Raw genomic sequence first — 72,089 nt, forward strand, 5'->3', positions numbered from 1 at the left:
GGAGTTGCGACGTGTCTCTGGTGAGGTGGTGTCCAGACGTCTTGGATGTCGGGGTGGCGGCTCTAGTGGCGGTAGCGTGGTGCTCTTTGGCGGAGGCTGTGACTTGGTGCTGCCCGGTGGCCATGGTCATGTGGGCGACGTGGTAGCGGGGATGTGGCGTTCGGTGACGGTGAGTGTTGGCTGGGGTGAAAACATGTTCTATCTTCGATGGATCGGCGGCGGCGAAGATCGTTCCCTTCTTGAATGCATTGTCGCAGCTATCAGTGCCCGTCGTGTGGCTTCAGGGGAAACTCTGATTCTTAAATCGGGCGGCGGCGGCGTTACGGCATCGTAACCTTCCTGAAGGTGTCGCCTCGAGCCCAGAGTTCACCGTAGGCGGCTTCATCTCTTCACGGTGGCGTGTTTACGGTTGAAATCCCTGGTTACCTTCATAGTGCTAGGGTGATGTTGCTGCGCTCAGCGCCTTTGTATCCTGTCTTGGATGTGTGCGCTGTGGTGATATGCGTTTGTATCGGATTGATGATGATCGATGCTATTAGCTTGTGTAAATTAGCTAGTTACCCCGATAGAGAGCATTGGAAGAAATTAAGACAGTTATTAGCTTGTGTAAATTACCTTCGTGCCTTCTTCCATCTGTTGGTTTTCTCAAACCGCCACCCCTTCCACCTGCCTTTTAAAACTTTCAATGTTGGTGATTGGACCAAATTCTTCTTGTGCACTAGCAAAGGCGACGTGATTCACCGACAACGTTGTATTATATATCAGTAGTAGCTAGCACCACATGGATTTTGGCAGCCACCACACTTCCCATCTCGAAAGTAACAAGCTGTAGTGCACGACTAAAAGTTAAACAAAAATTGGCAGGTGCCCGCTGAAGAGAGAGCATATATACAACTTAACACACCCCAAGAGTTAACCAATGTATCAATTAAGAAAAATGAGACGCACATACAACACTTAATAACCAGATATTCTTGTGTATTAGCAAAAGTTTCATGATTCACCAGCAGCAACGTATTATCAATAGTAGCTGGTGCCATAGGGATTTCCGCACGAAGCTCAATTCCCATTTCAAAAGTATCAACCGGTTCTGCAGAGTAAGAAATAAAAAATGTCACCTGCCTTTGTGTAGAGAGAGTTTATTTACAACGCAACACACCACAAGAAATAACCAAAGTAGAATAATATGCACATATATGCCAGTCAAAATGGCACCAGGATGCGGTGTCACTAATAATGTCGTATCAGTCAGTAGGCGGTGTCGCGGCTCTTAAAATTCTCTGCATTTTCTTAGTACAAGAAAATTATCTGTAAGTTCATTTTCTGCCTTTCCAACAAACCTCTTGGGCCTTCGTATGAGTAACAGTTGCCGTAGGGCTAATTTTCACAGCAGACTCATTTTAACCCAGAAGATATGTTTAACAATCCGCAAAACAGGCACCGGGCACGACGGAGTGTTTTTCCCGATGCTTGCTTAAAATACTTGTACACCTTTGTTTACTTAATGTATGGAGATTGAAGACGCTTGTAGTGCTTTAGTTTACATATATAGGTTAATTAAGCATGACACGGTACTCTAAGCCGCATCTGAGTATTTTTCTCCCCTCCCAAGGTCCCATCTCAGTCTTTGCTTGCTTAAAATATGTTTCTTATATTTTATCGTACTTGTTGTATTTTGGATTGCGTCAAGTTTTAAGATTCTGTCCATATGTACTCCCTTGCAATTAGTCACTTTCGAGCATCCATTTCAGTACAAAAATGTTGGAAGATTGATCAAAGTCTAGAAACACTTTTTAGAAACACCGAGAGTGACAAACGCCCCCATCGTGTTTCTTATTTTTAATTTGCTCCTCTACTCATCAAGATATCGTCCACTCCTTGCTACTATTGAGTTTTCTTGTCACTCCCTCTTTTTCCTTCTCCTCATTACTATTTTGCCTTGAAGCTCCCCGTGTTTATGTTCCTACACCAGTCCTGATCAGAGGGCTCATGATTCTTTTTAATTCGGTGAAATTGTTGCTTTGGATGACTAGCGTGTAAGACTTATGTGAGTTCATTCATCCTGTGTTTGCCTTGAGTGAATGCAAAGTTAAAGTAAACTGATGCAACGCTAACTGCTTGGATGATTAGGCAAAAAGGCATGAAATATTTAATGTTGATCAATTCAACTAATATTAGAGCTTTTATGTCAAACGGGCAGTTGGGCACGGGTCGAAAGTGTGCCAAACTGTCAGGTTCAACTAATGGACACTGTTGGCTGCTAACTGGATCGAGGAGGTGAAGAAACGGGAGATAACTTCAACAATTTCACAGCATGTGACCGGGCATGACAGTGTGTTTGCTGATGCTTAAAAGCCTATGAACACGCACGGCAGCAGTGGAGAAGAACTATAGAGGCATCTTATGAATGTACATGGAGATTGACGATGCATGTAGTGCTTTCGCATTACCATGAACCCCCGACAAGCACAGTACTGTAAGCCGACCGCATTTGGTGCAATTTTTCTCCCCTCCCAATCTCAACCTTGGTTATTTGGCAAGCTGATCCAGCTTGAACATTTCATTTCTAAAGTGATATGACAGGAAAAAGTGTTATGCATGAAAGTGTGCTTTTAATTCCTTGCTTCCCTGCAATCGCTTGATGTAAGAAAAAGAGGAAAGTCCACGTTTCAACCCTCAACTAACCACATGGTTTGATTTTCAACCCCGAACTCTAAAAAAATCAGATTCGACCCTTAACTTGTCATAGGGTCCAGATTACAATCCTTGACTCTGTTTCGGGTTGGTCAAGTGGTTTTGACCGAGTCAAAGCTGACTAGGCAGCCCAGTCAGCATGCTACACACACATCAATCCAATCCTATCCCCAACAGTAGGTCGGCTAGGGTTAGCAGCATCAACAATAGGCCGGCTAGGGTTAGCAGCAGCAGCTAGCCAGCGGCGCCACCACCAACAGCTTGCCGGCGGGGGCGACAGAAGCAACAGGAGCTAGTCAGCGGCAACAACAAGTAGCAACAAGGCGCTAGGGTTAGCAGCAGTAGAAGCCTAACGGGAAGAGAGTGAGTAAAGAGAGAAGTACCTACCGGAGGTGTGGCGGCGCCGCCCATTGCCGGCAGTGGAGGTTGTGGGCACAGGCGGCAGCGTTCCTCACAACTAAGGCGGCGGCGGGGTGGACTGGGTCGGGTGTGACTGTGAATGAAACAGAGAGATGGGGATTGGGTTTGATTTGATGTGTGCGTGGCTTACTGACTGGGCTGTCCAGTCAGCTTTGACTCGGTCAAAACCGCTTGACCAGCTTGAAACTAAGTCGAGGGTTGTCATCTGGACCCTGTGACAAGTTGAGGGTTGAATCCGACCGGTTTTGAAGTTCATGGTTGAGAATCAAACCACGTGGTTAGTTGAGGGTAGAAATGTGGACTTTTCTCGAAAAAAAACTGTCATTTGGTGTTGGCAAATTGTGGCACGAAAACCTTTCTGTATCATTTATACACTAAGTTGATTCAACCATTTGACATCTTTAATTTACAGAGTCACACTTCCACAATCCATATAAAATCTATAGATGGCTGCATGCATCGATTGATGCGAAGCCGGAGGTTTAACTTCCCTTTTCCAAAAATAAATCTATACTTATACTAATTCTAGACTCCTTAGAAATTACCACGTTAATTAGATTTTACTAGCCAAAAAACAGTTTTCTCAGATCGTGTAAACAGAAGAAAAAAAATCCCATGTCAAAAAAGCTTCACGTCCCTCCACCCAATAAACAGATGCTTGTCCTGCACAGCCTCTTCCAAAACTAAAACAGAGTGGCATCGTATCTATACAACTGTAGATCCGTTTCTAATTTCTCAACCCTACCTCTATGTACTTCTAATCAGAGATGTCTCCATGACGCTCACAATGCTCCAACCCAGGCTTTCTAATGTCTTGGTCGTGTCCTCCATCGGATCTTCAATGTGCTATCAACTCTCGCCATAGCCAATACAGGCCAATACAGCAGCACCTACAATCACACGTAATTTTCAGGCACTAGCTAGGCAATGGTTTTCTCCTCCCACACATCTCCAGATTTTTCATGGCGACCAAGGTGGAATGCATGGTCCGATTGGAGAAGAATCCCATGTTTGATGGAATATACACTAGCTAGCAATGGTTTTCTCCTCCCACACATCTCCAGATTTTTCATGGCGACCATGGTGGAATGCATGGTCCGATTGGAGAAGAATCCCATGTTTGATGGAATATACACTGGCTAGCTATGGTTTTCTCCTCCCACGCATCTCCAGATTTTTCATGGTGACCAAGTGGTATGCATGGTCCGATTGCAGAAGAATCCCATGTTTGATGGAATATAGGTTAGATGGGTTTCCTCTCCTGTTTTGTTTGTGTTGACACTAAGTTGGGTGGTACATGCCTTTACCCTATCCCCCTAAGATTGGATGGAACACATCCGATGTACTCCCTCCGTCCGGTGAAGAGTTTACGTTTGGCCTTACAATTTTTCCACAAAAGAGTGTATTTTATCTTTCGAATGCACTTTAAAATAGAAAAAAACGCTTCTTTCTTATCACACGGTAATCAAGAACAATAACATTTTACACATAGTCTTCTTAATTTTTACATGCGGTTAGTTCACTGGGGTTGGGTAATTAAAGAGGAGAGAGATGATGGCTTGCACCTTTCCAATGCATTTTTTACTCCACTTCATAATTTGTCCTAAAATGTCAGTATGTAAAATTTTCACCGGACGGAGGGAGTATTTTTGTTAGGCAAGAATTTACATTCAGGCTAACCTCTATAGGACAGAAATTTTGGCCATACGTACTGTCATTAGGTGTGATAACTAAAATTTGTATGAAGAAACGATATGTTGTAGTTGTCCTGCTGCAATAAAATCCATGATTCTATTGTCGATGTTTCAAATGACACTTGCTGTACATATCTAGAACAACCCTGCAGTGCAAACCATAGTTTTGTGATTTCTATGGTGTTCTGGTGGTGATAATTTTACCATAAATTTCCACTTAATCAAACAATCCAATCATTGGATAGACAAGAAAAACATAGAAAGATAACTCAATTTGGTCTTAATTTACTGCAGTTCCAGACATAAAAAACCATTCCCTGGTAAATGCATCATAATCTTGAATTAAAACTATGTTTAACGTGAGAGGAAATAACATTATTGCTACGATACCGATGGTTAATGTTAGGTATAATAGTTGGATTGCATTTTGTTGCCCATCGTGTCCTTCTTAAAAGATTAATATTCTCAAAAACATAGATTTCTAAGTTTGTACAAGCTCTCCCCTAACAACTTCTTTGAGAACTGTTAGTTATGCTTTGTTTAACAAACTTGCATCCTGTTGCAACTAAAGAGTGAATAAATTACAAGGTATCTTGCTGTAGCATATATACATAGTACGGTGATCATATTTCTCTTTTCATTCCTTCATCTGCTTGAAATTAGCCGATGTAATATGTTCCCATAACATAAACCCTTAACACTGAGGAAAGACCAAAATTAATTTTGTGCGTACGCCGTGTAATTTACATTCCTAAAAGAACAAACAAGTATAAAAATATATGAAAGGAACATAACAACAAGTATAGAAAGACAATGCTCATAAAATATAGATTTCAAACCACCTTCTGCCGAGTCAAACATAATATGGAAAATAAATACCAGTTAAGATTCTAGAATTCTCCCAGATGACTCATGTATATTCACCACTGAACGACATCCTCCACCCATCTGATTTGCAACATGATAAAGATGGACACAACAACATAGAGTTCCAAAAGTAGCTTTGTTTCCAAAAGTACTATCCTATTCAATCTTATGCTCATATAGAGAGAGGAGATTGGATTTGGAATCCACTGGAACATCTTCCGTAAGTAAGAGCTTCAAATGGCTTTCTAGAATTGGCCACACTATCGAGCAAGAAGAAGTGGACCTACATAGGCGAATGAAAATGCAGACTGAGATGGACTGATATAACAATCAGATCGATATAAACGGAAAACTCAGCAAAGGATATGACACCTATTTTAGCCCCTGGAGAAAATAGCAAGTAAACTTCCCATGATAAAAATATATTAATGTTTTTGGCATATCCTAGAGTTCGGCCACATTTCAAATAGTACACTAAATCTAACTTTTATATGCAAGTTTACCTGCTGTGAACAATTCTAACACCGAATATCTAAATCCATTGGTGTGTGTGCTGCCACAAACGGGTAAACGAAAAACAGTGGCATGCCATAAATAAATAAATAAATATTTGGCCCTGAAATAAAATGGTAAAGTAACTGCAAAGCCATCAATTAATATCATCTTAATTATATTCATTATTTAAATTTGTACAAAGTTAGTATTGTGAATATACTAGCCCGTGCGAATGCACGGGTTGATGACTAGTAAATATAAAATCTGTAGAATCTTTGATATGGACGTCCTATAGACTTTAAACATCATCAACCAGTTCTTTCTTCGTGAAAAACAAGAGCTTGGGAAATCCGGAGTCACACTTCCACTCCTTTTTTGTTTCGTCGCTCACCTCTTTAATTAAGACATACCAGGGACTTGAGACGCGGGAGAGATCCCTCTTGGATTTCCATCTCAGTTATCACTTTTACCATGATGCATAGGGAAGTTGAGTTGCGATCGGCTTCAGGAGCTCCTTCCGAAGCGCCATGACCATAACAGCTACCCTAGTTAGCAGCAATGGCTGGATCAAGGCCAGGCCAGGAGATGGGTACAGCTTTATTAGCAAAAGCTGATGAAGCCAACATACCCCTCCGTTCCAAAATATAAGTCTTTTTAGAGATTTTACTAGTGGACTACATACGAATGTATATAGACATATTTTAAAGTATAGATTAATTAATTTTGCTTTGTGTATAGTCACTTAGTGAAATCTCTTAAAGACTTATATTTAGGAACGGAGGAGGGAGTAGATTATAATATCGAAAGAACGAAACATCTAGTCGAGAGTATAATTCAAATTATACATCCCCGAGTCGAGTCATGAGCCAAACCGGCCCTGCGGATTACTATATTTATTATCCTCTTGCAGTTGTACAGTCTACTAAGAATCTCTTTATTTCTTAGCCTCGTGCAGTGCAGTCCACTCCATCGAGAATCTCTTTAATTTTTTTATTCTAGCATCTGTTTGCGTTAATTAATTGCATTCCCCCAATACTCTGTCCCCCTGCTTCTCACATGCCCCGATCTGATGCAGGCTACCTTTGGCAGAGCTAGCTGTGAGAAGAGTGGGATCTGATTAATTCTTGATTGATTGATGCTGCGAGAGTTGAAGGAGGAGGTGCAGATCAAACCTCTCCTTGAGCAGCAGGTGGAGGTACCATCTCCTCCTAAGCACGAGGAAGATGAGGAGGAGGAGGCCGAGGAATTTCCTCAAGTGGACAACATCGCCTTCTCTGATCCAGGTCCTTCTACCAGAGGTTAGCCGAAGATCAGGCTCATCTCACTTTACTTGCTAATGACTGCTTACAGCTAAAAAAGATGTACTATTATTAATTGCTTACAATTTCCCCTGCAAAAAATATGGGTCCGTTTCTAACCCTGTAACCCAGCAACCAATTCCATGAAAAATGAGGACACAGCTTCTAATCTCCCACCTTCTTCTAATATGGGTCAATGAGGAAGAGGGTGATGTGGATGTCTGTTGTTATTTTATATTTTTGACAGTAACATTCATTATTTGTTGATTAATTATACCTTTGTTTTGTGTGTTTAGATGTTTCGATCCGAGGCAGAGAGATTGGGGCCCCAATCAGTGCTTTGATGGGTTCCATGAGACCCCTTGTTGGAAAGCTGGATATGCTGCTGCAAGCTCCTCTTTTACGTCGATGCTCCAACTCCAAGAGGTTCAAGAGGGTCGAGGACGGGATAGGCCTCCTCAAAGATGACGTTCAAAAGATGGGCTCCTACCTTGATCAGCTGTCAGAGGTGGAGGACCCTCCCCTGGCAGCCAATTGCTGGATGAATGAGGCACGCAATCTGTCTTATGACATGGAGGATTACATTGACAGCTTAATATTTGTGGGGCCTGAGAATCCATCCCTTGTTCCCGACAACATCAAGACCACAAGGTCCAGCCTCAAATTCAGACTCTGCCTCAAATTCTTGGGTCATGCCAAGACTCCCAAGACTCAGGTTGTTAGCATTGCGGAAACGCTATCAGAATTCAGGATGTATGTCCTTGAGGCAATTGAACGGCACCAGAGATACAATCTTCATTCTTACAGCACGTTGAAGCGTAGGCTTGTGCCCGTTGGCCCTACGCTTCCAATTCCAACACAGTATGATGAAGAAGCATCGCACATCGTGATCGATGGCTGGATGAGTAAGTTTATCAACTCATTGGTGGAGAACGTTGGGGAGGATCAGCAGCTCAAGGTGGTATCTATTCTTGGACCTTCATGTCTGGGTAAAACTACACTTGCCAACGTGTTGTACAGCAGAATTGGGAAGCAATATCATTGTCGTGCTTTCGTTCGGGTGTCGAAGAAACCCGATATGAAGAGGATTTTCTGTGACATTTCCTCGCAACTACAGCTTCCGGACCACCCATGGGATTTTAAGGAGACTGACCTCATTGATAGTATCAAGAAATACCTACAAAACAAAAGGTACTACTGTTTTTCCTTCTACGAAATGTCGCCATAAAACCCTAATTAATATGCCCCCTCAATTTTGGCATGTTGCAGGTATCTGATTATTATTGATGATTTGTGGGAAACATCAGTATGGGATTTAATTAATCAAGCTTTTCCCAAGGGTAGTCAAGGCAGCAGAATAGTAACAACTACACAGATTGAAAACGTAGCAATAGCTTGCTGTTGTTATCAGTCGGAGCATGTCTTTGAAATGCAACCTCTGGATGATGATCACTCAAAAAAGCTATTTTTTAACAGACTCTTTGGCTCTGAAAGTGATTGTCCTGATGAACTGAAACAAGTTTGTGATGAAATTACTGAAATATGTGATGGTTTGCCGCTAGCCACAATCTGCATAGCTAGTCTTCTACTAAGCCAGCCTCTCATGTCAAATGATCTCTTCACATACATCCATCAGTCTTTAATCTCTTGTTTCTCTGCAGTGCCTACTTCTGAAAGAACTAGACAAGCACTGAATCTGAGCTACAATAATCTTCCTCGTTATTTGAAGACATGCCTGCTCTACCTTAATATGTACCCAGAGGGCTACACATTCTTAAAGGATGATTTGGTGAAGCAATGGGTGGCCGAAGGTCTGATTTATGCAATAGAAGGGCAAGACATCGAGAAAGTGCTATCTCTATCAACTTATTGGAAGAAGCTTCATCCAGCCGATATGTGTGAGCTACAACAAGGAGGTGTTGTCCTGTCAAGTGCATGACATGATACATGACCTTATTGCGCACAAGTCTGCAGAAGAGAATTTCATCGTGGCAATAGACTACAGATGTCGAAAGAATGTGTCACTTTCTCACAAAGTCCGTCGACTCTCGCTTGTCTTTGGGGACGCAAGGTATGCCAAGACACCAGCAAACATCAGAAAATCACATGTTCGGTCAGTTAGATTTTCTGGATTACTTGAGTCTATGCCTTGTCTTACAGAGTTCAAGCTTGTTCGTGTCCTAAACCTTCAACTATCTGGTCAAGGCCGCCGTGATGATGATATGGCAGACCTCAGTGGGATCTCAGAAATGCTTCAACTGAGATATTTGCAGATTGCATGTGATGTCTGCATCAAACTGCCGAACCATGTGCTACAGTACCTGGGAACACTTGATATTACGGATGCAAGATTTGCTCCTGTTCCATGGGATGTGAATTTTCCACGGTTGCTGCACTTGCACCTGAGTCTTCCTGTCCAGAGAGATCTGCTGGATGGGATAGACAGAATAAGGTCCCCCAGTTTAATGAGCCTTGGCAAACTAAACAACCTGCAGGAGCTTCATCTTACCATTTCTTCACTGTCTACTTTCCAGCATGTGGCTAAAAACATGGAAGCTCTCGGTTCTTTACTCGGAGGTCATGGCAACCTGAAAACCATTGCAGTGGCTCATGCCTCGTCGGCTACAAATACCGCAGCTTCAAAAACAAACATTTTATGGGATTGTATGGAGCCTCCGCCCCTTCTCGAGAGATTTGAATTCTCGCCACACACCAGCTGCATATTCTCACAGGTACCTTCGTGGGTTGGAAAACTTGACAACCTATGCATTTTGAAGATTGCAGTGAGGGGATTGCTGACACACTGTGTGGATAATCTCAGAGGATTGCCCGCCCTCACTACCCTCTCGTTGTATGTGGAGACACCGCCTGATAACAAGATCATCTTTGACAAGGTCGGGTTCTCAGTTCTCAAGTACTTCATGTTTACGTTCATGCGGGGTATAGCTATGGTAAAATTTGAGGCGGATGCAATGCCTAATCTCTGGAAACTCAAGCTAGTTTTCGATGCCATCCCCCCAATGGACCAACAGTGGAAAACAAATGGACATGGTACGGCATTAATCAGCATCGATTACATGCTAGGCCTTAGAGAGATCTTCACAAAATTTGGGGGTGCAGCTGCTGATCTGGAGTATGTCTCGAGGATTGGCATAGTTAGTAACCATCTGAGCAATCCTATAATTGACGTGCAATTAGCGGGTTCTGGTTCCTATGGTGACGAAAACACTGAGGTCGAAATAACAACCACAGATGAGATTTTGGGGGAAATACCAGATAAGATAATTATATGATATCTGATTCAAGGAATACTAGTCCAGGTGGGTGATTAAGTCTTTGCTATAAATAAATAGATAATCAGTCTGGTCCAGCAGAAATTGGTGTCCTAGTTTTCGCTTGCATAGAGGAAATGGTAAGACCCATGCACAGATCAGTTTGTGGAGACGCTAGTGGGGAATTATCTTTACTTGTAAGACATAACTGTAATAACGGTATTTATAATCTGCGTGCGTGTTGTTGTTTGTGTGAACTGTTACATTATTGATAACATAGGTTTCTTATCTGTTTTTTCCAAAGAAATGTAGACCTTATAAACATCATCATTCGATTACATGTTTCCTAGAAGACATGCTTCGCCATTGATGCTCCCCGTGTCTCCATCAGAGAGCGTGTCCTCTACTGGAAACTCCGTGCTAAGATCCGTTGTGCCTTCGAGGGCACTAGGCGTACCTCTTCTGCACCAGCTGCTGCAGACACAGAAAACCGAGCTGGTTCTGTTTGCCTGCCTGGATCGTCGACGGCTCATACAACTTCTCCAGCACCAGCTTCCGTCACAGCATAGGGATCTTCAGCAGATGCCTTCTCCACCGCGCACACGTCTTCGAGCAGGGGTAATTGCGCCCATAAATTATAAAATTAAGTTTGGTTTAACTTGTTCAACAGGAGAACCTAGCACTTTTTGTGAAGCCAATGCTGATCCAAAGTGGAGAAAGGCCATGGATGAAGAGTTTCAGGCACTTCAGAAAAATAAGACTTGGCATCTCGTTCCTGCTCATCAAGGTAACAATCTAATTGACTGTAAGTGGGTGTTTAGAATCAAGAAAAAGTCAGATGGCACAATAGATCAGTACAAAGCTAGACTTGTTGCTAAAGGTTTTAAGCAAAGGTATGACATTGATTATGAGGATACCTTCAGTCCTGTTGTCAAGGCTGCTACCATTCATCTTGTTTTATACAGCAACATTGTTGTATCTAGAGGATGGAGCCTTCGGCAGTTAGATGTGCAGAGTGCGTTTCTTCATGGTGTTCTGGAAGAGGAAGTCTATATGAAACAACCTCCTGGTTTCGAGGATAAGAATAAACCTAACCACATCTGCAGATTTGACAAATCTCTTTATGGACTGAAGCGGGCTCTTCGTGCATGGTACTCTCTGTTAAGCTCAAAACTCCAAACACTTGGTTTTAATCCTTCAAAGTCAGATACATCACTGTTCATTTATAATAAGTCAAATACCTCTATATTTGTTTTTATATATGTTGATGACATAATTGTTACAAGCTCACGAAATGATGCAAGCACAGCTTTGTTGAAAGATTTAAACTCAGAATTTGCACTCAAAGATCTAGGAGATTTGCATTTTTTCCTTGGTATTTGTTGAAAATATGCCCTAGAGGCAATAATAAATTAGTTATTATTATATTTCCTTGTTCATAATAATCGTTTATTATCCATGCTAGAATTGTATTGATTGGAAACTCATATACATGTGTGGATGCATAGACAACACACTGTCCCTAGTGAGCCTCTAGTTGACTAGTTCGTTGATCAAAGATGGTCAAGGTTTCCTGGTCATGTGCAAGTGTTGTCACTTGATAACGGGATCACATCATTAGGAGAATCATGTGATGGACAAGACCCAAACTATGAACGTAACATATTCATCTTGTCGTTTTATTGCTATTGTTTTCTGCGTGTCAAATATTTGTTCCTATGACCATGAGATCATATAACTCACTGGCACCGGAAGAATACCTTGTGTGCATCAAACGTAGCAACGTAACTGGGTGACTATAAAGGTGCTCTACAGGTATCTCCGAAGGTGTCCGTTGAGTTAGTATGGATCAAGACTGGGATTTGTCACTCCGTGTGACAGAGAGGTATCTCGGGGCCCACTCGGTAATACAACATCACACACAAGCCTTGCAAGCAATGTGACTATGTGTAAGTCACGGGATCTTGTATTACGGAACGAGTAAAGAGACTTTCCGGTAACGAGATTGAAATAGGTATGCGGATACCGACGATCAAATCTCGGGCAAGTAACATACCGAAGGACAAAGGGAATGACATACGGGATTATATGAATCCTTGACACTGAGGTTCAACCGATAAGATCTTCGGAGAATATGTAGGATCCAATATGGGCATCCAGGTCCCGCTATTGGATATTGACCGAGGAGTGTCTCGGGTCATGTCTACATAGTTCTCGAACCCGCAGGGTCTGCACACTTAAGGTTCGGTGACGTTTCGGTATAGTTGAGTTATAGGTGTTGGTAACCGAAAGTTGTTCCAGTCCCAGATGAGATCCAGGACGTCACGAGGAGCTCCGGAATGGTCCGGAGCTAAAGATTGATATATAGGAAGTCATGTTTTGGTCACCGGAAAAGTTTCGGGCTCATCGATAGTGTACCGGGAGTGCCGGGAGGGGTGCCGGGGACCATCGGGAGGGGTGTCATGCCCCAAGGGGTCTCATGGGCTATGGGAAGTGATAAACCAGCCCCTAGTGGGCTGGAATAAGTTCCCACTAAGTCCCATAAGGTTTGAGAAGGAAAAACACAAGGTGGAAAGAGTTTCCAAGTGGGAAGGTGGAATCCTACTCCAAGTACGATTGGAGTAGGACTCCTCCACCTCCAATTTCAGCCAAACCTTGAGGGTTTGAGGCTTCCTCCTCCCCTCCCTCCCTCCTATATATACTAGAGGTATTGAGGGTTTTTGAGACACAACTTTTCCACGTGCTGCTCGACCCTATACCACGCAGTTTTTCCTCTAGATCGTATTTCTGCGGAGCTTAGGCGAAGCCCTGCCGGAGTAGATCATCACCACCACCGGCGCGCCGTCACGCTTCCGGAGAACTATTCTACTTCTCCACCCCCTCTTGCTGGATCAAGAAGGTGGAGATCGTCATCGAGCTGTACGTGTGCTGAACGCGGAGGTGCCGTCCGTTCGGCACTAGATCGGAGCGGATCGTGGGACGGTTCGCGGGGCGGATCGAGGGATGCGAGGACGTTCCTCTACATCAACCACGTTTCTTAACGCTTCCTGCTGTGCGATCTACAAGGGTGCGTAGATCCAAATCTCCTCTCATAGATGGACATCACCATGATAGGTCTTCGTGCGCGTAGGAATTTTTTTATTTCCCATGCGGCGTTCCCCAACAGTGGCATCATGAGCTAGGTTCATGCATAGATGTCATCTCGAGTAGAACACAACATTCCTGATGTGCGATTTGCTTCCCTCCTTAGTCTTTTCTAGATTGCGCGGTATTGTTGGATCGAAGCAGCTCGGACCGACATTACTGTACGCTTACGAGAGACTGGTTTCATCGCTACGAGCAACCCCGTTGCTCAAAGATGATTGGCGAGTGTCGTTTTATCCAACTTTAGTTGAATCGGATTTGACCGAGGAGGTCCTTGGATGAGGTTAAATAGCAATTGATACATCTCCGTTATGGTGTTTGCGTAAGTAAGATGTGATCCTACTAGATACCCATGGTCACCACGTAAAACATGCAACAACAATTAGATGACGTCTAACTTGTTTTTGCAGGGTATGCTTGTGATGTGATATGGCCGACGATGTGATGTGATATATTGGATGTATGAGATGATCATGTTGTAATAGGTAATATCGGCTTGCACGTCGATGGTACGACAACCGGCAGGAGCCATAGGATTGTCTTTAAACTAATGTTTGTGCTTGCAGATGCGTTTACTATATTGCTAGGATGTAGATTTAGTAGTAATAGCATGAGTAGCACGACAACCCCGATGGCGACACGTTGATGGAGATCATGGTGTGGCGCCGGTGACAAGAAGATCGTGACGGTGCTTTGGTGATGGAGATCAAGAAGCACGTGATGATGGCCATATCATGTCACTTATGAATTGCATGTGATGTTAATCCTTTTATGCACCTTATTTTGCTTAGAACGACGGTAGCATTATGAGGTGATCTCTCACTAAAATTTCAAGATGAAATTGTGTTCCCTCCGACTGTGCATCATTGCTACAGTTCGTCGTTTCGAGACACCACGTGATGATCGCGTGTGATAGACTCAACGTTCACATACAACGGGTGCAAAATAGTTGCACGCGTGGAACACTCGGGTTAAACTTGACGAGCCTAGCATGTACAGACATGGCCTCGGAACACATGAGACCGAAAGGCCGAGCATGAATCATATAGTTGATATGATTAGCATAGAGATGCTTACCACTGAAACTATTCTCGACTCACGTGATGATCGGACTTGAGATAGTGGATTTGGATCATGTACACTCAAATGACTAGAGAGATGTACTTTTTGAGTGGGACTTCTTAAGTAATATGATTAATTGAACTAATTGTCATGAACATAGTCTAATGATCTTTGCGAGTTGCGATGTAGCTTGCGTTATAGCTCTACTGTTTTTATATGTTCCTAGAGAAAATGTAGTTGAAAATTGATAGTAGCAAACTTTGTGGACTGAGTCTGTAAAACCGAGGATTGTCGTCGTTACTGCGCAGAAGGCTTATGTCCTTAATGCACCACTCGGTGTGCTGCACCTCGAGCGTCGTCTGTGGATGTTGTGAACATCCGACATACACGTTTCTGATGACTATGCGATAGTTCAGTGCAAAATACTTAATGGCTTAGAAGCAAGGCGCCGAAGACGTTTTGAAATGTCACGGAACATAAGAGATGTTCTAAAGAGATGAAATTGTGATTTCATGCTTGTGCCCTTGTTAAGATGTATGAGACCTCCGACAAGTTTCTTTGTCCACGAAGTAAAGGAGAAAAGCTCAATCGTTGAGCGTGTGCTCAGATTGTCTGAGTACGACAATCGTTTGAATCAAGTGGGAGTTAATCTTCCAGATGAGATGGTGATGGTTCTCCAAAGTCACTGCCACCAAGCTGTGAGAGCTTCGTGATGAACTATAACATATCAAGGGTAGATACAATGATCCTCGAGCGATTCGCGATGTTTGACACTGGGAAAGTAGAAATCAAGAAGGAGCATCAATAGTTGATGGTTAGTAAAACCACTAAGTTTCAAGAAAGGCAAGGGCTAGAAGGGATACTTCGTGAAACGGCAAAACAGTTGTTGCACTAATGAAGAGACCCAAGATTAAACCCAAACCTGAGACTAAGTGCTTCTGTTATGAGGGGAACGGTCACTGAGGCGGAGCTACCCTAGATGCTTGGTAGATAAGAAGGCTGGCAAAGTCGAAAGAAGTATATTTGATATACATGATGTTAATGTGTACTTTACTAGTACTCCTAGTAGCGCGAGGGTATTGGATACCGGTTCGGTTGCTAAGTGATTAGTAACACGAAATGAAAGCTACGGAATAAACGGAGACTAGCTAAAGGCGAGGTGACAATACGTGTTGGAAGTGTTTCCAAGGTTGATATGATCAAACGTCGCACACTCCCTCTAACATCGGGATTGGTGTTAAACCTAAATAATTGTTATTTGGTGCTTGCGTTAAGCATGAACATGATCGGATCATGTTTATTGCAATACGATTATTCATTTAAAGAGAATAATGGTTACTCTATTAGCTTGAATAATCACCTTCAATGGTTTATTGAATCTCGATCGTAGTGTTACACATGTTCATGATATTGGTGCCAAAAGATACAAGGTAATGATGATAGTACCACTTACTTGTGGCACTGTCGCTTGAGTCATGTTGGTATAAATTGCATGAAGAGGCTCCATGCTGATGGATCTTTATACTCACGTGATTTTGAATCACTTGTGACATGCAAATCATACCACATGAGCAAGGCCTTGTTTTCATTGAGATGAGACAAGATAGTAACTTGTTGGAAGTAATACATTTTGAAGTATGTAGTCCAATGGGTGCTGAGGCGCGCAGTGGATATCATTATGTTCTTACTTCAAGTACGATTTGAGTAGATACAGGAGTATTTACTTAATGAATCACAAGTCTGAAATATTGAAAAAAGTTCAATTCTGTTTCAGAGTGAAGTTCGTCGTAACAAGAGGATAAACTGTCTACGATATGATCATAGAGATGAATATCTGAGTTGCGAGTTTTGGTACACAATTAAGACAATGTGGAAGTTGTTTCGCAATTCATGCCACCAAGTACACCATGGTGTGATGGTGTCATAGCCGCGACCTATTTGATATGGTGCATGTTGTGATGTCTCTTATCGAATTACCACTATCATTTATGGGTTATGCATTAGAGACAACGCATTCACTTTAAATAGGGCACCGCGTAATTCCATTGAGATGACACAGTATATATTGAGGTTTAGAGAAATCTAAGTTGTCGTTTCTTGAAAGTTTGGGGCTGCGACGCTTATGTGAAAAGGTTTCAGTTTCATAAGCTCGAACCCAAAACAGATAAACGTGTCTTCATAGGATATCCTAAACAGTTGGATACATCTCCTATCTCAAATCTGGAAGCAGAATGTTTGTTTCTAAGAAACGGATACTTTCTCGAGGAAAGGTTTCTCTCGAAAGAATTGAGTTGGAGGGTGGTGGAACTTGATGAGGTTATTGAACCGTCACTTCAACCAGCAGGGCGCACGAAGTTGTTCCTGTGGCGCCTACACCAATTGAAGTAGAAAACTGATGATGGTGATCATTGAGCTTTGGATCAAGTTACTACAAACCTCGTAGGTCGACAAGGTCGCGTACTGCTGCAGAGCGGTACGGTAACCCTGCCTTGGAGGTCATGTTGTTGAGCAACAATGAACCTACGAGTTATGGAGAAGCAATGGTGGGCCTGATTCTGACAAATGGCTGGAGGCCATGAAAACTGAGAGAGAATCCATGTATAAAACAAAGTGTAGACTTTGGAAGAATTTCTTGATGGTAGTAAGACTATTAAGTAAAGATGGATCTTTAAAAGGAAGGCAGACGATGATGGTGATAAGTCACTATTAAGAAAAGCTCAACTTGTCGCAAAGATGTTTTCGACAAGATCAAAGAGTTGACTATGATGTGACTTTCTCACTCATAGAGATGCTAAAAGTCTATTGGAATTATGTTAGTAGTTGCTGCATTATTTGTGAAATATTGCACATAGGAAGTCAAAACATTGTTTCCTCAACGGTTTCCTTGAGGAAAGATTGTATGTGATACAATCAGAATGTTTTGTCGATCCTAAGGATACTAACAAGTATGCAAGCTCCAGCGATCCTTCAATGGACTGGTGCAAGCATCTCAGAGTTGGAATATACACTTTGATGAGATGATCAAAGATTTTGGGTTTGTACAAGGTTTATGAGAAACTTGTATTTCCAAAGAAGTGAGTGGGAGCACTATAGAATTTCTGATAAGTATATGTGGTTGACATATTGTTGATCAGAAGTAATGTAGAATTTCTGTGAAGCATAAAAGGTTGTTTGAAATGAGTGTTTCAAAGGAATACCTGGATTGAGCTACTTGAAACGTTGAGCATCAAGATCTATGGAGATAGATCAAAACACTTAATACAAGTTTCAACAAGATGCATGCCTTGACAAGTTTTTGAAGGAGTTCAAAATAGATCAGCAAAGAAGGAGTTCTTGACTGTGTTGTAAGGTGTGAATTTGAGTAAGACTCAAAACCCGACCACGGCAGAATAAAGAGAATAGACGAAGGTCGTCTTCTATGCCTTGGAAGTAGACTCTAAAGTATGGCATGCTGAGTACCGCACCTGATGTGTGCCTTGCAGGAAGTCTGTTAAGAGGTACAGAGAGTGATCCAGGATTGAATCACTGATCAGCGGTCAAAGTTATCCTTAGTAACTAAATGGACTAAGGATTTTTTCTCGATTATGGAGGTGGTTAAAGAGTTTGTCGTAAAGGGTTACGTCGATGCAAGCTTTGACACTAATCCGAATAACTATGAGTAGTGAAATGGATTCGTATAGTAGAGTAGATATTCGGAGTATTTCCGAATAGCACATAGTAGCAGCATCTATAAGATGACATAAAGATTTGTAAAGCTCACTCGAATCTGAAAGGGTTCAGAACCGTCAACTAAAACCTTTCTCACGAGCAAGACGTGATCAGACCCCAGAACTATATGGGTGTTGGATTCGTTAAAATCACATGGTGATGCGAACTATATTATTGACTCTAGTGCAAGTGGGAGACTGTTGGAAATATGCCCTAGAGGCAATAATAAATTAGTTATTATTATATTTCCTTGTTCATAATAATCGTTTATTATCCATGCTAGAATTGTATTGATTGGAAACTCAAATACATGTGTGGATACATACACAACACACTGTCCCTAGTGAGCCTCTAGTTGACTAGTTCGTTGATCAAAGATGGTCAAGGTTTCCTGGCCATAGGCAAGTGTTGTCACTTGATAACGGAATCACATCATTAGGAGAATCATGTGATGGACAAGACCCAAACTATGAACATAGCATATTGATCATGTCATTGTATTGCTATTGTTTTCTGCGTGTCAAGTATTTGTTCCTATGACCATGAGATCATATAACTCACTGGCACCGGAGGAATACCTTGTGTGCATCAAACGTCACAACGTAACTAGGTGACTATAAAGGCGCTCTACCGGTATCTCCGAAGGTGTCCGTTGAGTTAGTATGGATCAAGACTGGGATTTGTCACTCCGTGTGACGGAGAGGTATCTCGGGGCCCACTCGGTAATACAACATCACACACAAGCCTTGCAAGCAATGCGACTAAGTGTAAGTCACGGGATCTTGTATTACGAAACGAGTAAAGAGACTTGCCGGTAACGAGATTGAAATAGGTATGCGGATACCGACGATCAAATCTTGGGCAAGTAACATACCGAAGGACAAAGGGAATGACATACGGGATTATATGAATCCTTGACACTGAGGTTCAACCGATAAGATCTTCGGAGAATATGTAGGATCCAATATGGGCATCCAGGTCCCGCTATTGGATATTGACCGAGGAGTGTCTCGGGTCATGTCTACATAGTTCTCGAACCCGCAGGGTCTGCACACTTAGGGTTCGGTGACGTTTCGGTATAGTTGATTTATAGGTGTTGGTAACCAAAAGTTGTTCGCAGTCCCAGATGAGATCCAGGATGTCACGAGGAGCTCCGGAATGGTCTCGGGGTAAAGATTGATATATAGGAAGTCCTGTTTTGGTCACCGAAAAAGTTTCGGGCTCATAGGTAGTGTACCGGGAGTGCCGGGAGGGGTGCCGGGGACCATCAGGAGGGGTGTTACGCCCCAAGGGGTCTCATGGGCTATGGGAAGAGATAAACCAGCCCCTAGTGGGCTGGAATAAGTTCCCACTATGGCCCATAAGGTTTGAGAAGGAAAAACACAAGGTGGAAAGAGTTTCCAAGTGGGAAGGTGGAATCCTACTCCAAGTAGGATTGGAGTAGGGCTCCTCCACCTCCAATTTCGGCCAAATCTTGAGGGTTTGAGGCTGCCTCCTCTCCTCCCTCCCTCCTATATATACTAGAGGTATTGAGGGTTTTCGAGATACAACTTTGCCACGTGCTGCTCGACCCTATACCACGCAGTTTTTCCTCTAGATCGTATTTCTACGGAGCTTAGGCGAAGCCCTGCCGGAGTAGATCATCACCACCACTGGCGCGCCATCACGCTTCCGTAGAACTCTTCTACCTCTCCACCCCCTCTTGCTGGATCAAGAAGTTGGATATCGTCATCGAGCTGTACGTATGCTGAACGCGGAGGTGTCGTCCGTTCGGCACTAGATCTGAGCGGATCATGCGACGGATCGCGGGACGGTTCGTGGGACGGTTCGCGGCGTGGATCGAGGGACGTGAGGACGTTCCACTACGTCAATCGCGTTTCTTAGCGCTTCCCGCTGTGCGATCTACAAGGGTACGTAGATCCAAATCTCCTCTCGTAGATGGACATCACCATGATAGGTCTTCGTGCGCGTAGGAATTTTTTTGTTTTCCATGTGATGTTCCCCAACAGTATTTAGGTTAACAGAGATAGAGAAGGTGGTCTTCATATCTGTCAAGAGAAGTATGCAACCGATCTTTTGAAAAGACACTAGTAGAAAAAGGGCCTTTTGTCCCGGTTCGTAAGGGCCTTCTGTCCCGGTTTTGGAACCGGGATTAAATGGTCGTTACTAATGCCCTCGACCTTTAGTCCCGGTTCTTACACCAACCGGGACAGATGGGCCTCCACGTGGCCGCTGCGGTCAGGCCAGGCATGGGGGCCTTTATTCCCGGTTGGTGACACCAACCAGGACCAAAAGGCATCCACGCATCAGCACTTGGCTGAAGCTGAGTTTTTTTTTTGAAAGGGGCTGGTTTAGGGGTTAATTTAGGTTGTTATATACACCAACCAAGGAGCATCCATGAGCAAGCACAAAAAGAAATAATTTTATCTTTCATCCATGAGCATCCATGAGCATGCACAAAATTTCATCAGGCACACCACCATCATACTTAAAAGTGCAGTAGCAGTTCAACACTATCGTACTTAAAAGGTTTACACTATAAAGATTAAAGATCCATCAGGTTCTTAAGATCTTCACTCCTGCTTCTTCACCTTCTCCTTCATCATCCTGATGCGCTTAGAGCGGCGAAGCCCCATGCCAGGCTGTGGGATGTACTCCTCTACCACAATTGGCATGGCCCTATCGCCCAGCTGTGGGATCACCATCGCGAGGCCATCGTCACTGCTACTTTTGCTGTAGCCAGAGTCGCTGCTACTTTTGCTGTAGCGAGAGTCGCTGCTGCCGTAAACATAGCACCTGTCGCAGTACTCACTGCTCCTGCTCCCATTGCCTTGCCAAATGCAATTTTTTTTAAAAAAAAGGGTGTGAGACATAGCCTAATGGAGCGGAAGAAGAGACAGAGTGTACTGGCATCGTCGTCGTCCTGGTAGCGCCTCCGACACATAGTCGTGTCGAACACCTTCACGGCGAACGTGGAGTTGCCGTCGTACCTGAAGACAAGGAAGTACCCGTGCCACAGGTCGTAGGCACGGATGAACTGCTTCTAGCCACGATCTAGGTACATGTTTCCATCAGTGTCGAACACCACCTCCACGTCCCACAGCTTGTGAAGCCCGTTGCCGGCCTGCCTCAGCTTCATGTTCTGTGGCCGATGGTCGTCCAGCATCTTCACAAAATTATCCGGCAGCACCTGCCTGCTGGAGGATTTCTCAAGTAGAATCGTGAAGAATTCCATCTCTGGAAAGCAGTTGAAGAGACCAATTACTACCCTTTACAACGTTGTCATACAACATTTACAGCAACATGATCATCAGTATTAGGTAGTACCTAATTAAATACCCTCCTTAAGGTAAAATAGCATAAAACAATATAGACCCTGACTCGAGGTCGGAGGGGGGTCGATGACGGGGACGACGGCGTGGATGATGGAGGGGGCTCCTAGATTTCTGCATAGTGCTCTCCAATTTTAGCATTCAAAGTAGGAGTACTTTTCCAATTTGAGCATTCAATAAGAAAAACCAAATCGTAAAATAAAGTAGTATTCAAATTAGCATGCATTCAATTATAAGCAAAACTACATCATCTCTTGTCATACATATAGCATCACTAATACAGCTAGAACCGTATCGCCCGACGGGTATCGTCGCGGGCGGTGGACACCCAAAGAGAAGGAACCATCACAGGATCATAGCTCCAGTGAGATCCCTGAAGAACCTGCCAGGTATTTTCGAACCTGCCCTCCAACGCAACCATGTAGCGACGGACGTGCTCGTCCTCCTCGCTGACACGGCGACGTACCACCTCCGCGGTGTCCGGAAGCCTCGACACCATCACTAGCCCACGCGACTGCCACCAAACAAGGATTGGGTCAACAACGGGCTGACTCCTCACCAACTTACGCCCCCCGGAAGGTAGCACCTCCCAATACCAGCCGGGCGGAGCCCAGTGCCGGACATGGCCCCTCTGATCAAGCAGGTGTCCTCCGCCGAGTCGACGACGAGGATGCGGGATAGGCATCGTAAAATGGACTACAAAAATAAACTAGTTCTATTAATTTTCTTGTCAAAAATAAACTACTTCTTATATCAGCGTGTGATACGTCTCCAACGTATCTATTTTTCCAAACTCTTTTGCCCTTGTTTTGGACTATAATTTGCATGATTTGAATGGAACTAACCTGGACTGACGCTGTTTTCAGCAGAATTGCCTTGGTGTTATTTTTGTGCAGAAATCAAAGTTCTCCAAACGTCCTCAAAATTTACACGGAGCAGTTTTGGAAAATATCAAAAATATCTGCGCCAAGTTCCACCTCAGGCCGTGGGCCAGTGGGCCACAAGCCCCTGCTCCGCCACCACCCCCGCTGGTGGCGGTGGGCAGGCTTGTGGGGCCCACAGGCACCTGCCGCCCCCAATTCCAGCTCTATAAGTTGCCTTTCGTCCCAGAAAAAATAAAAAAAGGAAGTTTTCGTCGCGTTTTCGATATGGAGGCGCCGCCACCTCCTGTTCTTCATCTGGAGGGCAGATCTGGAGTCCGTCTTGGGCTCCGGAGGGGGGAAATCGTCGCCATCGTCATCATCAACCTTCTTCCCTCTCCAATTCCATGAAGCTATTCGTCGCTCGTGAGTAATCTATTCGTAGGCTCGCTGGGCGGTGATGAGTAGGATGAGATCTATCATGTAATCGAGTTAGTTTTGATGGGGATTGATCCCTAGTATCCAGTATGTTGTGAGATTGATGTTGCTACTACTTTGCCATGCTTAATGCTTGTCACTAGGGCCCGAGTGCCATGATTTCAGATCTGAAATTATTATGTTGTCACCAATATATGTGTGTTTTAGATCCGATCTTGCAAGTTGTAGTTACCTACTATGTGTTATGATCCGGCAACTCCGGAGTGACAATAACTGGAACCACTCCTGGTGATGACCATAGTTTGAGGAGTTCATGTGTTCACCAAGTGCTAATGCGTTGGTCCGGTTCTTTATTAAAAGGAGAACCTTAATATCCCGTAGTTTCCTTTTGGACCCTGCTGCCACGGGAGGGATGGACAATAGATGTCATGCAAGTTCTTTTCCCTAAGCACGTATGATGACACATAGAATGCATGCCTACATCACATTGACGAACGGAAGCTAGCCACTTATATCTCCGTGTTATAGCTGTTGCATGATGAATATCATCCAAACAAATCACCGACCCATTGCCTACGAGTTTGTCCTACTGTTGCTACTGTTGTTACTTGTCTTGCTCTGCTGCTACTACTGTTGCTACTGCTGTTACTTGTCTTGCTCTTCTGCTACTACTACTGTTGCTATTACTGTCTCTTGCTACTGTTGCTACTTGCTACTTTCGTCACTACTGTTGTTCCTTGCCACTGCTATTACTCGTTACACTGCTGCTACATGTTACACTGTTGGTTCACCGGACGTTGACGGGAACTGACAACTTCCGTCAACGCGGCAACGAAGGCGCCATTGATACAATTGTTAGGAATAGTCTGCTGTCAACTGATCGTTTTTGACACCGTTGTTATCATACTACTTTGTTGTTACTACTGTGCTTGCAGATACTAATCTTTCAGGTGTGGTTGAATCCGACAAATTCAGCTGCTAATACTCGAGAGTATTCTCTCACCTCCTTTAGGCGATCTACAAATTTGGGTCGAATACTCTACCCTCGAAAACTGCTGCGAACCCACGCGCTGGTGGGCCATCAACAACATTCTTCCAGTTCCATTGCCGGGGAGTGCTAGCAGCATTCTTCTGGTGCCGTTGCAGGAGAAGGTTCATTGTCATAAGCATTCGTCTAGCTAACACTATAGATTGCAGGATCAACACTTTTCTGGCGCAATTGCCGGGGAAGCAAAACTGACGTCAGCATTTTTTTGGCGCCGTTGCCGGGGAGGCACAACTGACGTCAGCATTTTTCTGGCGTCGTTGCCGGGGAGGTATTGCTATATTCTCTGAGTCACTTGGGATTTATATCTGCTGATCACTATGAAGAATCCAAAGACCAAAGTCTTGCCCTCAACTACGAGGGGAGGTAAGGAATTGCCATCTAGCTCTGCACTTGATTCACCTTCAGTTATGAGTAAGTTTGCGACATCACCTCCTGCTAGAAATCTTGATATGTCGCCTGTGCTTGATGATGCTTGTGATACTATGCTTGATACTATGCTTGATACTATGCCTGATGATGCTATGCTTGATACTATGCCTGATGATACTATGCTTGATACTGCTAGAGATACTATGCTTGATACTGCTAGAGATGCTATTTTTCCTGATGATGCTATGCTTGACATTGCTAGAGTTACTGCCAATGCTCGTGATGCTTCTGAAACTACCGATACTATTGAGATAGAACCTGCTTTTGCTCCTGTTAGATCTAGCTCTCCCAGATATGAATTGCCTGATATACCTGAGGGTTACGTTATGGAGGGAGAGATAGCTGAGGATATTCTTGCATGTAAGGATGCCTATGACTCTGAGAAATTAATTCTCGAGTGGAAGGAAAAATCTCGGGAACCTAGGATGAAAAATGACCCGAAGTTTGCCATTCGCCTATCTTTGTCACCGATAAGGATTATGAATTCTCTATCGACCCTGAGATAATCTCTCTTGTCGAATCTGATCCTTTTCACGGTTATGAGTCTGAGACGGTCATAGCCCATCTTGCCAAACTATACGAAATAGCCAACCTCTTCACTAATGAGGAGAAGATCCGCCACTACTATATCCTTAAGACGCTAAAGCCTGGTTCACCTCTCTTTCTCCTGGATGTGTGCGTAGTCCCGAGGAGATGGTCTATTACTTCTGTGAGAAATATTTCCCTGTCCATAAGAATCAAGCTACCTTGCAGGAAATATACAACTTTGCTCAACTCCAAGAAGAGAGTCTTCCACAAGCTTGGGGGAGGCTCATCCAGCTACAGAATGCTTTGCCTGATCACCCTCTTAAGAAGAACGAGATACTTGATATCCTCTATAACGTACTTACCGATGCCTCTAGAGACCACCTAGATAGTTGTGCCGGTTGTGTTTTTAGGGAACGAACTGTAGAACAAGCTGAGACCCTACTGAATAACCTCTTGATCAACGATAATGTTTGGACTATTCCAGAACCACCTCCTAAGCCAACTCCTAAGAAGAGAGGTATTCTATTCCTCAGTCCCGAAGATATGCAAGAAGCCAAGAAATCTATGCAAGAGAAAGGCATTAGATCTGAAGATGTCAAAAATCTACCACCTATCGAAGAGATCCATGGTCTCGATAACCCGATACAGGTAGTGGAAGTGAATTCTCTGCGTATGTTTGATGATAGTGATATTCCTTTTGATAAACCTGCTAGCCTATGCTTTGATGAATTTGACAACTTTGTTGCCAAACAACAGAGTTTCAATGATTATGTTAGCAGACATTTGGAACAAATTGCTCGTATGCTTAGCCATTTAAGTGCTTGTGTAGACAGAAATGTCAATGATCTGAAGCTTCTGAGTAAACATGCCTCTATGATTACTACTCAGGTAGAACAAGTACTTAAAGCTCAGAATGACTTGCTCAATGAATTAAATGACAACTCTGTCAGAGTCATTACTAGAGGAGGCAAGATGACTCAGGAACCTTTGTATCCTGAAGGTCATCCTAAGAGAATTGATCAAGATTCTCAAGGAATCAATGCTGATACACCTAGTCATCCTAAGGAGAAGACGAAGGATGATAAAAACCTACATGCCAGTTCACTAAATACTATCACACCTGAAGAACCTAATGACATTTCTACGTCTGATGCAGAAACACAATCTGGTGATGAACATGAACCTGGTGACAATATGGACAGTGATGTTCATAATAATGCTCAACCTAGCAATGATGAGGATGTGGTGATTGAAATTATGGTTAATCCTGATAATCCACAACCTAAGAGATACGACAAGAATGACTTCACTGCTAGGAAGCATGGTAAAGAAAGGGAGCCATGGGTTCAGAGACCTATGCCCTTTCCTCCTAAGCCATCCAAGAAAAAGGATGATGAGGATTTTGAGCGCTTCGTTGAGATGATAAGACTCGTCTTTCTGCAGATGCGGTTAACTGATATGCTCAAGATGTCTCCATATGCCAAGTACATGAAAGATATCGTGACTAATAAACAGAAGATACCAGATCTTAAGATCTCCACCATGCTTGCCAACTATACTTTCAAACGTGGAACTCCTAAGAAACTTGGTGATCCCGGAGTGCCCACTATACCTTGCTCCATTAAAGGAAACTACGTAAGAACTGCCTTATGTGACCTTGGAGCCGGTGTTAGTGTCATGCCACTCTCTCTTTATCATAGACTTGAGTTGGATAAGTTGACACCCACTAAAATTTCTCTGCAAATGGCCGACAAATCAACTGCTTTCCCTATCGGCGTTTGCGAGGATGTGCAAGTTGTGGTTGCTAATGCCACTATCTTAACAGACTTTGTTATCTTGGATATTCCCGAGGACGATGCCATGGCTATCATCCTCGGAAGACCCTTTTTAAACACTGCAGGGGCTGTTATAGATTGCAACAAAGGCAATGTCACTTTCCATGTCAACGGTAATGAGCACACCATGCACTTTCCGAAGAAACGATATCCAGTATATTGCATCAATGCTATCGAAAACACTTCATCGATTCTCATTGGGAGCTTTGAATGCCCTATTCCTCGTGTCAAGATGAATTACGATTTTCTTGTTGGGGAGATTCATATCCCCATTGAGGTGACTTAGTGGCTATTCGAAAATTCTCCGTTCTCTCTTGTAATTCGAGAAAGTTTTGTCATAAGGACTTGATCAATCTCATTGACGGATTTCTTTCGATGATCATGAGACGGATGAATCAAAGAGTCACATACCTCTGTTTTGAGTCTTCATTTTCTGTGGCTTAGAAAAAAAATGATAGAATTACTTTAGCTTTTCTCGTTTTCTGTTTTAGCGTCCCGGAGAAAATACCTCGAAAATAGAAGTTCTCCGATGGTCCTGAAAATTTAGTATGATTTTTTCTGGAATTTTTGAAAAATTCTAGGCCTGAGAGGTGGTGAGGGGGCCTAACCAGTGGGCCACAAGCCCCCCCACCGCCACCTACCCCCTGGTGGCGGGGTGCAAGCTTGTGGGGCCCACAGGCATCCCCTCCACTCATTCCAGCTCTCAGCCTCTTCTTCCACCTCCAGAAAAAATTGTTTCGCAGCTCAAACCCGTGTTCTTGCTCATTTGGCTGTGATTTTCAATCTCCTTGCTCAAAGCACCATTCTACGAACTGTTTTGGGGAAATTACTCCTTGGTAAGTGACTCCTCCATTGGTCCAATTAGTTTTTGCTCTAGTGCTTTATCCTTCGCGGATTCTTGCTACCTTGGTGACCCTGTTCTTGAGCTTGAAAGGTTGATTTTAGCTGGTCCCAAGTAGTTTTAGCGCGTGATACGGTCTCTAGGCACTAGTAGGAGTAGTTGCTACAAGTTGGGTTAATCCTTATTCACTTTTCTTTCAAAGTCTCGAAAAGTTTCAAAAAATTTCAGAGCTATAAAAAGGAAAAGATGAGGAGGTTCTTGAGAGGCTCTTCAAGCCGTAACCCCAAGGAGGATGAGAAGAACCACCCCAAGTACGCAGTCCCTCGAGTCACAGAAGTTCGATCGTGCGAGTGGCCAAGTGATGAATTTTTGCGCGCCGCCGGACTTTATGAAGACTTTTATTACTTTGTGGAGAACGCAGTTCTTACTGCGTTCGTTGAATATAAGTGCCCACAATATCTCCTCCTCGCCAATATTTTCGTTCAAAGCTTCAACTTTTATCCGAGGAAGAATCCTCCCATGGTTGAGTTCATGATATACGATGTCCCCAAGTGCATGACGCTGCAGGATTTTTGCAATGTATGCAAATTACCTTATATTGGGGATATCCGTGACCCTCGTCCACGGGACTTGGAGGATTTCATTGGTTCTATTGTTGTTGGAGAGGAGAGAGGAGTGTCTCGCGCTAGAATTGCTAGCATACATTTTCCCGTGCTTCGGTACTTCTCACTATTTGTGGGAAAATGTTTGATTGGCTGTGGGGAGGCTGGATCACTTTGTTCTCGAGACCTTGCGGTTCTACCCGAAGGCCTTTATAACGATAAGACTTATAGCTTGGGCGCTATAGTAGCTCAACGTTTGAACCTGAACCGTTTTAAGGTGTCGTCTATGGAGGTATCTATGCTACCCGTCTTGCCAGACACTTCACTACAAGGAATATGCTAATACACGACGCTATTTTTTCGTCGCTACATCATCACGGTTTTTATTTTACACGATCTCATGACGAGAAACCAAGCATCGAAAACGGAGCGTCACAAATGAACAGCAGCGATGTTTTGATCAAAATCGTCGTAACTTTTACGACGATTCCTGGATTGTCGTAACCTTTACGACGATCCTAAATCGTCGTTGGCAATCAAACCCAGTCCTACGTGGCAAAATTACGATGAAATCAAAACATCACGGTTGAAATCAGCCCAACCCATTTCAATTGATCACATGGGCTGGTTTTATTTTTTTGGGCTTTTTCTTATTGGGCTTCTTTTTGGGCCTTAGCTTATTTACAATCATAGTATTTTTTTAGAATTTTTTTATCATTATAATTTGGGCCCTGGCCTTTTAGTGCCCAAATACATTTGGTCCAGTTTCAGTTTTGACCTTTTTCATTTTTGAATTCAGCAACTTTTTGTTTCAGAATTTGGTTTCATTTGTATTTGTTGAGCCTTTTCAACCCAATTATTTGTCCAATATTAAATCCAACTATATTTCATATTCAAATCAAGAAAACTCCAAGTCAAATTAAAATCATCCATCATATAACATCACATAATACATCTCCCAGGTTTACATAACACAATAACTCATCTCATGAATACATTTCCTTACAAATGAATATAGCAAGAACGGACAGAATTACACAATAGAAATGACACATCTGCTACTATCCCAACAGTACAATGGACTTCATTCCACTCTCCTATGAGACATGCTCGAGATGCGACAACTTGCCATCCTACAAGAACATTACACTGCACATGAATCAAAAAAACGGAAATAAATATAAAAAATATTAGAGTTAGTGTTCAAAACTTAGCAAGTTTGTGTTAAGAACTTGAGATCCTTACTAAAAACATAATGTACAGCAGTTTGGCCACACCAAAACGTATAGTATTTTTTATTACTACTACTATATGGTTAGATTCAACTACTACGTCTCGTTTGGCAAGCTGACAATTAAATTGAGTGTACTGGAGTATACTAATGCAACTAGATTTGCATCCATCGCCTTTAAAAAATTACATGGAAGGATATGCCACCGTAGTCCAGTACCCAACAACCAATGATGCGGTTCACACTGACAGTAAAAGAAAACAAATTAAACTTGTATAGATATGGACATGTGGTAGGCTGGTGGCTCAGTCTGCCGTCCAAGTGACCAAGTTTAACCGATATAAGTTTAAGGTTTGTCTCCATGTTGCCAATAATGCAACATTTAAAGAATTGATTTGCATACTGCAGAATACTTCAATTAAAGTAAGAGTAAAACATGTTGCTATAGTTAATAAGGTAAGATGCCAGGCTGACCAGTCAAGAAATCTGAAGCAAAAAAAAGGTTTCCAGCAGAAAAAGAAAAAGCTAAGGCATTCCCATCAATGTTTGGCCTCAATCAACATGCCATTCTTTTTAAGAAGACAAATAGATAAGCAATAAGCAATACTCACTGCTAAATTCAGTGTGTTGTGGATTTCGATTGACAAGCAGATAAGCAATACTCACTCTAATCTACAAGCACTAGCTAAACCAAGCATCAGTTTTAAAAAGTTCGGTTTAAGATACTTCAACGATGGGTGACATCTCACTAGCATCTCCTAGTAACATCATATGCTTAGCTGACAAACTCCATTGTGTACCACTATAACAGAACCACCTCAAGCATCTCTACAACAATATATATAGTGATGGCATGCCTAGCATCAGTTTTAAAAAGCTCGATTTTAGATACATCAAAGACCAAAAAAGGTCTCTGTGGTCTAAATGTTTCACATCCTCTGCTCAGCACACCATCATCATAATAGTGTTATTGAACTCACCATCATGGTCGATGGTGTCCTGGACAACCTTGGCCAGTTCCAGCATGGTGAACTCATCGTGGTTGCCCAAGTTGAATGGCCAGTTCCAGCATGGTGAACTCACCGGGGTTGCCCAAGTTGAACGGCCAGTTCCAGCATGGTGAACTCACCGGGGTTGCCCAAGTTGAACGGCCAGTTCCAGCATGGTGAACTCACCGGGGTTGCCCAAGTTGAATGGCCCAATGTGATAACCTTCCATCAGCCTCATCAACCCCTCAACTTGGAAGAGTGCTATTTTAGAAAGCGCATTCCAGATAGCATAGCCATAATTATTGTTCATTGATGGTTAGAGATGACCTACCAAATCAAAAACGCATTGGAAACTCTTGGTCTGCTTGCCATCGCCGTAAACCGTCAAAGGCTCCTTCCTTAGCGCCTGCCATTATATTAACATAGAGCATTCAAGTGTTAGTTCGGAAATGAAAAGAAACTTGCGGTTTTTAAACTAGCAGAGCAACAGCGTTGTGTGTTTACCTGAGCAACAAAGTTCCTCACAACACGGCCATCGACAATGCACATGCGCGGGCCATAGGTGGTAAAGAGCCGAGCAATCCTAACCTGAATAGTGAACACAACAAAATACAACAATCACTACACATACAGTTTTATACAGATGGAATGGAAATTCCAGTGCTTGCAACAATATATTAGTACTCCCTCCATCCCGAAATTAATGTCGCATCCACAGTGTAATGGAAATTTTGCCAAAACCCCCTCGTACCATCAAATCTGTTACAGATAGATCCTGTCTCCTTTCTTCTTCCTCCGCCTGTCAACCTGCTCCTCCGCTGCCCACGATCTGCACCTCCGCGATTCCCTCCCAATGCGATCTCGTCTCCTCCTGCCGCGACCACCTCAACCACCGATAGCACATTCCGTGGCCCCGGATCAGAGCGCATCGCCGCCACAGCCCTCGCACGCCACCCTAGATTCCGCACGGTGGTCAGAGCGACCAGCGCCACCACACGCAACCACCCAGCCCATTGCACGCCGCCACCCGGCTGTCACACCGACGTCTCGCAGCGTCCTATCCTTTCCCTGTCATCTGTTGTTGCTGCTGTTTCGACCAAGAAATGGCAAGATTTTGTTTGTATTGGGAAAAAAATATCAGGAAACTTTTAATCAGGAAATGACAAGATTTTGTTAATTTTGGAAACATTCAATTGGGAAATGGCAAGGTTTTTTTAATTTTAGAAACATTTAATCAAAAAAAATTAATCAGGAAATGACAAGATTCTTTTAATTTTGGAAACATTCAATCGGGAAATGGCAAGATTCTGTTAATTTTGGAAACACTCAATCATGTTAATTTTGGAAACATTCAGTCAGACAAGATTAATGATGCTGAAATGTTAAATTTCAGAAAAACATGAAGTCTTGCTTTGAATTCTACAGCTAGAAACGCATGCATATAAGTCTTGAATGATAAGCTGAACGTCTAAACTCCACAGCAAAACAGGAAGTCTTGCTCTGAATTTCATAGGTGAAGTGCCATTCAAAAATTGCCACTCTACTGGAAACTCTGTGAACATTTTGCTTCCTTAACATGCTTGCAGTGGGTAAACCACCTACAGTTTTATCAAAGGTGCAAAGTCCCCATCATTTTTATCCTTGTTTACTAACTGATACTTCAGGAGTATAGAAGAGCCATGGTGCAGCCGACATGACTTTGTTCAGGCAGTAGAAGCAAAGAATGACTTCCTTTTTCATTCAGTTTGCAAAATCCTGCTCGTGCTACTACTCTTGCCCTGGCAATAATGTGGGACATGATTATTTGGATAATGTTTTAAACTCTTAAGCTTGGTCATGTACTCATGTGGTCAAAATTCAGAATGGTGATTGAACTTAACTGAATTTTTCAGTAAAGTTTCTGTGAAGACAATTTAACTGAATTTTCAACACATATCCACATGAATTTTATACAACATGGCCATTTTAACACTAGGACTATTTAAAAATGAGCAACTGGTGCATCTGCAGTCAAGTTTCTTCAGTCTAGTGAAAAAATAAGGTGGTGCGGGAGAATTTGTCAACACAATTTCTTCAGTCTAGTCACACAGTACCCTTTTAACTTACATCATAAAAGTTCTACTGGCTACCCAACACTACCAGAATCAATCTCAATATATTAACACTGGTATATGGTAGGAGTAGTACTAGTAGCTCTAAGAAAGAACAAAGGAATGTGTAATCGATCAATCGATAGTAGTAGTAGTATGTGCAATACAGCTACGAATCCAACTAGCAACAGTAGATGCGAAAATCTCTAGCAAGATCTACATACATAGTAATGGTGGTCAATCGAACCGAATCCAAGCAAGAGGAGAGGAGACAAGAGACCAGACCGGATCGGATCCCCAAACGAGCACCAAGGAATCGAATCCATGGCGGAATCAGAACCAGACCTTGCACGAGGTAGAAGACGCACACCTCCAGGAAGGGTCAAAATTAGCGGCCGTGAGTGCCTCAAGGATTCCAGGGATCGGAGGGGATCTGGGGTTGAAGGGGGGAAAGGGAGGAGAAGGAGCGCTTACGGCATTGCGGAGCTCGAGTCCGAGCGCGAAGCTGCAGGAGACCCGGTGGAGCATCTCGTAGGCGAAGGCCCAGTGCATCTTAGGCGAGATCTCGCGCCTGATCGGCCCCGCCGCCACCTTGAGCCTGACCAGCACCGCCACCTCCTCCGACCGCGACAGCAACCCCATCGCCGCTCGGACCAAAAATCCAAAAATCACAAACCAAATCCCCCACCCCTCCCCTCCCCCTCCTCCACTCGGCGTGCCCTTGAGCCGTGCATGAGCGCCATGAGCTCGTCGGTGTCGAGGCTGGCCCGCACCGCGCCCTCTGCAGTGGCCACTATGCCACCGGCGTCGTTGCCCTCCTGGGTGTCGGCCTATACACAGACGAAGCGGTCACTCTACGGGGCGGCACTCCTCTCCGCGTCGCCATCGCGGCTACCCCTGGTCAGATCACGGTGGCGGCTAGGGTTGGGCGATCCGTATCGGGTGGGATCGGGGGAGAGAGGGAGGCGTCGGCTAGGGTTAGCGCAGAGAGAGGAAGAGGAGGGCATGATGGGTTGGGTGAGGTTTGCTGCGGGTGGATGGATGGCCGGATGTTTGCCACGTCACCGATCCATGTCAAAACTCATTCCACCAATCAGATTTAAGCTTGTGTAATTTTCTCTTTTTCTTTTGTTTCTCTTATATTTTTCATCCTATTATTCAGGGTAAACATACAGTTTGTCAAAATTAATCAATATTATGCATATGTGTCTACTTTGGGATGACAAACAATGTGATTTGGGATATTTTCATTTTCTTATAATTTGTGTGAAAATAGAATGTGTGAAACAGAATTTGTATGAAAACAATGTGATTTGGGATATTTTCACAAACTAGGATGAGGTGGGATAGAATGGACCCACGAGTGACATGTCAACATAGTTAGAACATGTTACGATGTTTTTATAATCGTCATAAAGTTATGACGATCTCATCTTATGCGGTTACTACATTTTTGACTCACATCGTCGTAAAAGTTACGACAATCTCGGATGAAATCGTCATAGATTTATGACGAATTCATCAACGACATTTTAAAAAACATCATGTATGAGCATATTTCTTGTAGTGCTTTGAGATACCCATTAGAATGGGAGAGGAAGGAGAGATGCTTCTCCCTGAGAGATATATGGATTATGATAGCATGGTTCGCTAGGATTTTCTGGACAGAGATGCTAGTAGACGGATGATTTATAACCTGGTGTTTAGTCAGGGTACTCGAGAGACTATTACTTTGCCTGCTCCTTCTTTGTTTGATCTTCATGCAGGTAGGTACACTATTATGCTCGCGGACATCTACGCATATTGGGGGTTGGCCAAACCACAGGCGCCCGTGCCCGAGCCTCCAGTCGAGTACCAGACGCCATTTTATCAGTGGGAGCCACAGGAGCTCACACAGCAGTGGCATCCGCAGTCTGCTCCGGAGTATCCTGGAGCTGGTTATTTCCCACCATGGGAGTAGGCCAAGCTAGGCTAAAAGCCTAAGCTTGGGGGAGTACGTGTTCTCACCGACTTTACATTCATGTTTATGCTTTCACTCTGTTTGCCGATGTTTACACTTTGCCACTGTATTATCCATGCTAGTTTCTTTTTGTTTTCTTGTTTTCTTGTTTTGTGTCCTTTTGAGAAAATCCAAAAAGATTTTTCTTTCTTCTTTTGCTTGTTGGGAGCTTTCCCGTGTAAATAGCTTTCTTTTTCTTCGTGTCAAGGTAGAAGATATTGGTTACAATGCTTAGTGGTTCTTACATGCTTACCTGTTTAGCTTTCAAAGAGCCATATTATTTTGTCTTCTCCTTTGTGTTTGCCTGCAGATTCAGCTTAGTCCAATGCGCTTATTATCGTTTTCATCGTTCGATCGTGCAAATGAAAGGCAACAATGATGATATATGATGAAGTGACTGAGACTGAAAAGCTGGTATGAACTCTATCTATTTTGTTTTAGTAAATATGACTAGCTTGTCGACCCAGATTTTGCTTTGTTGTGAGAGAACCATGTTTGTAATGACAACTTAGAGATCATAGTTTCTGATGCCATGCTTATTTAGCTGAGAGCTTATAATGGTTTGTCTTGATTGCCAACATAGATTTTGAGATGACTATGATGTAGTATGATAGGATGGTATTCTCCTTTGAATGTTTCAAGTGGCTTGACTTGGCGCATGTTCATGCATGTAGTTGAAACAAAATCAACATAGCCTCTATGATGTCCGTATTCATGGAGATTTATATCCTGTTCATGCTTGCATTCAATGTTAGTCCAACTCATTGCATCTTGATGACTCTTGTCGCTCTCTAGTTGGTCGCTTCCCAGTCTTTTGCTAGCCTTCACTTGTACTAAGCATGAATACTGTTTGTGCATCCACTTCCATAAATCCAAAAGTTTTTCCATGAGAGTCCACCATACCTACCTATTTGCAGTATCTACTTGCCGTTCCAAGTAAATTTGCATGTGCCATTCTCTAAACCTTCAAGAAATAATCTGTTTTGCATGCCCGAACCGCTCATGAGGTGACAGAGGGCTATTGGTATCTTCCATGCTAGGAGTGTTATCCTCGACATGTGTTTATTCACAGTCATTCACGAGAAAGGGGCCGGTATTTGGGATGCCCAGTTCCATGCTTAAATCGAAAACATAACTGTAAAACAAGCCTCCCCCTAGATTGATGTTAGTATGGACGGCACCCGAGGATTCGGCTAGCCATGGAGTGTGATTGATTGGTGGTGGGGGAGTTAAAACTTTACGTTTCTGTTTGGGAACCACCTATAGCATGAGTAGCATGGAAGATATTGAGAACTCTTGGTCATTGCGTTGACAATGAAAGCATGCCACCCAAAATTATTATCTCTGTTTTCAAAGCTTGAGCTCTGGCACCTCTGCAAATCAATGCTTCCCTCTGCTAAGGGCTTGTTTATTTATTTTCCTGTCGAGTCATCCTCTTCTTATTTAAGCACCAATTAGAGAGCACCTCTGTCATTTTTATGCTTTGCTTTTGATTGATATTGAGTATGACTATGACTGGATCTTCGTTGCTATGAACTACAATGTTTAGTCAGCCCTTGATCTTTGAAAGTCCTCTGCATTTATGTTTTGCGGTCTTAGAAAGAGCTAGCGAGATACCACCTATTCATAATGTTTCATGCTTGTTTTGATTGAAGTGTTGGCATTTGAAACTCATTATTATTTTCTCGTTAGCTGATTATGCCATTGATATTAGTTTACCGTGAGACCTTTGTGTCATTTGCTTATGTGGCTAACTTGTGATCTTGCTGAAATTATGGTTATGAGTTAGACATAGTTGCAACAACAAGATCAAACAGAGTTTGTCAAAGTTTTTCTTTCTCTCTCAGTTTGTCAACTGAGTTGCTTGAGGACAAGCAAGGTTTTAAGCTTGGGGGAGTTGATACGTCTCCAACGTATCTACTTTTCCAAACTCTTTTGCCCTTGTTTTGGACTATAATTTGCATGATTTGAATGGAACTAACCTGGACTAACGCTGTTTTCAGCAGAATTCCTTGGTGTTATTTTTGTGCAGAAATCAAAGTTCTTCAAACGTCCTGAAAATTTACCGAGAGAAGTTTTGGAAAATATCAAAAATATCTGCGCCAAGTTCCACCTCAGGCCGTGGGCCAGTGGGCCACAAGCCCCTGCTCCGCCACCACCCCCGCTGGTGGCGGTGGGCAGGCTTGTGGGGCCCACAGGCACCTGCCGCCCCCAATTCCAGCTCTATAAGTTGCCTTTCGTCCCAGAAAAAATAAAAAAAGGAAGTTTTCGTCGCGTTTTCGATACGGAGGCGCCGCCACCTCCTGTTCTTCATCTGGAGGGCAGATCTGGAGTCCGTCTTGGGCTCCGGAGGGGGGAAATCGTCGCCATCGTCATTATCAACCTTCTTCCCTCTCCAATTCCATGAAGCTATTCGTCGCTCGTGAGTAATCTATTCGTAGGCTCGCTGGGCGGTGATGAGTAGGATGAGATCTATCATGTAATCGAGTTAGTTTTGATGGGGATTGATCCCTAGTATCCAGTATGTTGTGAGATTGATGTTGCTACTACTTTGCCATGCTTAATGCTTGTCACTAGGGCCCGAGTGCCATGATTTCAGATCTGAAATTATTATGCTGTCACCAATATATGTGTGTTTTAGATCCGATCTTGCAAGTTGTAGTTACCTACTATGTGTTATGATCCGGCAACCCCGGAGTGACAATAACTGGAACCACTCCTGGTGATGACCATAGTTTGAGGAGTTCATGTGTTCACCAAGTGCTAATGCGTTGGTCCGGTTCTTTATTAAAAGGAGAACCTTAATATCCCGTAGTTTCCTTTTGGACCCTGCTGCCACGGGAGGGATGGACAATAGATGTCATGCAAGTTCTTTTCCCTAAGCACGTATGACGACAGACGGAATGCATGCCTACATCACATTGACGAACGGGAGCTAGCCACTTATCTCTCCGTGTTATAGCTGTTGCATGATGAATATCATCCAAACAAATCACCGACCCATTGCCTACGAGTTTGTCCTACTGTTGCTACTGTTGTTACTTGTCTTGCTCTGCTGCTACTACTGTTGCTACTGCTGTTACTTGTCTTGCTCTTCTGCTACTACTACTGTTGCTATTACTGTCTCTTGCTACTGTTGCTACTTGCTACTTTCGTCACTACTGTTGTTCCTTGCCACTGCTATTACTCGTTACACTGCTGCTACATGTTACACTGTTGGTTCACCGGACGTTGACGGGAACTGACAACTTCCGTCAACGCGGCAACGAAAGCGCCATTGATACAATTGTTAGGAATAGTCTGCTGTCAACAGAACGTTTCTTACACCGTTCTTATCATACTACTTTGTTATTACTACTGTGCTTGCAGATACTAATCTTTCAGGTGTGGTTGAATCCGACAAATTCAGCTGCTAATACTCGATAGTATTCTCTCACCTCCCTTAGGGGATCTACAAATTTGGGTCGAATACTCTACCCTCGAAAACTGCTGCGAACCCACGCGCTGGTGGGCCATCAACAACATTCTTCGAGTTCCATTGCCGGGGAGTGCTAGCAGCATTCTTCTGGTGCCGTTGCAGGAGAAGGTTCGTTGTCATAAGCATTCGTCTAGCTAACACTAGAGATTGCAGGATCAGCACTTTCCTGGCGCCATTGCCGGGGAAGCACAACTGACGTCAGCGTGCTTGTAAAAATAAATCAATAATTACCACATCACCACATCACCACATTTTAAAATACGGTATAGGCATATTATATCATCGTAAAATGAACTAAAAAATAAACTAGTTCTATGCGGGATAGGCATATTATATAGGCATATGGTTGTAGGACTACCACATCACCACATTTTAAAATACGTGATTTTGAGACATGGACATAGTCTTTTATGATAAAACCTTGGACAATCCTTCTTATATCAGCGCGCTTCTAAAAATAAATAACAAATGTATCTCAACACAAATGTAATGAATGTTTTCACAATATAGGTGATGATGCTTATGATGACTTATTGGTTAGGGTAAGGCTATGAAAAGGGGTCCATCAGATTCACAAAACATATGGTTTCATTTTTGGGAGATTTTTTTATATATTTTTCAAACATATTGTGCCTTTAATACGCAATAACTATAGTCAAGAGTTCCAAGAAAATGGTACATTAGCATTGCATTTCTAGTTTCCTAGAAACAAACATTGTATTGCTTGCTACTTCATTCAAGAATAATCAGTTATAGACTAGTTGCTTAATCTAAGAAAATAGATAATCGAATGGTCGTGAATTTTTCCATTGGGTAACAAGGAAATAAAGTATATGAAGACTTCATTTTCTTATGTGGGTGTGGAATTTCCAAGCCTTTTCTCGAATAAGATGGACACTTGAGAGACTCATTTTAGTACAAAATTGTATCCAAAAATATGTATTTTTATTTGTATTTTTGTATTCTAATCAACAAATTGTTGTGTTATAAATCAAAAATGAAAAACAATAAATAAAAATAAGAACAGAGTCGTGGCGGCGGCGGCTCACATCGGGGGCGGCCAGGCGACGGCGTGGGCGGCGAGGGCTACGGCGACGGTGGCAGGGGGCGGAGGGCGAGGGCGACGGTGATGGGCGATGGATCGAGGGTGACAGAGGGCGACGGCGGGGGGCAGAGGGCGACGTCGACGGGCGACGGCGTGGGCTCGGGGGGCGGAGGGCGACGGGCAATGGCGGCGGGCGATGAGCGACAGGGCAGCCTGGCGGCGCCGTGGATGAGCTTGCGGCATCGTCGAGTGGGGGGCAATGGTGGCGATACCAATCTGAAAATTTCAAGTGTTGGCTTATATAGCAAAGGCCTTTGGTCCCGGTTGGTGCCACCAACCGGGACCAAAGGCCTCTTTTCAGCAGCCTAAAGGGCGGGAAACAGAGACCTTTGGTCCCGGTTAGTGGCACCAACCGTGACTAAAGGGGGCATTAGTCTCGGTTGGAGCCACCAACCGGGACCAAAGGTCTCTTTTCAGCAGCCCGAAGGGCGGGAAGCAGAGGCCTTTGGTCCCGATTTAAGCCACAAACCGGGACTAAAGGCATGTGCCTGCCACAGCCGCGGTGCAGTTGGATGTTTAGTCCCACCTCGCCAAGCGAAAGGCTCCCGAACCTGTTTATAAGCTCCGCCATGGGTGCAACATCGAGCTTGAATTTAAAGACAAAATTCAACCTAAATTCAAAGTGCTAGTTAGCTAGTTAAGCTAACTAGTACTTTGAATTTAGGTTGAATTTTCTCTATAAATTCACATATTTTTTTATTTTTTTCCATTATTTTTGTTTTTTTTTTGCTTTATTTTTTTCTTTTGTTTCTACTTACAACTAATTTTTTGTTTTTTGACACTAACCAAGACCAAAGGCCGTGTGGTGGCTCGGTGCGGTGCTATGTTTAATTTTTTTCTAGATTTTTGCTTTCTTTTTTGTTTCTAATTACTTATTTATTTTCTTTTATGATAATTCTTTTTGCTATTAAAGTTTGTAACAAAATTCTAATTACTTATTTATTTTATTTTATGATAATTATTTTTGCTATTAAAGTTTGTAACAAAATTCTAATTACTTATTTATTTTATTTTATGATAATTCTTTTTGCTATTAAAGTTTGTAACAAAATTCTAATTACTTATTTATTTTCTTTTATGATAATTCTTTTTGCTATTAAAGTTTGTAACAAAATTATAATTACTTATTTATTTTCTTTTATGATAATTCTTTTAATCCGGACTTCTTGTTTTATTAAAGTTTATTTTATTTTATTTGGTTTCTACTTACATCATTAATTTTCATCCCTTTCTGACTTCATATGTTCTTTTTCATGCATTTACTGATTATTTTAAGCTATAAGACCCTGAAATTGAAAAGCATTTCAAATGAACTCTGAAAAGGTTGGAATTTGGCATGGTATCATCATTTCAACCACATAGCATATGCAAGAAAGTTGAGAGGGTTACGACAAAAACTAGATGCACTTCGTGTACAAAACGGATAATCTGTTTCGAAGTATCAGGATTTCATACAGAAACTTGTCTCTTACAACAGGCATTTCAAATGAACTACGAAAATGTTGAAAGTTGGCATGGTATCATCATAATAGTTGTGGAGAAAGTCTTCATTTTTTCTTCGCTTGTGTCCTTTCCTTATTGCGCCGTAACCATGGATAATCTTCATCATTTATCAGGATGCTTGGGGTCAGCCTTGACTTTGAAGGGAGGAATTTCATGAAATTTTTCATAATCTTTGGACATGTCTATCTTGCCCTCCACTCCCAAGATGTCCCTTTTTCCTAAAAGAACTATGTGGCGCTTTGGCTCATCGTATGATGTATTCGGTTCCTTATCTTTTCTTTTTCTCGGTTTGGTAGACATGTCCTTCACATAGATAACATGTGCCACATCATTGGCTAGGACGAACGGTTCGTCAGTGTACCCAAGATTGTTCAGATCCACTGTTGTCATTCCGTACTGTGGGTCTACTTGTACCCTGCCTCCTGACAGATTGATCCATTTGCACTTAAACAAAGGGACCTTAAAATCATGTCCGTATTCCAGTTCCCATATGTCCACTATGTAACCATAATATGTGTCTATTCCCCTCTCGGTTGCTGTATCAAAGCGGACACCGCTGTTTTGGTTGGTGCTCTTTTGATCTTGGGCGATCGTGTAAAATATATTCCCATTTATCTCGTATCCTTTGTAAGTCAATACAGTTGAAGATGGTCCCCTGGACAATGAGTACAACTCATCACAAACAGTGTTCTTACCTCTGAGACGTGTTTCCAACCAACTGCTGAAAGTCCTGATGTGTTCACTTGTAATCCAGTCGTCGCACTGCTCCGGGTGTTTGGAGCGCAGACTGTTCTTGTGTTCATCGACATACGGGGTCACCAAGGTAGAGTTCATTAGTACTATGTAGTGTGCTTGAGACCAATAATATCCGTCCCTGCATATTATTGAGTCCCCTTCAAGCGTGCCTTTTCCAGTCAGTCTCCCCTCATACCCCGATTCAGGAAGACCTATCTTCTTAAGGCCAGGAATGAAGTCAACACAAAACCCAATGACATCCTCTATTTGATGGCCCATGGAGATGCTTCCTTCTGGCCTAGCGCGGTTACAAACATATTTCTTTAGGACTCCCATGAACCTCTCAAAGGGGTACATATTATGCAGAAATACAGGGCCCAGAATGACAATCTCGTCAACTAGATGAACTAGGACGTGCGTCATGATATTGAAGAAGGATTGTGGGAACACCAGCTCGAAACTGACAAGACATTGCACCACATCACTCCTTAGCCTTGGTATGATTTCTGGATCGATCACCTTCTGAGAGATTGCATTGAGGAATGCACATAGCTTCACAATGGCTAATCGGACGTTTTCCGGTAGAAGCCCTGCTACTGCGACAACAGACCTTCCCTGGTACGGCGCCAGGAATCCTGCTGCTACGGCTACACCCTTAGGGACTTCCTTGACAAATATGCAAAGGATTTTCCCGCGGCCTTGGAGCCTTGCGTTGGTGTTCCCCTGAAGAGGAAAGGGTGATATAGCACAACGGCGGTAAGTATTTTCCTCAGTTTTGAGAACCAAGGTATCGAACCAATGGAAGGTCTCGTCAAGTCACAAGTACCTGCACAAACACAAAGAGCTTGCACCCAACGCTATGAAGGGGTTGTCAATCCCTTATAGATTGTTTGCAAAGTGAGAACTGAAAGCAAAGAGTAAACAGAGCAAAGTAAAAGTGAAAGTGGAAACGATAGTTGTGAATAGCCCCGGGGGCCGTAGTGTTCACTAGTGGCTTCTCTCATAAAAGCAAGTAGACGGCGGGTGAACGAATTACTGTCGAGCAAATGATAGAACCGCGCAAAGTCGTGACGTTATCTAAGGCAATGATTATATCTATAGGCATCACGTCCAAAATAAGTAGACCGATACTTTTTGCATCTACTACTATTACTCCACACGTGGACCGCTATCCAGCATGCATCTAGTGTATTAAGTCCAAAAGAACAGAGTAACGCCTTAACCAAGATGACATGATGTAGATGGACAATCTCATATCTATGATAAAATCCCATCTTGTTACCCTAGATGGCAACAACATGATGCGTGCCTTGCTGCCCCTTCTGTCACTCGGAAAGGTCACCACATGGTATGAACCCAAAACCAAGCACTTCTCCCATTGCAAGAATCATAGATCTAGTTGGCCAAACAAAACCCAAGACTCGGAGAGACTTACAAGGATATCAAATCATGAAGATAAGAAATCAGCAAAGAGTCAAATATAATTCATAGATAATCTGATCACAAATCCACAATTCATCGGATCTCGACAAACACACCGCCAAAGAGGATTACATCGGATAGATCTCCATGAAGATCATGGAGAACTTTGTATTGAAGATCCTAGAGAGAGAAGAAGCCATCTAGCTACTATCTACGGACCTGTAGGTCTGAAGTAGACTACTCACGAGTCATTGGAGAGGAGATGATGTTGATGCAGGGCACCGGGAAGGGTCTCCAGATGAGATATCGCGGAAACGGAAGCTTGCGGTGGCGGAAAAGTGTTTTCGTGGATGCCCTCATTTTTTTCTGCATTTTAGGGAATATATAGGTGAAAAAGCTAGGTCAGGGGGGCGCCAGGGAGGCCACAAGCCTGGTAGCCGCCTCCCCCCTGGTGGTGGTTACAGGGCTTGTGGGCCCCCTGTGGCTCTCCTGCCTTGGCCCTCAAGTCCCCTAATCTTCTTCCGTTCTGGAAAAATTTATTTCGGGGATTTTATTCCGTTTGGACTCCGTTCCAAAATCAGATCTGAAAAGAGTCAAAAACACAGAAAAAACAGGAATTGGCACTTGGCACTGAATTAATAAGTTAATCCCAAAAAAAGATATAGAAGGTACATAAAACATCCAAAGTTGACAAGATAACAGCATGAAACCATCAAAAATTATAGATACGTTTGAGACGTATCAAGCCCCATCAATGCAACCGGAAGCAGTTGCGTCATAATCACGTGACAGTCATGAGACTTTAAGGTCTGGAACTTTTTCTCTGCCATATTTATTATTCCCTTTATATTCGACGAGAAGCCAGTCGGGACCTTCATACTAAGCAGGCATTCAAAGAAGATTTCCTTCTCTTCTTTGGTAAGAGTGTAGCTGGCAGGACCTTCATACTGCTTTGGAGGCATGCCGTCTTTTTCATGCTAACGTTGCAGGTCCTCCCGTGCCTCAGCTGTATCTTTTGTCTTCCCATACACGCCCAAGAAGTCTAGCAGGTTCACGCAAAGGTTCTTCGTGACGTGCATCACCTCGATCGAAGAGCGGACCTCTAGGTCTTTCCAGTAGGGTAGGTCCCAAAATATAGATTTCTTCTTCCACATGGGTGTGTGTCCCGCAACGTCACTCGGAACAGATAGTCCGCCGGGACCCTTTCCGAAGATTACTTTTAAATTATTGACCATAGCAAGTATGTGATCACCGTTACGCATGGCGGCCTTCTTCCGTTGATCTGCCTCGCCTTTGAAATGATTGCCTTTCTTTCGACATTGATGGTTTGTCGGCAGAAATCGACGATGGCCCAGGTACACATTCTTCCTGCATTTCTCCATGCATATACTTTCGGTGTCAGCAAAACAGTGTGTGCATGTGTGGTATCCCTTATTTTTCTATCCTGAAAGGTTACTGAGAGCGGGCCAATCGTTGATGGTTACAAACAGCAACGCGTGCACGTAAAATTCCTCATGACTGTGCTCATCCCACACACGTACACCGTTTTCATTCTACAGCTGTAAAAGTTCTTCAACTAATGGCCTTAGATACACATCAATGTCATTGCCGGGTTGCTTAGGGCCTTGGATGAGAACTGGCATCATAATGAACTTCCGCTTCATGCACATCCAAGGAGGAAGGTTATACATACATAGAGTCACGGGCCAGGTGTTGTGATTGCTGCTCTGCTCCCCAAAAGGATTAATGCCATCCGCGCTTAAACCAAACCATACGTTCCTTGGGTCACGTGCAAACTCAGCCCAGTACTCTCTCTCGATTTTTCTCCACTGCGACCCGTCAGCGGGTGCTCTCAACTTCCCGTCTTTCTTACGGTCCTCACTGTGCCATCGCATCAACTTGGCATGCTCTTTGTTTCTGAACAGTCATTTCAACCGTGGTATTATAGGAGTATACCACATCACCTTCGCAGGAACCCGCTTCCTATGGGGCTCGTCGTCAACATCACCAGGGTCATCTCGTCTAATCTTATACCACACTGCACCGCATACCGAGCATGCGTTCAAATCCTTATACGCACCACGGTAGAGGATGGAGTCATTAGGGTATGCATGTATCTTCTGCACCTCCAATCCTAGAGGGCATACGACCTTCTTTGTTGCTTATGTACTGTCGGGCAATTCTTTATCCTTTGGAAGCTTCTTCTTTAATATTTTCAGTAGCTTCTCAAATCCTTTGTCAGGCACAGCATTCTCTGCCTTCCACTGTAGCAATTCCAGTACGGTACCCAGCTTTGTGTTGCCATCTTCGCAATTGGGGTGCAACCCTTTTTTGTGATCGTCTAACATGCGGTCGAACTTCAGCTTCTCCTTTTGACTTTCGCATTGCGTATTTGCATCGACAATGACCCGGTGGAGATCATCATCATCGGGCACATCGTCTGGTTCCTCTTGATCTTCAGTAGCTTCCCCCGTTGCAGCATCATCGGGCACATCGTCTGGTTCCTCTTGATCTTCAGCAGCTCCCCCCGTTGCAGCATCACGGTATTCAGGGGGAACATAGTTGTCATCATCCTCTTCTTCTTTGACGTCTTCCATCATAACCCCTATTTCTCCGTGCCTTGTCCAAACAATATAGTGTGGCATGAAACCCTTGTAAAGCAGGTGGGTGTGAAGGATTTTGCGGTCAGAGTAAGACTTCGTATTCCCACATTTAGGGCATGGACAACACATAAAACCATTCCTCTTTTTTGCTTCAACCACTTTGAGAAAATTATGCACGCCCTTAATGTACTCGGAGGTGTGTCTGTCACCATACATCCATTGTCGGTTCATCTGCGTGCATTATATATAATTATGTGTGTCAAAAGTAAGAAAATCAGACAAGTATCTATCTAAAGTAAGAAAATTAGACAAGTCTCTATCTAAACTAAGAAAATCAGAAAGAAGATAAGAACAAGAGGCTAACCACGGTGGTGCCGGCGACGAGATCGACGCGGGCGATCAACGGCGATGAAAACGGGGACGGGGCGTGATGGACCGCTAAATCTAGACAAATCTTGGGAAAAATGGAGCTCCGAGGTCGAGCTTCGAGAGGAGAAAGCTTAACTAGTGTGGCTCGGACATTTCATCGAACACCTCATGTGCATAGGAGGTGAGCTAGAGCACCCAAATGCCCTCCCCTCGTCGGCCAGAAACAACAGAGTGCTCTACCGCGGCGATGGTTATATATAGGCAAATTATTTGTCCCGGTTCGTGGCATAAACTGGGACTAACGCCCCCCCCCTTCTATACCGGTTCAAGGCATGAATCGGTACCAATGGATGTGGGCCAGGAGCACGGCCCATTGGTCCCGGTTCGTGCCTAGAACCGGGACAAATGGGTCCAGACGAACCGGGACCAATGGCCACGAGGCCCCGGCCAGCTGTCACGCCCAAGATGCGACCCTATCCTCAATTTGGCACTAAGGCCTCATCAGGGATAGAAGCGCATCTCGTCGTGTCGCAATAATGGATATCGTTACAAGTACATGTACTGAAAAGAAGAGTTATACATAAAGAGTTGGCTTACACTAGCCACAAGCTACATCAGAGTCACAACAGTACATTACACAAACATCAAGAGTAAGAACAGGGTCCGACTACGGACGAAAATAAACGACAAAAGAAGAACGATGTCCATCCTTGCTATCCCAGGCTTCCGGCCTGGAACCCATCCTAGATCGATGAAGAAGAAGAAGAAGAAGAAGCAACTCCAAATGAACAATCAACGCGCTCGCATCAAGTAAACTTTACCTGTACCTGCAACTGGTGTTGTAGTAATCTGTGAGCCACAGGGGACTCAGCAATCTCATTTCCAAATGTATCAAGACTAGCAAAGCTTAATGGGTGAGGTATGGTTAAGTGGTAAGGTTGCAGCAGCGACTAAGCATATATTTGGTGCCTAAACTTATGAGTACAAGAATAAAGAGGGGGATGATCTACGCATAACGGACGTGAGTACTGATGATCAAATGAATGATCCTGAACACCTACCTACGTCAGACATAACCCCACCGTGTCCTCGATCGAAGAAAGAACTCACGAAAGAGACAGTCACGGTTACGCACACAGTTGGCATATTTTAATTAAGTTAACTTCAAGTTATGTAGAACCAGTATTAAACAAAGTTTCCACGTTGCCACATAACCGCGGGCACGGCTTTCCGAAAGATTTAACCCTGCTGGGGTGCTCCAACTAGTCCATCATAAATTACCACAAGCCGCATAGAAATCCTCAATCACGAAGCTCGCGATCTCGTCGGATTCCCTAGTGGAAAACCTCAACTCTGAGATTACCCAAAGCGTCACCGGAATCCCGATGCACAAGATATCTCGTCAAAGGTAAAACTAATCCAGCAAGGCCGCCCGACGTGTCGACGATCCTGATAGGAGGCACGTACGTCGTTCTCAGGACACGACGGATGAGCTAAACGTCGGGATCGCTACACCTCCGGGTGACCATATGGGCGCCGGACATCACTCAGGTGGGGCCAACACTCATGAGGAGCACTGGCCCGGGGGTTGATTAAATTATCCTCGGGGTCCGGAAAGTCCCTATGTAATTTTATTAGGTCTTTAGGCAAATGTAGTACCAAAGTTGGGCCCTGCCAGACCAGCTTTAATCTAAAACGAATTATCAAGGGGGTCCCCATAACAACCCCGACGTGTTAGGAGCGCTCATTTATGGAACATAACACCGGTAGTCGAAACTAAGGGGGCAAAGGTGGAACAAAACACCAGGCTAGAAAGGCCGAGCCTTCCACCTTTTACCAAGTATATAGGTGCATTAAATTAAATAGCATTTAAATACGGTGATATAACAAGGAACCCATGCTTTCACATGGAAGCATCTGCACCTGCAACTAGCAACGCTCTCAACAGGCTTAAGCAAGCAGTAACATAGCCAATCAGTGGTTTGCTAGGTTGAACAGGTTGAAGGTTTCATGGCATTGTTAAGAGGCTGATATTTAACATGTGGTAGGCAACGAGACATATTCGATAGAAACGGTAAACTAGCATGGCAATGATAGTAATGGTATCTGGGGAAATGGTCATCTTGCCTGAGATCCCGCTTGGAAGAAGAATGTCTCCGTGAAGCAGACGAACCGACGTAGTCGAACGGGTCCTCACAATCCGACACGCTTGCGGAACTTTATCGAGACGAAGGAAACCGGAAACAAAAATTAAAACATGATATTCACCACGCGATGCACAACACATATGATACATGAGCAGCTGAATATATGCAAGTCACGGCATGACAATTCACACAATCAAACACTACACATTAAGTGAAGTTCAATATGCAACGAGTTGCATATTGAAGAAACTCCACGTTTAATTATTTAGTTCTATCCCGAGTAGATGCACGGCAATATTAAATGTGATTAAACATGGCAAGAGGTGAAGCTTAATTAAACTACCTATCTATGCATTTTAAATAAGGTCGGAAATGACATATAGCACCTCTGAGACGACCTCACATGTTAATTTACAATTCTGTCCAGATCTGAACTTATTCATTTAATTAGTTGTTAAACAGGATAAAAAATAGGTTCACGTGATTCTACGCGACATTTCAAGCAACCTACACATAAAGAACATCTCCAACGGAGCTACGGTTCAAAACATACAAGCACCGCAAGATATGATGGCATAAATGCGATATGTGTGCAACGACGGTCACGAGCACTTCAAAACATACAGACAGCAAGGAAAAATGAAACTACACGAGATTCTAAGCAAGTTTCATGTAGGACACGATCAAATCGGAGCTACGGTTCAAAATCTACGAGCAGAACAAGAAATGACTACAATCTGCCAAAATCAGCCACATAGCATTTTCTACACCCCACAACTACGAGCTACTCATCTCCAATAAACTCAAGCAAGGCATGATACGTAAGAGGGCAAGAAGCACTACTACAAACAACTAACAACAACTAGCATGGCATCATGGATCACTATGAAAATAAGACACAAAATGGCATCTCACACACTATTTCAGACTTGGTGAAAATTACACCTCATGAAAGTGCAGTTTTCGATCTGAAGCTATATTGACAGAAGCAAAACCTATATCTACAGGGCTCCAAATGGAATGAAAATTCACAGCATGCTAGAGAAACACAAGGGCTACAACTTACTCCATTGGACGAACCTCAAAAGAGCTACAGATCTAAAGATAGAAGCAAAACAAAACAGCAACAAAATATAACAGATTTCAGACTTAGAAATATTTCAGCACCTCCAAATCAGCACTATTCTAGCAACTTGAGGGCAATCAAACCACACTTAAACATGCATTTCTATTGCAACCAAAAATACCAGGGGCTAGACAAAACATCCAAGATCAACTCTCTAGTTGGCAACTCCGTCAAACGAAGCACGGAATAAATCCTACGGATTAAACCAAAGGGCAACATGGCAAAATATCGCGCGAACTAATTTGCTCAAAAGCTAAAACTAATTGCACCGAAAAATCCCATGGATTTTTCTACCCCGGAAACATATAAAATATGTGGGGTTGCACAACAAAAATAAAGCCTCACATAAATGCGGGAAAATAACCTATATACAGGAAAATAAACTAGAGGCAATTCCCTACATGAAAAAATACAAATGTCCGCTCTAAAATGCATGGAAAAATGGTTCCTAAAACATGGACATTTCTAATACGGCATTCGAGCACTTCGAACACACGCGGAAAATTAAATACGCGACTAAACATACTGGGACAGCACGCCAAACGATGCATTCGACACGCTAAACGTCGTCAAACAAATATACAAGTTGCGCCAACGTATTCTACACGAGAAACTACGCGAAAAACATATATTACTCGCTTCGTTACGACTTACGGATAAAAAGATACGGGTATCTAAATATACGTCTATTTTCCTGAAAAGAACTAAATTCGGAAAAACCCTAAATTACCTATTGGGCCTACCAGGCGCATCCTAACAAAATTATGCACAGGGCAAAAAAAATAGGCTGGGGAGAGGGGTCTCACCAGAGGCCTTCGGGCTGGCCTGGTGCATCAGGGGTGGAGGCCTCGGCCTGGCTGACCGAGCTGGGCCTCTGCGGGGCGGATGCTGGGCCGGCGCGGGGCCCACGGGGCAGCGCTGGAGCGGTTGCTGCTCCTCGTCGATCTCGGGACATGGCGGCGTGGATCTGGCAGTTGGCGCGGCTGGCGGCTCCGGCAGGTGCATGGGCGTCCGATGGGAGCGGGCAGGGCACGAGGCAGCCTGCTAGGCGACGGCGGCTCGGCTTGCGGCCGGCCCTCGGGTCGACATGGCTCGGGAAGACGATAGAACTGCTAGAGGTGGCCGGAGCTCCGGTCTGCGTGGCGGCCTCCGGCGACGACAGGGGCTGGCCATCCGGGCACGCGATGGAAGGAGGCGGCGGCTCGACGGGGAAGCGCGGTGAGGCACATGAGGTGGCTGGAAGGCGGGGCTCGCGAGCGCAGGACGGCTCCGGTCGAGCTCGGGGCAGGAGCTCGGGCTCTTCGGGAAAGGTGGCGGCGGGATGGGCTTGGCCAAGCCCAGATGGTCTTGGCCGGGCCCAGATGGGCTCGGGCGGGCTCAGATCGGGCCCCATGGGCTGGTGGCTGGAGGAGGAAGAGAGGCTGAGGGTTAGGGTTTCGGGGCTGCACGGATTTCGAGGCACACGGGGTGAGGGGGCTGTCTAAAATGCACCGGGGGGTATTTATAGACATATGAGGGGGCTAGGTTACCCGGAATTTCGTTCCGGATCCAACCGTGCGGTTGGATTCGGATGATTCCGAACGCGGGAATTGGTACGCGGCCGTGTAGAGGGGATATCCGGAGACGAGAGGGAAAACGGGCGACGTGGCAACGCGATTTTAAAACACCGAAAAACATCTCATGGTAGACCGAATACGGTGCCGCTACGGTCGACTGTTCGGGTACGAGACGGACTCCGATCGCGACGAAATTCGACAGGCGGCCTAGTTATATTAAAATAAGACCGCACGTCAAATCTCAACCCGATCAGAGAAATTTTTACGCACACTATTTAAAACAAGGTTCGACGGTGCCGCGGGCGTGTGCGTGTGCGGTCGGACTTAGAACGGACAACGATGAGAACCGTCAACTACTAGCGTATGCAAGTTTTTGAAAACTGGCGGCAACGAAAATGTCAATGCAATGCAGATGATGCGCATGATGCGATGATGATGCGACAAAAGAATATAGACACACGACGAAAACGGAAAGAAAAGGGGAATCTTCTGGAACGTCGGCATCGGGCTGTCACAACTCTCCTACACTACAAGAGGCTCGCCCCGAGATCCAAGAAAGAAAGGGGGAGAGGATGAGAAAACAAGAGGTAAAACTTAGTCGCTTCTTTGACAAACGAGTGAAACCAACGATCCTTGAAGGTTGCAAAGCGATGAGGAATGATATCAGAAAGAAGCAAGAATTCACGGAAAATTTCGGCAGCACTTCGGTAGGAAAATGGGACAAAAAATTGGAAAACGTGGAAGAAATAGACAATATTCACAACCAACAAGTAAATAGAGCAAGGGTACACCAAGATCTTGATAGAACAACATAATAGACCCAAAAGAGCAACAACACAATGCCTCCAGAACAATAGAATAGGAACTAACTCATACGGAAGAAGAGAATGAAGAGAGAATGACAACTAGTAACTCCAATGAACTTAGCAAGCATTCTTGCAAGAAGAACTGAACGGAGTTGTTGGAAAAACAACAATGAAAAGAATAAGATAGTAGTGGGCTTATGAAAATCATCTCAACATCTATGAGGTGACAACCAACCAGTACAAGAACCAAGGATAGATGAAAGCAAAGATATGAACAAATCTTACACCAAGAGGATACATAGAGAACTTGGATTAATGACAAGCACCATGATTGCAAAAAACCATAGGAAAAGCTTTAGGTGAAATCGAAACCAAGATAGCTCAATCAAGGAATCATGGGTTGAAAATATCTCATGATCATAGAATTGGTGGGTTTAATTATCTCATTCCTGAAAGAAAATCTCTTCGAGACTCCTACACTAACAAGAATGCTATAATACCACCTCAAAGGATAAAGGAAGAACAACTCCACATATAAATGCAAGAGGAAGGATACTTGAGGTACTCCAACAGGAATCTTGAAGAACACTTGAGAATGGATTGAAACCTTGATGAACCACCATGAAGGACCACCGTATACGAATGAATGATGCAAAGATATCACGGTAGAAAAGAATAAGATTATGACCTTGCCAGGATTTAGATGAAGCCTCACAAAGAGATACTAAAAAAAACTTGGAACTCCGGAAAAGAAAGATAGGCACTTGAGAAAAGAATTGATATCATGAGCCACTCCGGAAGAAGAATTGAAATCTCTTGGAAGAAGGAAGAACAAGAATAAGAATTATATTATGCTTATCCTTCATCAAGATTAATTGATGACAAGCAACGGATTTAGCATACCACTTATTCTACTAGAAATGAATCTTGAAGAGGCAGAGAGATGAGCACCACTTGAGGCATAATTGACGGACGTACAGGTAAGAATTCACAACTGAATGGGAACACCACGAATTAATGAAGATACATGAAAATGAAGAGCTCATGAGCCACCTGAGAGAAAAACCTTGAACAAAGCGCCGGAATAACCGAGAGACGAACGAAGAGACAACAATTGAGAAGAGTTGAGGATGAAAGCTGAAAGCTGAGAACGAAGAGTCTTCTGAAATGATGGCCGTCGGAGGAACGAGAAATAAAAACAACTCAGAAACGGACCGGATAGCAAGAAAGGGATTACTCATGATTGACAACAAATGAGAGGGTACACGATGCTGAGATGACAGTCTTCACAAGAATGGAACAAGACTGAGAGAAACACTCCTTCTAATTGGAAGCTGAGAATGATGACGAGAACAACACCAAGAATACTGAGACACTCCAGACTAATGAAGAATGAAAGGTTGAACCAATATGAGAATTAATTCAAATAGATCTTGACGAAGGGATATGACTGATGGAAATCATACTTACGTCATAGTTGAAAAGATTTAAAGGTCCCTGGAAAAGATTAAAAGAGCCAGGTAAGATCCTGGGAAAAACCTCTGGGTTATGGGCCCATTCAAAGAAACCACCATTAGAAAAGATTGCTGGAAAGATTGATATTGCACCGGTATGAAGAGAACTAGATGAGGTTAGCACCTGGAAATAAATAAAAGAATTGGAAACAAGAACCTCTCAGATAACTTCAGCACTCCTGATGGAATAGAGAGAAATGACAATAAGAAGACTGATGAGAATTTCCAACATGGGAAAAAATTACAAGGATGAATAGAATATGTGAACACAGATAATGAATTAAATTCACCGGGAAGGAACAAAATGAAGAAATGATGAACTCGACTCCTGAGAATGTTCACAACAATGAATCACCTGCTACAAAAAGGAAGAAGAGATAGCGGAAGCATCACTAAATAAGAAGGCACTTGGATGAAATCCAAACACTGAAGAAAAGGGCGGGAGGGCGGGGAAAAACAAAAACAACTTCAGACGGATGAGATGAACTCCGTAATAAAATGCGAGAATGATCTTGCAATTATTAAAGAGGATTGAATTTACTCAAGAGAAGCACACCGGTTGGAAAGGAATTAACATGACGACTCCGGTTGACAAAATTGATGAGACAATTGATTGAGAAAAAGGAGTAGCACTCTCACATAAAAATATGGGAACACAGATTAGGAAAGATTTGAAATCACCACTTGACATCGAAGCAACACAAATTACCACATTCAACAAAACAAAGGGTGCGGCTTGCAATTAGCCAGAACAAACTCATGAGAAAGATTTCGTCCAATATTTTCATGGACAGGAATCCACTAGATGTCGAACCCCAACCTAACATCATGCATTTGTTGGAAGATTCTCCTATAAGCAACTACTTGAATTCCCACCTACGAATTCCCAAAATTTCTGGTCATGCAATCTGGTACACGGATACAAGGAGTAATAACACACAACTCCTATACTAACCCGTCACCTGTATCACATCCGTCAACACACGACCAGAATCTCGGACCTTCATCTACTACAGACCCTCGTGATCACAACGATACAAAGTATGGCAGTACTCCCGAACAATTTGCACCAGTACTGGGGACATCGGGGTGATCTCGCCACTACTAGTATTGAAGCAATTACGAACATCCTTCGTTCAGAGATACTAAGAAATCTGAATGATAACGATGTGCTCAAGAATCCCCTGGAGCTCAACTCCCCTGAAACTTAAAGCAGATAGGAGGCACCAAGACAGAACTCCGTCACATCGGCATCATATAGATTTCAAAAATATCCGCGTGATCCTAAAAAAATTTGAGAGAGAAGAGGAGTAGAACTAAAATATTACGTCAAGATTCCTCACCAGAGCATAGAAGATGAAAAAAAAGAATCCTACTCTCCGATATATAACTAGACTCAAAGTAGTTTTTCACTAGACTCGACTCGGCCAAGTTCGATCAATCAAAGGGGCTCCTAGGTCGGTACTGCTCTGATACCAACTTGTCACGCCCAAGATGCGACCCTATCCTCAATTTGGCACGAAGGCCTCGTCAGGGATAGAAGCGCATCTCGTCATGTCGCAAGAATGGATATCATTACAAGTACATGTACTGAAAAGAAGAGTTATACATAAAGAGTTGGCTTACACTCGCCACAAGCTATATCAGAGTCACAACAGTACATTACACAAACATCAAGAGTAAGAGCCGGGTCCGACTACGGACGAAAATAAACGACAAAAGAAGAACGACGTCCATCCTTGCTATCCAAGGCTGTCGGCCTGGAACCCATCCTAGATCGATGATGATGAAGAAGAAGAAGAAGAAGCAATTCCAAATGAACAATCAACGCGCTCGCGTCAAGTAACCTTTACCTGTACCTGCAACTGGTGTTGTAGTAATCTGTGAGCCACAGGGGACTCAGCAATCTCATTTCCAAAGGTATCAAGACTAGCAAAGCTTAATGGCTGAGGTATGGTTAAGTGGTGAGGTTGCATCAGCGACTAAGCATATATTTGGTGCCTAAACTTACGAGTACAAGAATAAAGAGGGGGATGATCTACGCATAACGGACGTGAGTACTGATGATCAAATGAATGATCCTGAACACCTACCTACGTCAGACATAACCCCACCGTGTCCTCGATCGGAGAAAGAACTCATGAAAGAGATAGTCACGGTTACGCACACAGTTGGCATATTTTAATTAAGTTAACTTCAAGTTATCTAGAACCAGTGTTAAACAAAGTTTCCACGTTGCCACATAACCGTGGGCACGGCTTTCCGAAAGATTTAACCCTGCAGGGGTGCTCCAACTAGTCCATCACAAATTACCACAAGCCGCATAGAAATCCTCAATCACGAAGCTCGCGATCTCGTCAGATTCCCTAGTGGAAAACCTCAACTCTGAGATTACACAAAGCGTCACCGGAATCCCGATGCACAAGATATCTCGTCAAAGGTAAAACTAATCCAGCAAGGCCGCCCGACGTATCGACGATCCCGATAAGAGTCGCGTACCTCGTTCTCAGGACACGATGGATGAGCTAGACGTCGGGATCGCTAAACCTCCGGGTGACCAGAGGGGCGCCGGACATCGCTCAGGTGGGGCCAACACTCATGAGGAGCACTGGCCCAGGGGTTGATTAAATTATCCTCGGGGTCCGGAAAGTCCCTATGCAATTTTATTAGGTCTTTAGGCAAATGTAGTACCAAAGTTGGGCCCTGCCAGACCAGCTTTAATCTAAAACGAATTATCAAGGGGGTCCCCATAACAACCCCGACGTGTTAGGAGCGCTCATTTATGGAACATAACACCGGTAGTCGAAACTAAGGGGGCAAAGGTGGAACAAAACACCAGGCTAGAAAGGCCGAGCCTTCCACCTTTTACCAAGTATATAGGTGCATTAAATTAAATAGCATTTAAATACGGTGATATAACAAGGAACCCATGCTTTCACATGGAAGCATCTGCACCTGCAACTAGCAACGCTCTCAACAGGCTTAAGCAAGCAGTAACATAGCCAATCAGTGGTTTGCTAGGTTGAACAGGTTGAAGGTTTCATGGCATTGTTAAGAGGCTGATATTTAACATGTGGTAGGCAACGAGACATATTCGATAGAAACGGTAAACTAGCATGGCAATGATAGTAATGGTATCTGGGGAAATGGTCATCTTGCCTGAGATCCCGCTTGGAAGAAGAATGTCTCCGTGAAGCAGACGAACCGACGTAGTCGAACGGGTCCTCATAATCCGACACGCTTGCGGAACTTTATCGAGACGAAGGAAACCGGAAACAAAAATTAAAACATGATATTCACCACGCGATGCACAACACATATGATACATGAGCAGCTGAATATATGCAAGTCACGGCATGACAATTCACACAATCAAACACTACACATTAAGTGAAGTTCAATATGCAACGAGTTGCATATTGAAGAAACTCCACGTTTAATTATTTAGTTCTACTCCTCTTCTCTCTCAAAACAGGATAAAAAATAGGTTCACGTGATTCTACGCGACATTTCAAGCAACCTACACATAAAGAACATCTCCAACGGAGCTACGGTTCAAAACATACAAGCACCGCAAGATATGATGGCATAAATGCGATATGTGTGCAACGACGGTCACGAGCACTTCAAAACATACAGACAGCAAGGAAAAATGAAACTACACGAGATTCTAAGCAAGTTTCATGTAGGACACGATCAAATCGGAGCTACGGTTCAAAATCTACGAGCAGAACAAGAAATGACTACAATCTGCCAAAATCAGCCACATAGCATTTTCTACACCCCACAACTACGAGCTACTCATCTCCAATAAACTCAAGCAAGGCATGATACGTAAGAGGGCAAGAAGCACTACTACAAACAACTAACAACAACTAGCATGGCATCATGGATCACTATGAAAATAAGACACAAAATGGCATCTCACACACTATTTCAGACTTGGTGAAAATTACACCTCATGAAAGTGCAGTTTTCGATCTGAAGCTATATTGACAGCAGCAAAACCTATAGCTACAGGGCTCCAAATGGAATGCAACTTCACAGCATGCTAGAGAAACACAAGGGCTACAACTTACTCCATTGGACCAACCTCAAAAGAGCTACAGATCTAAAAATAGAAGCAAAACAAAACAGCAACAAAATATAACAGATTTCAGACTTAGAAATATTTCAGCACCTCCAAATCAGCACTATTCTAGCAACTTGACGGCAATCAAACCACACCTAAACATGCATTTCTATTGCAACCAAAAATACCAGGGGCTAGACAAAACATCCAAGATCAACTCTCTAGTTGACAACTTTGTCAAACAAAGCACGGAATAAATCCTATGAATTAAACAAAAGGGCAACATGGCAAAATATCGCGCGAACTAATTTGCTCAAAAGCTAAAACTAATTGCACAGAAAAATCCCATGGATTTTTCTACCCCGAAAACATATAAAATATGTGGGGTTGCACAACAAAAATAAAGCCACACACAAATGCGGGAAAATAACCTATATACGGGAAAATAAACTAGAGGCAATTCCCTACACGCAAAAATACAAATATCCGCTCTAAAATTCATGGAAAAATGGTTCCTAAAACATGGGCATTTCTAATACGGCATTCGAGCACTTCGAACATGCGCGGAAAATTAAATACGCGACTAAACCTATTGGGACAGCACGCCAAACGATGCATTCGGCACGCTAGACGTCGTCAAGCAAATATGCAAGTTGCGCCAACGTATTCTACACGAGAAACTACGCGAAAAACATATATTACTCGCTTCGTTTCGACTTACGGATAAAAAGATACGGGTATCTAAATATACGTCTATTTTCCTGAAAAGAACTAAATTCGGAAAAACCCTAAATTACCTATTGGACCTACCAGGCGCATCCTAACAAAATTATGTACAGGGCGAAAAAATAGGCTGGGGAGAGGGGTCTCACCAGAGGCCTTCGGGGTGGATGCTTGGCCGGCGGTTGCTGCTCCTCGTCGATCTCGGGACATGGCGGCGTGGATCTGGCAGCTGGCGCGGCTGGCGGCTCCGGCAGGTGCATGGGCGGCCGATGGGAGCGGGCAGGGCACGAGGCGGCCTGCTAGGCGACGGCGGCTCGGCTTGCGGCCGGCCCTCGGGTAGACGTGGCTCGGGAAGACGACAGAACTGCTGGAGGTGGCCGGAGCTCCGGTCTGCGCGGCGGCCTCCGGCGACGGCAGGGGCTGGTCACCCGGGCAGACGACGGAAGGAGGCGGCGCCTCGACGAGGAAGCGCGGGCAGGCACGGGAGGTGGCTGGAAGGCGGGGCTCGCGAGCGCAGGAGGGCTCCTGTCGAGCTCGGGGCAGGAGCTCGGGCTCCTCGGGCAAGGCGGCGGCGGGATGGGTTTGGCCGGGCCCAGATGGGCTCGGGCGGGCTCAGATCGGGCCCCATGGGCTGGTGGCTGGAGGAGGAAGAGAGGCTGAGGGTTAGGGTTTCGGGGCTGCATGGATTTTGAGGCACAAGGGGTGAGGGAGCTGTCTAAAATGCACCGGAGGGTATTTATAGACATATGGGGGGCTAGGTTACCCGGAATTTCGTTCCGGATCCAACCGTGAGGTCGGATTCGGACGATTCTGAACGCGGGAATGGGTATGCGGCCGTGTAGAGGGGATATCCGGAGATGAGAGGGAAAACGGGCGACGCGACAACGCGATTTTAAAACATCGAAAAACGTCCGACGGTAGACCGAATACGGTGCTGCTACGGTCGACCGTTCGGGTACCACACGGACTCCGATCGCGACGAAATTCGACAGGCGGCCTAGTTATATTAAAATAAGATCGCACGTCAAATCTCAACCCGATCAGAGAAAGTTTTACGCACACTTTTTAAAACAAGGTTCGACGGTGCCGCGGGCGTGTGTGTGTGCGGTCGGACTCAGAACGGACAACGACGAGAACCGGCAACTACTAGTGGATGCAAGTTTTTGAAAACTGGCGGCAACGAAGATGCCGATGCAATGTAGATGATGCGCATGATGCGATGATGATGCGACAAAAGAATATAGACACACGACGAAAACGGAAAGAAAAGGGAAATCTTCTGGAACGTCGGCATCGGGCTGTCACACCAGCCCCTTGGGCTCATGAACCGGGACTAATGCCCCCCATGGGTCCCGGTTCATGAAGAACCGGGACTAATGGGCTGGCCAGGCCCGAACCAAAGCCCTATTTTCTACTAGTGAGAGTAGGTATGCAGGATTGTAAACTATCATCAACACCTCTCTCTAGCACAGAGAAGTTGTCTCTTGCCGAAGGGGAAATCCTGAATCAGGAAGATGGCACCAGATACATAAGTGTGGTAGGTGCTCTCCAATATTTGACTCTGACCTGGCCTGATATTTCCTTCGTCGTAAACAAAGTTTGTCAATTCCTTCATGCTCCCATTTCATTGCATTGCACTGCTGCTAAACGAATACTCAGATATGTTAAGAATACCTTAAGTATGGGCATACATTTCAGCAAGTCTTCATCCACGCTTGTTAGTGCTTTCTCTGATTCAGAGTGGGCAGGGTGTGTAGATGACAGAAGATTAACATGTGGTTATGCAGTATTTTTTGGATCAAATTTGATATCATGGTGCGTACGAAAACAAGCAATTGTGTCCAGGTCCAGCATTGAGGCAGAATACAAAGCTTTAGCAAATGCTACAACTGAAGTTATTTGGGTTAAGTCAATACTTAAGGAACTTGGGTTGAAACATATACAAACTCCAAGTCTTTCGTGTGATAATCTTGGTGCCACATATTTGTCAGCTAATCAAGTTTTTCATGCCAGAACCAAGCATATTGAGATTGATTATCATTTTTTTGAGATAGTTGCCAATAAAGAATTGGATATAGGTTTGTGCATTCAAAGGATCAAGTTATAGATGAATTTACAAAAGCATTGCCTACAAGGCCTTTTGAGGAGTTCAAGCGTAATCTTAACTTGATCAAGTTATGATTATGGGAGGGTGTTAAACATGAAGTATTGGCCCCACCAGGTTCGGCCTATCCTAAGTACCAAGGAGCTGTTAGGAGATAGTTATTCAGTTTAAACCTGTTGTATCTTATCTCTATCTATCTCTATCTCCTTCCTGTTATATATATATAGATAGATCTTAGCTTGAGGTACAAGTTGAGCACCGGTTGTTATAGAGATCAACCGGTGAGAGGAGATTTAACAAGGAGGAGATAGAGATAGATAGAGATTTAAAAAGGAGGATATAAATATGCGGGCTCCCATGTATGGGGGTTTGAGACGCTTCATAGAACTCTGACACTGATTTTCGAGCCTCCTCGCTTACTCTGCCACAGAGTCCTCCTCACCAGCCACTATCTCCTCTATGACCAGATCGAAAGCCAAAGCGCTTCAACCTCCTAACACGAACACCACATCGTTATCCTACTCGTCCACCCTCATGGTTAACATCTTGGTTTCCACAGAAGTGGTCGCAAACTCGACCTTCCTCTCTTAGAGCTTGATCTTCTTCACAATCGACGCCATCAAGAGGGTAAACTTCTCTGCCTTCTTCTTCTCTTTCACGTTATAGTGCTTGACATATGACTCATGTTTCTTCGCCTAGATGTCCTTGAGCCTCTCTGTCATTATAACCTCCGCCCCTTGTCACTAAATCTTGATCTCATTCCCTTTCTTCCAATGGAACCCCATTCTAACTTTCTTGGGCATATCTTTTGTTGGATCGGCTGGATCACCCGATTCTTCCACATTGCCGATGCCAACAGTATTGAAGGAATTCGTTCTCCTACATGTTGAAACATTCTTCTCTACCCCCTTTTCTTTGGATCGGACAACCATTCATCCGGATCAAGGTCGTCGTCGCTGTCCTGCTTCGGCTGCCTACCGTACGAGTCGTAGTGCTGGGTGTATGTGTCAGACTACGCACTCGGCTGAGGGCCCGGTTGGGCATGCATGTCCTTCTCCGAGTCATCCACTGGCGTGTCTTCATAGCATTCTCAGCCTCCCCCTCCGTCGTGGTCCATCTGCAATGCAACATCTAATGGTCCGTGGGACCGTGTCGTAATACGCCATCTCACACAGTTGAGACATACCGGCAAACAGAGAGCGGGCACCGAGCTACTCCACGCTCGGTGCCCGTGATCCGACAAGCTGAGGCGATGATTCGGGAAAATGGAGCTTTTGGCATTCATTTTGAAGAACCTTTCTCTCTCTCTCTCCCTTTCTCCCTCCCTCCCTCCGTCACTCATTCCCTCCCTCTCAATGTGTTATCAAGGGCGGTGGTTGGTATTGTTGATTCTTGTAGTGTTCTGCTTATCGCTTGTCTGCTGTCATTTATTTTGTTTTATTCTTATTAATAATTAATTGTAAGGTGTGCACGCTTGATGTCTTGGCTAGAACTTTAAATTGTAATAGAAGCAACAAATTAAGCTGTCTAAAATGATATTCTTTCTGCAAATAAATATAAGAGTGTTTAGATCACCACTTACATAGAGAGAATTTTAGATCACCAAAACCATCGCACTATATAATAACAAAAATAATAAAATTAAGTAATTTATACAAGTATCTATCTGAATCATACAAGTAAGATTTTTTTTCTTTTAAAAAGAAGATAAGAACAAGAGGCTCACCATGGTGGTTCTGGCGACGAGATCGGCGCGGGCGATCGACAACGGTGAGGACGGGCATGGGACGGTGCTCTACACGTGTGCAGACTCTAAGAAGTTAATTTGAGCTCAGATTTTGCATCTAAATCAAAAAAACTCCCACATACACTACTACACTAAAATCCACAAACCACTCTATTTCTAGAGCATTTGAAATAAGCTAAACTAGCAGTGAGAGATGAAAGGAAGTAGCTAACATTTAGAACACTTGTGTACTTGGTGCACCGTCAAACCTAGACAAATATTGAGGAAAATGGAGCTTGGAGATGTCGAGCTTCGAGAGGAGAAAGCTTAAGTGTGTCTCAGGCGTTTCATCGAACACCTCATGCGCATGCATAGAAGGGTGGCAAGAGCATGACATGCACACCTCACACAACCAAAAATTAGAGGAGAGGGTGGACAGGTATATATAGGCATCTCTTTGGTCCCGGTTAATGAACAGAACCGGGACACAAGACTAACCATTAGTCCCGGTTCCAGCCGCCAACCGGGACTAATGCTCCGTCACACGCCACGTGTCAGTCGCTGGATCTTTAGTCCCGGTTTTTGGCACGAACCGGGACTAATGCGTCGAACCGAACCGGAACTTTTGCCCCGCGAGGCCCTGGCAGCTCGAACCGGGACCAATGCCCGGCATTTATCTCAGCTTTATTTTGACCCGGGGCTAATGTGATTTCGGACTGCGGAGGCCTCATTTTCTACTAGTGTCTCAGAAAGGTTGAGCATGTAGGTCGCCATGCCGAGGGTCATCGGGCCGCTTCCAGGGCCAGAGAGGCGGTAGATCCACCAGGACAGGGACTACTGGGTACCATCTTGATAATAAAATGTTGCACTGTAAACCGAAAAAAGAAAGTAATAAGTTATATAAAGTGTTTTGTTTTTTCTTGAAAGGAAGTTATATCAAGTGTTTTTTGTCTGGGCTCATCATCATATTCCAGACATTTCTATTTCTTCTCTTTTATTTTTTATCAAACACTATCTTTTGGTAATTTGATGAGCAACCTCACCTATACTGATGGCTTCTTAAAGAAAATAATATCAGGGGCCTGTGCAATTAGCTTTTGCACCCTCTCATGGGTGTTCCCATGGATCATAGCGTTCTTTTTCTTCATCTGATTCCAACGGTCTGCTTCCACTGAACACACCAGTTACCAGGTGCTCACTTGGCCGTTATATATATACTTCCTTCGTCCCAAAATAAGTGTTAAAGTTGAGACATTTATTTTGGAACAGAGAGAATATATAAAATCACTCACATCAAGTAAATTGAGATTCCAGAATTTATCCCAAACAAGTGCTAGGATATAGTTGTGCTAAATTTATGAGAAATAATAGAAGCCAGTTAAGTTGACTAGGCCTGAAATAGCCAAATACATGTCCAACAACAAACAGAGTAAGCTTATTTATTACAGCAGGAAGTCACCATATTTCTTGAAAAGAAAATCGTTTGCTCCGCTTAACAGACCATTAACTTCGATCTGTTACAAATAAATAAATCCTAGTGGTGACACAAAATAAAAGTACGAACGGCGGGGAAGCCAGGAAATCGACACGAGAGCAAAGAGGAGTAACTTATTCAACGGACTTGATCTTGTTGACGAGACACACTTGTCCATGAATAGCCATCAACCAATTAGCAGCATGCGGCAATGATGTGCCATTAGCAACTCGCTACTTGTGCTGCTGCAAAATAATAATAAAGTTTCATTACCAGGATCTGAACTGTGCATGGAGAGGTCAGGAGAAACAATTGCAAGGCAAGTAAATCACGATTCATTACCTGGATGTGCGTTGATGGTGTCTAGAGAAACAAGATCTTGGGACGTGGACTTGGGAGGTTCTTTGCTGCTTCTTTCCACTCATTTTTTGTTTCATCTCCCACATCACGAAGGAGAGCAATCTGGTCGAGATGCCGAAGAGACTGGACCGTTGACATGCCAGAAATTGAACCATCTAGATATTTGCATAGCAGCTGCAGCGACTTGAGGCGAGGTAGAGCTCCCACATGGATGTCCAGCTGAAAAATGACGGATTCCACCACGATGGATAGGCGTGTCAGGCTCTCAAGCGTACCTTCTGTGATGACGAGGTTGCCCAGGCTAGTTGCAACCAGCTTCAGGTATGCCAGGCGGGGCACTTTGCTCAGGGCAGCAAGGAAGTCTTGGCTCAGGTTCAGCTGCGGGGATGAAAGGCCTAGCTTAGTGAGACCACCCAGAAAGGCAACAAATGGGGGCAGGCTGCATATGTTGCTTCCTTGCAGGTGCAGCTTGAGCGAGCCAAGATAGCAGCGGTAATTCTTTCCTTTCTCTAGAGAGAAATCCAGCATTTCTGGGGTCGACTCGCCTTCAAAACTGAGTGAGAGTGAAGGTGTCCCGGTGTACACGGTGCTTCTCTCAATGAACCCCTTGATGGCCTTTGCCAGATGACTTGAGCTGCTGACATCGGTGGTAGGCTCACACCATATTTTCACCTTTGTCAGATAATTCATATGATCCATGAGCTGTGCAAATTGTTGGCTCTTGGTGCTGTCCACAACAAATCCTGCCAGTGTTTTCAATTCGCTCTCCTCTAACAACCAACTCTGTAGCTTACTCATTCTCCGGTCTCCTACATCTTGTTCGAGCTTAAACTTCCCAAATATATGAAGTAAATGTGGCAGCTCCAGGACTTGTGTTGGCAGAATCTCTATACGTGTCCTTCTTACATCCAGTGTATCCAATAATTGAAGCTTGCTGATCTCCTGTGGAAGCACCGTCGCAGTAAGAGCTTTCCCGAGGCATAGGTACCTCAACAGCAACAGTTTTCTGCATATCAACTTGAGATGGCTATCCCCCAAGGGTACATCGCACTCGTCCAGATCCAAAACTCGCAGCAGTTCATACTTGGAGAAGTCCAGGACAGATTGGTGCGCTTTGCCCAAGATTGTCAGTGACCGGACAAAAGTTAAACCTTGCACTTTTCTGGGCATTGCATGATGCAGAGCAAGCCGACGAATATTACTGGGTAGGCCTGGGGAAGACTGCCGATTGCTTAACACAGTTACAAAGTTGTCAGACATGGACTTGCGCAGGACGAACTCCAGCATCATGCCATGGGTATGGCATGTCTTCACCTCTGTGCTGTTACCGCTGGCATCCATAGGCTGGATGATACTCCGTTCGACAAGCTTATCGAAATTTCTAATGGCGGCATCAACATCACTACATGTATTGTCTCCTGGGGACAACCCTTCTGCTAACCATCTCCTTAACAAGCTTGATTTCTTGATAGGACGACCACTTGGGTAGGTACCCAAATAGAGCAAGAATGTCCTGGCAACCTGGCTATCAAGGCTGGTGTAGCTCTGGACAAGCACACGCCTCATTCTTGCAAATAGATCATCACTCTCCAGATGTGTACCCAGGTCGGCGCATAATTTTGCCCATATCATGGGTGTTGGATTACCTGCGCTTTGCAAGAACCTTGCGGTGGTAACAAGAGCAAGGGGAAGACCATCACATTTCTTGAGCGCTTCAGAGCTGAGGTCCTGCACATGCGGCGGCGGTTCATCGTCTTGGAAAGCTTCCTTGAAGAACAATGTTCTTGAGTCTTGGTTGGTAAGAGTTGCCATTGTGTATACATGATCATTAACAGATGAGCTGCGGCAGGTATTTGCTACGGGCTGAATGGCGGTCGTCACCAGAAATCTGCCGGTTAAACCCACAAAGGCTGCTTTTATGTTGTGCCAATGTGATGTTGTCCGCAGGTCATCAATTACAATGAAGAACCTGATTGGTACCAAATTAATTAAACATGGCAAATTAATCAGACGATAGATGAAGCTAGCAGATTGAGACAAAGAGATGGGGAACTGAATGGATGAGTTACCTCTTCTTGCCAATGCACTCTGCGATGCTTGCGTGAAGCGAGGTGAGAGTGAGCCTGCCCTTGGTTGGCAGGGGAACGACGTGGCCAAGCTGCTGGAGTATCTCCTTGAGAACATCCGCTGCTGTCCTCCTCCCCCCTAGGACCCATGCCCGTACTTCATATGGGCTCTTAATTTCCCTGTACACATGATTGGCAAGGAGAGTCTTTCCCATACCATGGAACCCCACAATGATAATCACCTTAAGCTGCTGCTCCTGCTGGATTAGATCCAGAAGCTCATCACGGGGACCGTCCATACCCACAGGCACAGCGATGGATGCCGGTGAATAGTAGGTGTCATCGTCGACGTCCCCCTCAACTGCCGTCGGCCACTCTGGTGAAGAATTGCCGCTATTGTTGTTGCTGTATGCTTCTCTTAGCTTCGAAGACTCTTCTGATCTTTTCTTCAGCACCCGGATCTCGGCAGCAAACTTGTTACGGGCCTTCACGGTCTTCACCCGGTGGACAGCCCGGCTCAGCTTCCCGGTGGCTGTGTCGGCCATGGTGACCTGGTGCATGAAGCGGTCGACGCAGTCCTCTATGGCGTGCGCCAGGTCACGCACAATATTGATCCACACCATATGTGCTTCTTCACTGCCACCGCGGCAGCCACCACGGCGATCATCATCCTGGATGACGGCAGAAATCATAGCAAACTCATTCTTGATGCATTCGATGTCAACCTTGAGGTTCGTCCGGAGCTCGTGCTTAGTGAGCAAGGAATCAAAGAGCTTCGGCACCATCCACTCCACCAATGAGGTGGCAACGACAGTCACCACAGCCTCCATCTCTCTTTTTTCTCTCTCACTCTCTGTGTGTATGTGTTTGTTTGGTTGCAAGATCACATCATGGAGTTTTCATCGACCGGCGAGGACGACAAAGTCCATGGCAGGAATGAAGTTGGGGTAAGCTACCTAGACCAGTTAGGAGGCTGAATTGAAAGCACTGTGCACTCACTGTATAGTAATGCTTTTGCATTGCCCTTGATACCGCCAGTAGACAACTGATGCTCAGATGCAACCTTGGGACGTGAGGTAAACATAAAGAATTGGGGGCGGCTTAGAGTTCACTAATCAATTACTAAAGCACGCGAGCATCCTCAATCTCGAAAGCTGTCCCCGGAGTTTTTAAGGCCCTGTTTGTTTGAGAAGTCCCGGGACTTTTTTAGTCTCAATTTAAAAGTCTCTAGTCCCTATCTGTTTGTTTTCAGGGACTAAATAAGGACTAGAGGTTATTAAATGATATGCAAAAAGACCATGTTACCCTTAATAATGTAGTAGTAGTTATTAAATGACATGGTAAAAATAGAGACATTGTTGGAAAAAGTGTTAAAAAATTTCAAAAAGACCCTCCTACAAGGACTTCTCCAAATAGTCTCAAATACCCCATTTTAATCCCTAAAAGTCCCTCCTGTTTGTTTCACATGGAACTTTTTGGGACTTTTTTAGTCCCTACACCAAAAAGTCCCTGGAAACAAACACCCCCTAAACTTATCTCCTGTTTCTCCACCACATTGATCCAAGCAGCACAGGTACTAGTTTAACATAGCAGTTGCACACTGCGTTCCTGCCAATTTGAAAGAGAAAAATATTACATTTGATGCACTAATGAACTCTGGACCTTTGACGCCTTGTCTCTCCGTTATCAGTCTCATTGGTCCAAGCAGCCGGCGTTGCATTTGTAGTTTATTTCAAATTGTCAGTTTAGCATGCAGTGAGGATCAACTTTCCATTTGCATTGACTCCAAATTGGCGATGCTATCATTCAATAGGGCTTAGGCCTCGTGGAATGCATGGGTGCTGAGATGAGGTGCTAAGTGTGCATTAAAAACAACCTTAGCAACTAGTCTCCCCAATGCATAGGTCCTATTTAGATCCATGGTTTGAGTTAGACTCCAAAGCCATCGAGTTGCCGTGTACGAAGTACCATCTTCAAGAAAAAATGCGACGATGACGACGCTGCTGCCCGGACGAATCCTAGGATTTCTCCCGGTAGACGGAGGATAGTGGGGGGAGAGGGTCACCCGACGCCCTTCAAGAACATGTTGGTGCCGACAACACCCGACATGGATTTCTCCCGGCCCCTCGCACCCCGCCACCCAGGACCAACCTTTGGCTCCACCACACCCGCCGCCCATCAACATGCGCCAACACAGTCACGAGGACACCACCATCGTCTCACCACGGCCAACGAAGCGAGGCCGCCGGATCCAAACGAGACACCCGTAGACAAGGACCGACAACACCGCAGCCACGAGGGAGGGAACAACCTCCACCGGCTTAGGCGGTAGCAGACCGGGCATAGCAGCAGAGGCACACCAGACCAGATGTCCGGCCGAGCCTAGAACGGCCCGTGAAGCTCCGCCGCCAAGCTGCAACAGTCGCGGCATAGTAGCCGCCGTCCCTGTCGCGAGGAGCTCGCGAGAACCACCGGAGAACAACCGAGCGCAGCCCCCCAGCAGGCCTGCCCCGACCCAGATCGGGCCCATAGGGCCTAGATCTGAGTCACCCAGGCGCTGCAGGCCGCCGCAAGCCATGGGCCGTCACCGCCGCCATCCAGATCCGCGTCGGAACGGCGCCGGGCGAAGGGCTTCGCCGCCAGGACCGCTCGCTAGAGCCGGGGTCCAGCGACGGGGGAAGAATGGGGGCCGCCACCGCCGGAATGCGGGGCGCCTCGCGGGCAACGCCCGCCGACGACAGCGGCGAGGGGGAAGGGGGCGGCGACTCGCGGGAAGGGGGAGGAGTGGGGAACCGCCCCGGTCGCCTCGCTCGAGAGGGCGACGCGGGGGGCACAGAGACGCCCGATGAATGTTCTTTTTCCTGTGGATGATTAGAATCTAACTCTAACTTTTAACCGAGTTAGAGTATCCAAACAGGGTCATAGATGCTTAGCTTTAGTTGCTAAGGTTACCGCATGGAATTATTTAATAATTAAACTTCTTCATGCATTGGTTGGTAATCGTTTTACATAGGTTCACGCGTTTAGCATCATCTCTTCCTGGGATCATCATAATGCTCTCTCATCTTTACTGGCTTTGCCATGTAACTTTCTTACCTACGTGACACCCTTAGCACCGGTGCACTGGGAAGGGCCTTAGTCGTGACATATCACTGTGGATGTAGAGTGATGCATTGCAATGCAATCCAGACACAACTGGAAACTTGGATGTGGAAATAAAATGTGTTCCCATTTAGTAGCCAGCAAAATTACTAACACTAGTCGTTAACCCGTGCAGCTGCACGGGCTAGTTTTTGATGAAATGTTGCTTCAATTTATAGGAATAGAAATATATTAAAATTAAATAACTGGTTATGCATGTGAAATTTTACTTTGGAAACATGTATATTTTATAGTTAGTAGCGAAAAACTCCATGGTCAACCTGTATTATCTGATCCTATATTTCCACAAATCATTGCTTAATTATGTTCTCTCTTATTCACATGGAAGATACACAATATACACTATATTTCCACAAGTCAATGATATGATACATTTTAGTTTAAAAGGTACAAAAAATAGCTACATCCAACATTTTATACATTAGCGACTCCTTTTTTGAAAGTTAACAAAAAAGGTTTCAACGCGGAACAACCTAGCTGTGTAATAAATGTAATGACTACAAAATAAATGGGGTAAAAAGAACTCCAGAAAACTGGTTGTGGTTAGAGATGTCCCTGGTCTTCATAGGTCTAATGCCTACCATTCAAATTATAAGACAGTCTTAGGGAGTTACCAACTAAATATTTCTCATCAACCATCCAAAAATATTTCTCGTAACATACGACAGAGCCATTTATGTGCTTTTATCTCTACCAGTTTACATCTGAATATTTCTACAACTTTTTGGTAAAAACAAATATCAGTATATTAATGTTCTCTAATGTAGTCCTTGGCCAACATAATGTGTTTTCTACGCAAGGTGGCAGGGGCAATAAAATTGTCCATGAGTAGCAGTTAGGTCTTTGTTTATTGGTCCAAGCAAGGAGTTTCTTTTTTCATAAGAAATTACAATTGTATAAAAGAAATTAACAGTGGACAGTTTAGTCAATTTGTTAAAGAAACTACGATTGTTAGCTCCTATCCAGCAAAAGCTGGTCATAGAAACTACGATATTTAGAATCGGAGGGAATAATACTGAAGCGACCCTTAGACTATGATCTACAACACAAATATATTCAAAGTGGACTTAGACTATGTTCAAGATAATTAGAGTTCAACTTAATCAAATTATATGCTAAACTCCCACTCAAAAAGTACATCTCTCTAGTCATTTGAGTGGTTCATGATCCACTTACACTATCTCAAGTATCATCACGTGAGTCGAGTATAGTTTCAGTGGTAAGCATCCCTATGCTAATCATATCAACTATATGATTCATGATCGACCTTTCGGTCTCATGTGTTCCGAGGCCATGTCTGCACATGCTAGGCTCGTAAAGCTTAACCCGAGTGTTCCGCGTGCGCAACTGTTTTGCACCCGTTGTATGTGAACGTTGAGTCTATCACACCCGATCATCACGTGGTGTCTCGAAACGACGAACTGTAGCAACGGTGCACAGTCGGGGAGAACACAATTTCGTCTTGAAATTTTAGTGAGAGATCACCTCATAATGCTACCGTCGTTCTAAGCAAAATAAGGTGCATAAAAGGATTAACATCACATGCAATTCATAAGTGACATGATATGGCCATCATCACGTGCTTCTTGATCTCCATCACCAAAGCACCGGCACGATCTTCTTGTCACCGGCGCCACACCATGATCATCCATCAACGTGTTGCCATCGGGGTTGTCGTGCTACTCATGCTATTACTACTAAAGCTACATCCTAGCAAAATAGTAAACGCATCTACAAGCACATATGTTAGTATAAAGACAACCCTATGGCTCCTGCCGGTTGCCGTACCATCGACGTGCAAGTCGATATTTCTATTACAACATGATCATCTCATACATCCAATATATCACATCACATCGTTTGGCCATATCACATCACAATCATACCCTGCAAAACAAGTTAGACGTCCTCTAATTTTGTTGTTGCATGTTTTACGTGGTGACCAAGGGTATCTAGTAGGATCGCATCTTACTTACGCAAACACCACAACGGAGATATATGAGTTGCTATTTAACCTCATCCAAGGACCTCCTTGGTCAAATCCGATTCAACTAAAGTTGGAGAAACCGTCACTTGCCAGTCATCTTTGAGCAAAGGGGGTTACTCGTAACGATGAAACCAGTCTCTCGTAAGCGTACGAGTAATGTCGGTCCAAGCCGCTTCAATCCAACAATACCGCGGAATCAAGAAAAGACTAAGGAGGGCAGCAAAACGCACATCACCGCCCACAAAAACTTTTGTGTTTTACTCGAGAAGACATCTACGCATGAACCTAGCTCTGATACCACTGATGGAGAACGTCGCATGGGAAACAAAAAATTTCCTACGCGCACAAAGACCTATCATGGTGATGTCCATCTACGAGAGGGGATGAGTGATCTACATACCCTTGTAGACCGTACAGCAGAAGCGTTAGAGAATGCGGTTGATGTAGTGGAACGTCCTCACGTCCCTCGATCCGCCCCGCGAACAATCCCGCGATCAGTCCCACGATCTAGTACCGAACGGACGGCACCTCCGCGTTCAGCACACGTACAGCTCGACGATGATCTCGGCCTTCTTGATCCAGCAAGAGAGACGGAGAGGTAGAAGAGTTCTCCGGCAGCGTGACGGCGCTCCGGAGGTTGGTGATGATCTTGTCTCAGCAGGGCTCCGCCCGAGCTCCGCAGAAACGCGATCTAGAGGAAAAACTATGGAGGTATGTGGTCGGGCTGCCGTGGAAAAGTCGTCTCAAATCAGCCCTAATTGCTCCATATATATAGGAGGAGGGAGGGGGGCCTTGCCTTGGGGTCCAAGGACCCTCAAGGGGTCGGCCGAGCCAAGGGGGAGGACTCTCCCCCCCCCCAAACCGAGTTGGACTAGGTTTGGTGGGAGGGAGTCCTCCTCCCTTCCCACCTCCCCCCTCTTTTTTTTTCTTTTCCTTTGATTTCTTATCCTTGGCGCATAGGCCCCTTTTGGGCTGTCCCACCAGCCCACTAAGGGCTGGTGCGCCACCCCCATGGCCTATGGGCTTCCCCGGGGTGGGTTGCCCCCCCCCCCCCCCCCCCCGGTGAACTCCCGGAACCCATTCGTCATTCCCGGTACATTCCCGGTAACTCCGAAAACCTTCCGGTAATCAAATGAGGTCATCCTATATATCAATCTTCGTTTTCGGACCATTTC

At 44.2% G+C, this 72,089-nt stretch overlaps 1 protein-coding gene and 3 pseudogenes across 2 annotated transcripts; 1 reads left to right on the top strand and 3 right to left on the bottom strand.

Annotated features, from left to right (window-relative positions):
* Positions 1 to 7,067: 7,067 nt before the first annotated feature.
* Positions 7,068 to 11,043, top strand: LOC123410277 (annotated as a pseudogene).
* Positions 11,044 to 30,489: 19,446 nt separating this feature from the next.
* LOC123414378 lies at positions 30,490 to 30,575 on the bottom strand (annotated as a pseudogene).
* Positions 30,576 to 30,655: 80 nt separating this feature from the next.
* LOC123414374 lies at positions 30,656 to 30,742 on the bottom strand (annotated as a pseudogene).
* A 32,431-nt stretch (positions 30,743 to 63,173) lies between these two features.
* On the bottom strand, positions 63,174 to 66,776 carry LOC123410079 (disease resistance protein RGA4-like). 2 transcript variants are annotated; one of them, XM_045102969.1, is made up of 3 exons: positions 65,769 to 66,776; positions 63,682 to 65,668; positions 63,174 to 63,581 (listed from the first exon to the last, which is right to left on the bottom strand). In XM_045102969.1, the coding sequence occupies exons 1-2, from the start codon at positions 66,593 to 66,595 to the stop codon at positions 63,703 to 63,705; spliced, it is 2,793 nt and encodes a 930-aa protein (XP_044958904.1). In that variant the 5' UTR covers positions 66,596 to 66,776; the 3' UTR covers positions 63,174 to 63,581; positions 63,682 to 63,702. The 2 variants fall into 2 exon arrangements, with proteins under 2 accessions (XP_044958904.1, XP_044958903.1); XM_045102968.1 differs by having other exon boundaries at positions 63,174 to 63,584.
* Positions 66,777 to 72,089: the final 5,313 nt, after the last annotated feature.

This window comes from Hordeum vulgare, chromosome 7H (assembly GCF_904849725.1).
Source record: "Hordeum vulgare subsp. vulgare chromosome 7H, MorexV3_pseudomolecules_assembly, whole genome shotgun sequence".
Classification (NCBI taxonomy): domain Eukaryota; kingdom Viridiplantae; phylum Streptophyta; class Magnoliopsida; order Poales; family Poaceae; genus Hordeum; species Hordeum vulgare.

What these genes read in the sequence shown, in the direction of transcription:
- LOC123410079 (XM_045102969.1), bottom strand. Translation starts at nt 66,595, where the DNA reads ATGGAGGCTGTGGTGACTGTCGTTGCCACCTCATTGGTGGAGTGGATG. An exon ending in GAGTGCATTGGCAAGAAGAG is followed by an intron (nt 65,669 to 65,768) that starts GTAACTCATCCA and finishes GGTACCAATCAG; the next exon opens with GTTCTTCATTGTAATTGATG.